This window comes from Triticum urartu, chromosome 5, assembly GCF_003073215.2.
Source record: "Triticum urartu cultivar G1812 chromosome 5, Tu2.1, whole genome shotgun sequence".
NCBI classification, from domain to species: domain Eukaryota; kingdom Viridiplantae; phylum Streptophyta; class Magnoliopsida; order Poales; family Poaceae; genus Triticum; species Triticum urartu.
The window spans coordinates 485,225,742-485,296,984 of NC_053026.1; the positions used below are offsets into that span (position 1 = coordinate 485,225,742).

Here is a 71,243-nt window from a genome sequence, read left to right on the forward strand (position 1 = left end):
CTAGTCTCGCAGTCCTCCTTGGTGTCCCCTCCACTATCCTCTTCTTTCTCTGGTTGCGTGCTTGCACCGCGACAGGCCGACTTGATGGTAATGGCAACAGCGGAGAAAGGGAAACACACATGTCAGCCCGCATCCTCTCTATGTCACCATGCTGCAGTGCGTCCATATCACCGCAGGTCGCTGAGTCCGGCACCAGTTCCATCCTAGAATCAAGGGCTGGCGCGGGCGCAACATCAGGTTCCAGCTGCGCACTACGTACACTGCGTACGTTGCATGTTGCATGGGTGCAACTGCTCTCCGATAGGCACACCTGGAAGGTCTGCAAGGCCTCCACCTATCTATACCGTCCAAACCTGCATGCGCTGTCCCCTGGTTCGTGGGGCAAAGATTCCGGCTCTTCCCAGGATGCCCTTGCAAGGCTGTCGCTGTCCCTGTCCACACCGCTTGGTCCAATCAAGGAGATTTGGCAGGAGCCAATCAGAATGGAGTTTAGGCCTCGACCACTCCCAGCATTCTCCAGTTCCCTAGGCCGGACCCTCGCATGCCCACCATCAGAATTGTCGACATGCGCCCACCTCATCAGCTGCACCGAGGCGGGGGAGACGGGTTGTATCTCTGTGTGATCAGTTCGAATCATGATCGCAGCGGGCCCTACCTGCTCTGCATGGCCAACGGGCGACCAGGACTGCTCGACGATTGGCTGCCGAAAAGCCGAATCCTCCGTCCCCACATCCTGACCCAAGCGGATCCCCGTGACGGCAGCCACGCGGCTGGTGCTGACCGGCTTGGTGACCGAACCCGGGGCGACACGAACCTGCTGCCCGGCCGGTGGCGGCGCCGCCGTCGACGACCCAACAGAGCTAGCCGAAGCATTACCGACGCCGCCAACGCCCCTCGCGGGTCTGCCCGCGCCTCCATCGGGCGACGCATCATCACTGCCGGAAGAGGGCGATGGCGATGGCGGTGGCGGCCAAAGTATAACACCCACTGGATTGACTGTCGTGCCAAAATCGGACACCAAGTACCAAGTATACCACATCCTAATTTTGCTTTCTGAAAAGTTTGCCCAGCGCTCCGCTCCCCTGCCTAGCGCTTCGCGCCGGCCGCCACCTGTTGGGGAACGTAGTAATTTCAAAAAATTTCCTACGCACACGCAAGATCATGGTGATGCATAGCAACGAGATGGGAGAGTGTTGTCTACGTACCCTTGTAGACCGAAGCGGAAGTGTTGATGCAATGTAGAGGAAGTAGTCGTACGTCTTCCCGGTCCAACCGATCCAAGCACCGTTACTCCGGTACCTCCGAGTTCTTGGCACACGTTAAGCTCAATGACGCTCCCCGGGCTCCGATCCAGCAAAGTTTCAGGGAGGAGTTTCGTTAGCACGACGGCGTGGTGACGATCTTGATGTTCAACCGTCGCAGGGCTTCGCCTAAGCACTACTACAATATGATCGAGGTGGAATATGGTGGAGGAGGGCACCGCACACGGCTAAGGAACGATCACGAAGATCAACTTGTGTCTCTATGGGGTGCCCCCTGCCCCCGTATATAAAGGAGTAGAGGAGGGGAGGGCCGGCCCTCTCTATGGCGCGCCCTAGGGGAGTCCTACTCCCACCAGGAGTAGGATTCCCCCTTTCCTAGTCCAACTAGGAGTCCTTCCATGTAGTAGGAGTAGGAGACAAGGAAGGGGAAGGGAGAAGGGAAGGAAGGAGGGGGCGCAGCCCCTCCCCCTAGTCCAATTCGGACTAGGCCTTGGGGGGCGCGCGGCCTGCCCTAGGCAGCCCCTCTCTCTTTCCCGTATGGCCCAATAAGGCCCAATACTTCTCCCCCCGTATTCCCGTAACTCCCCGGTACTCCGAAAAATACCCGAATCATTCGGAACCTTTCCGATGTCCGAATATAGTCGTCCAATATATCGATCTTTATGTCTCAACCATTTAGAGACTCCTCGTCATGTCCCCGATCTCATCCGGGACTCCGAACTCCTTCGGTACATCAAAACTCATAAACTCATAATATAACTGTCATCGAAACCTTAAGCGTGCGGACCCTACGGTTCGAGAACAATGTAGACATGACCGAGACACGTCTCCGGTCAATAACCAATAGCGGGACCTGGATGCCCATATTGGCTCCTACATATTCTACGAAGATCTTTATCGGTCAGACCGCATAACAACATACGTTGTTCCCTTTGTCATCGGTATGTTACTTGCCTAAGATTCGATCGGCGGTATCCAATACCTAGTTCAATCTCGTTACCGGCAAGTCTCTTTACTCGTTCCGTAATACATCATCCCGCAACTAACTCATTAGTTGCAATGCTTGCAAGGCTTAAGTGATGTGCATTACCGAGAGGGCCCAGAGATACCTCTCCGACATTCGGAGTAACAAATCCTAATCTCGAAATACGCCAACCCAACATGTACCTTTGGAGACACCTGTAGAGCTCCTTTATAATCACCCAGTTACGTTGTGACGTTTGGTAGCACACAAAGTGTTCCTTCGGCAAACGGGAGTTGCATAATCTCATAGTCATAGGAACATGTATAAGTCATGAAGAAAGCAATAGCAACATACTAAACGATCGGGTGCTAAGCTAATGGAATGGGTCATGTCAATCAGATCATTCAACTAATGATGTGATCCCGTTAATCAAATATCAACTCTTTGTCCATGGTTAGGAAACATAACCATCTTTGATTAACGAGCTAGTCAAGTAGAGGCATACTAGTGACACTCTGTTTGTCTATGTATTCACACATGTATTATGTTTCCGGTTAATACAATTCTAACATGAATAATAAACATTTATCATGATATAAGGAAATAAATAATAACTTTATTATTGCCTCTAGGGCATATTTCCTTCACCACCATTGCGCCGTCCCCGCTCCGGCGGCGGCGCCCCCTCCTCCTCCTCCAGCCATGGCTTCTCGAGTCTCCCTCTCGAGCTCGCTCTCGTCCGGATCTGGGTTCTCTTCCCCATCCCCTGCTGCTCCGCTGGCGCGTTCCCCTTCCCCTCCCCCGCCGCCCCCCGTTAGGATCCTCCCCCGTCCTCCTCGGCGAGGCCGCGCCCCCTCCTCCGCTCCATCGTGGTGCCGCCCGTCCTGGGCACGGCCTTTGGCCCCATCGTCCAGGGCGGGGCGGCTGGCCCGTCCTGCGCCCCTGCGTCGCGGCCCGTGGAGGAGCCATGGCATACCAAGGTGAGCCGACGCCCGCGCGCGCCTCCTAGGCGGGCCTGGCGGCAAAGGCGTCACCTTCCGGCCGGCCGGGCCCGTGTGTTTCCGGCCCCTCATCCTCATCCTTCCTCACGGCTTCCGGCGGAGCTCCATGGGTGCTGCTACAACTGTGGGAGCGATGGTCACATCTTGGTGGATTGCCCCAACCCGCCCTTCTGCGTGCGTTGTCGTGGTGTCGGCCACATCTCGCGTGGATGCACCAGGCCGCGTAGCCCCTCCCCGGTCGACCAGCCTACGCTGTCGCCTGCCCTGCGGCGTCGCGTGGGGGAGGCGGATCCCTCGTCGCCGCGGCGCTCGGATGCCTCGTTGTCTCTGCCACCGCCGCCTGGCCCCCCTCCTCCGGGCGATGTTCGGCTCTGGTCTGATGTGGTGCATGAGCCTTCTCGGGGTGCGGTGTCGGGCCTGGGTGGTGCTTCGCGGCCGGCCGCTCCTGGGGCTGGAGGGCCGGAGTTCTCGGTGCCTTTCGACCAGCGGGCCCCTGGCGTTCCGATGGTGGTGGATGAGCGCGACGATCTGGTGGAGGCCTACTTCCTTGAGGCGGCCGAGGCCCTGCACGCTGAGTTTGACCTGGGTCCGGCGGACATGTCCATCCAGGCTTTCTTCCCCGACAACTTCCTTGTGCTCTGCAGGGAAGGGGCGACCCGGGATAGGATGGTTCGTGCTGGCCGCGCTAGTTCTTCATGGTTCGAGCTTAACTTGCGGCCGTGGAACAGGCAGGCGCAGGCCACGGCGGCAGCGTTGCCTTTTCTGGTGCCGATCGCCCTGCGCGGAGTTCCGGCACACGCGTGGAACCAAAGGACGGCGACTGTGATCTTGCGCGGCCTTGGGTATGTCGTGGGGGTGGATGATAGCACTGCTCGGCGCCTGGACATGGCGGATTTCCGAGTTTGGTTGCGTACTAACCGGCCTCGCCGGATCCCGCGCCGCCGGCTACTCCTCATCGACGAGCCAAGGCGGAACCTTTGGGCGGAGGATGTTGGTCAGCGGGTGGTCTCTGGTCAGTGTACTAACACGCTATGGTACCCGATCGATATATCGGTCCTCGCTGAGCCGGTGCTGGCTGACGATGGCGCTGCGGGCGTTCGCCTCCCTCCATCTCACTATATTTGGATCCTTCACCGTTGGCTCTATATATCATATTATTATGAACTTATAGATTTCAGAGGACAACAGTAAACAAACTTACAGGTCGAAGATATCATTAAAAGCTAAGATCTTCCCGTGTAGGGTGGAGCCATGACATGGGTGTACATTTGTACACCCATTATTTGGTGAAGAAGAGCTCATAAATCTACATTAATGCTATAATTAATTAGTTAGAACACTAAACTTTAAATTATGTACATCCAAATTAAAATTTCTGCCTCCGTCATTGTTTATGTGTTATTTTTTAAGAGGAGTTGTACTTATCAAAGACAACATCGCTCGCTAACTCATAAGGAAGTAAGATGTATAGTTTATTTTCTTATGACAAGACAATCAAACATCTCTTCTATCAGTGCAAGTTTGTTTGTCTGGCGTGGTCAGTCATCTAAATAACGATCAATTTTTATTTCCTCACAAGTTTTGCTAATATTCACTGACTAGATGGAGGATCAAATAGGTTTAGAACACCAATAAGAGCATATACAGTCGGACTTGGTAAATTCGACCTCTCAAACGCCCGCAGACGCGGGCCGGTGCGTCCGCGGACAGTGAACGGTCACGCCTCAAAAAATGCATTCCACATTCGGATACCTTAAATAAGAAACCTCAAATCCATATTATTACATGCAACGTCAACCTAATCTAAGCGGAGCTCGTCTGGTTCCGCTCCCCGCTTGCCCGGCTCCGCCCTGGCCATGTCCGGCGGCCGGCTGCGCTCCTCAGAGTGTTGGTCCGGTCGTCGGCAAGGTAGAGTAGGGCATGGGACACAAGCCGGCTCATGGGACTCAAGGCGTCGCCGTCTCCCATGCCCCACTCTTCCTTGTAGAAGCCCGGAACCCGAACGGTGCCGGTGGACGTCAGATCGATGACGGATCCATCCGGGGACGAGCCGTCGACGTCCACCACGATGCGGTTGTGTCGCCCGAACTGATGCCTCATACAGGGCGCTGGAGAATGCGACTCCGCCTCGCTGACGTCCGCCGCCGCGAGGGTTGCCGCCGCCTCCCGCGTCCGGTGCCTTGCACGGCGGGCACGCCGTGCCATGGCCTCGTGGGAAGATGGGCGTCCCGAATATCGGCGTGCCAACGGAGGAGTTGCGCGTCCGCCAGTGCGTTCGGACGCCAAACGGACCGCACGGCCTCCGGCGAGGCAGCTACGGCTAGCCTAGTGCCGGATCCATGCGCCATTTGGGCGGACGCAATGGGTTCCTGACGGATGGAGTCCGAGCACAGCCGTGCACGGGCCTCCTCTCGGGCGCGTCGTAGCGCAAGCCGGACGGCCATCTCCTCCTCAGGGCCGCATGGGATGAGCTCGGTGTCGATGGATCTGGAGGTGAAGGACTCGGATCCACTACCTGCCCTACCGAAGACGGCCGGAAGAATCCGGAGACAAGCTTGAGTGGCGGGGGGGGGGAGGGGAGTGGAGGGGAGATGAGTGAAGTGGCTAGGGTTTGATCCTGCGAGCAGATGGGAAGGGATTTATGTAGGGTCAGGTGGGCTAGCATGGACCGGGTTCGACGTGACAGGCGTGCCCGGGTGTCCCATATCCGCTCCATATTTGGGATGGATATGGGGGGTGCCGGTCAGCCCGGGCGTTTGAGGGCCGTTTGAGGGGCCCGTCTGGGTCAAACAATCGTGACCAGACAGTGACCGGGCGGCCCACCCAGACGTATGAGGCGGGTTTGAGGCGCCCGGCTGTAGATGTTCTAAGAGTGCTAGCATATGCCTTCTTATTATCCGCCTGCACAACCAACATTAATTTATCACAATGGATCCGAGGACAATGACCCCAGAGGCTCGAGAATTGTAGGAGTAGGTGCGAGATTTCATCATAAGTTCGAGGAACCTCAAAGAAGAGTACAAAGCACACGCCAGCGGAGGAGGTGCTGGTGCACACGCCGCGGGAGGGGGCGGTGCACACAACGACGTGGTGTTGCAATATTTTTGTTGATAGCTTACCAAGCTGACCACTTGGTACAACGACGTGGTGTTATTTTGGACATGTCACCGGTTATTGCTTTTGTTCATGCAACTTGTCAACAACTAGGTGTATGATTGCCTAATGTGCCAAACCTCTTATTTTGAAGGGAATTCAAATATTTGAGTGAGAAAAAAAAATGAAGGTGGAGATTAGTGACCCTGTGTCTTTATGTCGTCTCGGCGGCCTTCATATCTATATGAAGCGTGCTTCATATGCATTATGATGATCATCAATATGAGTGACACTATAAGAGTTGCTCTAAGGCCTTTCGAAAAAAAAGAATATGGGTCCTGTCAAGGAGGGGATATGTCACATGTAGGGGGGGGGGGGGCAGGGTCCGTATTTTTCTTTTGGCTTTTGATTTATTTTCAATCTTGTGCGCCAAAAGTTTGAATTAAGTTTGTTTGCATATTCATGGTTTTCGTGACGAGGGCCTTCAGATAAGATCTATTTTAAATACATTTTGAGAGAGTTTTTAAAACTCCATAAGTATCAACTGCAAAACTTAGTGCGAGCGAATGACAAAATCACGATTTTAGAAACTAAAGTTTAAATACCACTGCTAATGGATGATATTTTGCGGCCGATTTCCGCACTACACAAAACTGCAACCATGTATCCATGTCGGTCAGTGGGCTACAACCGTTGATCATGAGTGTCGTGCGATTTTTATTCAGCACTCTATCGCCTGCACAACAATTCTGAAATTTGAAACTTGGTGTGACCTTATGCGGAATCCAACGACTTTGCAGATCGCAAGGCAATAGAGTGTCTGAGCACGGCTAGGCAGGTGCATGCTCATGCGAGTTTTCGGGCCTTGTCGCCTATACATGAACTGATTTAGGCCCATTTCTTTTGGCCGATTCTCTTAGAATCTTGAGAATCGATCATTTATCCAGCTTTTTTCAGAATCTTGAACTCATATTTTTTTTACAATCCTAGATAGTTAGGATGTAAACAATTAGGATTGTAAAAAAAAATGGATTCTAGATTCTCAGAGAAGCTGGGCGAAGGATCAATTCTCAAAATTCTGGAAGAATCGGCCAAAAGAAATGGACCTTAGTCATTGGACATTCTGTTCTCCATTAAAAAAAGACATTCATCATTCTAAAAGAATAGGCATTGGACATTCCTCCGTCGATCCACAAATTCGAGGTGCAAATTCCGTCTGCGTCCTTCCTTACCCACGTGTTGTTTTCTCAACACTCAGATGCAGAGGCAGAAAAGGCCCTACGTACGTGAACTCTTTGCACTGCGGCACAACAATCGCATATGCTTTCGGGGCCTTATCCATGTCACGGGATCGCAACCAATGGGAACGTGACATGACGCCTCCGTGGGGCCACGTCTATCTCCCACCCTTTGGTTGCATCTGCAGTTTGAGAGACATGCACATGCTTATGCCAATTGCTGCACTACACCATACAGCAGCAGCAACTCAGGGCAGAGCAATGCTCCATTCCATGGCGCCCCTCCACGCCGCCGCCGCCACTGCGCAGCACGCAGCCGTCGGCGCAGCTCCGGGCAGAGATGCTGCTCCGAAGAAGAACGGCGGCTGCGTTCCAGCCAACCGCGACACCAGGAGGTTCAGCCAACTGTTTTTTCTCTTACGATTCATGTGACGCGTATTTGTGTTTCAGACAGCGGCCCCATCCTTTGTTTCTGATGTGTACTTGGTGTCGCAGGGCGTTCCTGAGCGGCGTGGCGATCGCCGCTGCCGGCGCCGGCGCGCTGCTGGGCCACGTGGACGCGGCGCCGGCGGCCTCCAAGAGGCGGGCCCCGCCGCCGCCGTCGGAGGAGAAGGAGAAGAAGGACCCCAACCTCAGCGGCGTGCAGGCCAAGGTGTTGGCCAGCAGGAAGCGGAAGGAGGCCATGAAGGAAGCCGTGGCCAAGCTGCGGGAGAAGGGGAAGGAGCCCGCGGACGCGGCCAGCACCGTAACCGGAATAAAGCCCAGATCGACAGGGGCCGTTGTAGAGTGAGTTTGTGTTGGGTGCCGCCGCTTAATTTACCAGCTTCTCATTTGTCGATGAGGAGCACATAACAGAGATCGATTCGCCATATCTTAGCATAAATATTTACCCAATGAGTATCGTTTTGCTGCCTGCGATGGAAGTACACGCTTGAATTGATGCGCTCTTATCTGTGAATAACCTGGCAATGCCAGTACCAGACAGTCAATGATAAACAACGTAGATGAAGTTCACCAAGCAAAAATTCCGCTCTGGAACTTGACCTTCGCCAAGCAACTCTGCCGGCTAATTTGCGTAAGAATACGTTCAAACTTGTGATACTGATATTACCAAAAAAATGCTATACATGCCAGATCTTCATTGGAAAAAAAGTATCAAAACACATTACATTCCTTTACGAAATTACATGAGAAATCTATTTCTACTATATCTGGAGAGTACAAATAAACTTGTGTGCATCATCTACATCAGAACAGAGGTAGCGCGTAAGCTAACTCCTAGATACAATGGACTTTCCAGTAATAAACTTGGGGCGCTTCTTAAATCCACTAATCTGCTTTTGAAGTTCCTTCTCCAGCTTCGGTTTGTCGCCGCAACTTGTCAAGACTAGTTCATTCAGGTTTTGGAGGACCAGCACAAGGGACAAGCCCTCCTTACTGTCGTCCAAGTTAACGCATTTCTTCACTTCAAGTTTCTCGAGCACGGCCAATGCACCATCCTTGATTTGTATGCTCTCGATGTTCTCCATCCCTTCAATGTAAAGCAGTTTGAGCTTCGGAAATGTACCTTCCCCAAAACATAACATCTTCTCGGCGAAGGACTCCTCCCAGAGTGCAAGAAGAGTAAGGTTGCGCAGCTTCCCCATCACCTCGACGTCAACCTGCTTCAACTGTGTCTGAATTAGCTTTACCTTGGCCAGATCCTTGAGACGATCCATCCAGCCAGGGAGGTTGCCCAAACGGCCACACAGGCGCAGTGATAGGAGATGCTTTGGTGGCATTTCCTCTGCTTTCTTTGCTTCCTTCAGAAATTCAAGCGACCTAGAGCGCACTTCAAGCCGTTCCAGATGAACAAGCCTTGATATTGAGCTGCACAAGTCCTTCCCTACTTCCTCGGTCGCATCGACATCCACTCCTAATCTGCGCAAGCTAGTCAGCTCCCCCAAGTTCTTTGCCACCTTGCTTCCACGCGCAATGTGCACCACCCCTAGCACTTGTAGGTTCCTTAGCTTCTCGATTCTCTCGGGGGCTGTTACACTAAACTCACATGTGCAACATGAGCATGAAGGCTCAACCTGCTTGTAACCATAGCACCCGGTTACCAAGTCTGCCAATGTTTCAAAGGGGTCACCATTACATTTACCTGCTTCCTTGTTTTTCCTCGTCTTCCCTGCCAAGTCTTTGGCAAAGTTGACGCCACCGACAAGGTGACATAGCTTCTCCAGCTTGGTGATACCAACTGGGAGCTGTGTCACCTTTGTGTCTTGAACATCTAATGTCTCTAGGAACCTAAGGTTCTCTAGAGAGGAAGGAAGTCTCGAAATGTTTGTCTTTCGCAGACCAAGGTACCTTAAATGGTGCAGCTCCCCGATGTGCTTGAGATCGTCATTCTCTAACTCAAGTGTATCTTCCAAGTCAAGAACTCTCAAAAAGTGCAATTTGGAGGAGATGAGGGACACAGGGCACCTCCCAAAGATTGTCAATGAGCGTACCTGAGACAAGTTTAGGCTTGCCATCTTCTCATTTTTCTTCCATCTCGTCACTACCAAGTGGCGTATGTTACCTTGTGGAGCCTCATTGCAATGCTTATCCATGATGAAGAGTTGGTTCTCCTCAATAGACTGGGACAATATTATTTGGAGCACCACGCCATGAACACGACAACGTTCAACCGCCATGCTGGCCCTGGCATTCTCTGAAGGCTGGATCATACTTCTACTGATGAGCTCATTGTAGTACCTCCGTCCAAGTTCCTCGACGCTCATGTCACGTGGCTTTGTTATATAGCCTTCTGCTATCCACCGCCGCAATAAGCGCGTAAGCCTAATCTCATGGTTCTCAGGGAAGATACTCAGGTACAAGAAGCAACACTTGAGATGATATGGCAGCCCGTCATAGCTTGAGGTGATAACTCTTTTGATATCTCGGTCTGACTCTAGCTCTGACCCAAGATGCTTTCGCAAATCCATCCATTCCCTGCTTGTTTTGGGCCTGTTAGCCAATAAACCTCCTATGGTGGCTATAGCAAGTGGAAGGCCCCGGCATCGCTCTAAGATACGACTAGCTTGCTCCATCATATCATCCATTAACTTATATCCAGCATCCTTGTAAACCTTGACACAAAGAAATAGCACACAAAAATATAAGAAACCCGGATCATAAAATAAATAAATAAATGAAAACTTAAAGTAATGTCCAACCAATAAAAATAGCCGAATTCCCGAATTTATAAGACTGATCCCACTGGACATCTCTTATTTATATGTATCATAGTATCTAAACATGCCATATCACTTAGATGCCCACCTTCCCAATGTGGAGTATCTAATAAAGTAGGTCGTACATTTACTAATGTTATATGAGTCAACTGAATTATGAGTAATAAGATAATTGCGATATTGTCTTAGTCTATGTAAAGAGATTGTATTTAAGATGAGAGATGGTTTTTTATCCTCTCTCCTTATTACTAACTAGTAAATGCGCACGTGCGCACGTTAATATTTAGGTAATATATTAATTATACACGGATATTATGTATGCTATTATTTGTGTTAATCCTGTGATTAGTGCTATATTTGGTATGATATTATTGCACGTTAAACACGTTTAAAGCTCGCCATTGGAGCAGTCTAGATCGTTGGATTGACTTAGTTCGATGGCCGAGATCAGTTGGATCTGCCCATTTGGGTCTTTTTATATTGGTATAGATTCTATGTCACGTAGACAAAATATGACATGGACGGTTAAAACGTTGACATATGAGCATTGGGCGAGGGCCTCACAGTGAGGCCTAATCCTTATCCACATGAAATGTGTGAAGGTTATCACGACTAACAAAGTTGTATTAAAAAAGGTTGTATTAACTTTTCTTTTTTACTATCTATTTTTAAACCGACTGATAAATTCTAATTTACCAAGTTATCTATATTTTGTTTGCAATTTTGTGTTGATAGCTTACCAAGTTGACCGCATGGTATCTATACTTTGAATGTCGATTCTTCATATAATAGAAATCAAGTAGTTTTAAATTTCCTTCATGATGTGCACTTTAATGGAACTATTTTTTAACCAACTTACAAGTTTTTTGTATCTACCAACATCTCGGTCTAAGAACATCAAAATCTAAAAATGATAATCTATAGCAATTATTTCATCTGTCACAGATATTAATAAGTGTAATATTGTCTTGGTCGATTGCTTCTTAGTAACTTCATAATTTAAGCATGTTTTTCGGTCTTACAAATATGTTCATCTAGTAAAAATTAAAGTATTTAGCCTCTGAGTTCATAGAATTGTGGAATCTGGAACTTAATATTGGATCAACATTGAATTAACAGTTGACAGAGGAATTCTCAAACAAGTGACCCTAAAAGATATAACAGTTTGCCTATTGGTTAGGCAACTGAAAATAAATTTTGCGCCGGTCGATTCCACTCGTGTAGAGAGACGAGGAGGAAGGAGCAGTGAATCCCTAAGCCTGAGATGGTAAGGGCGCGACTGCTCACCCGTGAGGGTGAATCGTCAACGAGCAGAAGATGACAATGACATGGCTGGCCACGGCGTCAACGACGAAGGTGAGTCAAAGATTTGATAGGTTCTAGTGGTATATAGTATGTGATTCCTCTCGGATTAGATGCGTCCCAAGCTGGAGACGACGACACAATGGCCTATTTCCCCCCAAAAAAACAATCATAAACATTTTTAAAAATGTCTCTTCTAAAGTGCTTGCATTTTTCTAGAACTTTAAAGTTGTTGTGTCGCAAGCTTCATTATGTAAAAAGTATGGTTTTGCTATTTTTTTAGATACCTGAATCTTTTTGTTGCGCCGGTTACCTCGCCGGAGAATAAAGCGGCCTCATTGGTAGCACCCGCTGGCCACGGGGTGTGAAGGCAGATGGATGGGAGGGAAAGGGAAGTGGTATGGCCGGCGTTGAACAGAAGGTGGATCGGATCTGAGGAGGAAGAAAGTTGGAAGGAGGAAGATGTGGAGGGTTGGATTTATACCCGACGGACAGAAAACGAAGTGACTGATGCCAAACGTTTTTCAGTTTGTCTAATTCATATCTAGATATTTTTTAAAAATGTCACATCTAAACTCTTACAAAAACACTGCAAGAAGGAAAAAACTGGGACAAAAAGATACTAGACCATAAACATAACGGACATTAGGTTAAATGTGACATAACTATGGCCTTGTTTGGATACTCTAACTCAGTTAGAGGTTAGAGTTAGATTCTAACCCTGAACTAACTCTAACCAAAAAGGTGTTTGGATGGCAGAGTTAGATGGAGCGCGGATACGGCGAGACGCCTTCACAGACGGTGCGAGAGGGAAGGAGGGAGAGGGCGAGAAGCTTCGAGAAAGTGGGGAGAGATCTGCTACGACGAGAGGAAGAGAAAAAAATGTTTTTTTAGTGGTCCTGAGAAAAAATAGCCCAAATAAGCATCTTTTGGATGGGTTATCTAACCCAAACTAACCCTTATATTTGAATATTTTTGGGTTAGTTGAGTCCAACCTAGCCAGACTAACTCTAATCTACGATCCAAACAAGCCCTGTGTCACATCTAGAGTGTCGTAAACAGACCTAAGGCATTTTTTTAGGTAACTGAGCTCAACAGAAGTGAAAAAGTGTAGGGAGCTTCGAGCGTACCTTTTGACAGAAGAGTTTTCGGGCCTCCTCGTCTTCGAGAGGCTTGAGCTCGTACACGTTCTCCCGCACGTCCCCCGCGCACTGCCGGGCAACGTCGTCTCGCCGCGTGGTCACCACGACCCGGCTGCCCGTCGGGCCGTTCGCGGGGAGGCACCGCGATATGAGCTCCCACTCCTCGTGCGACGACACGTCGTCCACCACGACGAGGCACCGGTTCTCCTCCAGCCACGCCCGGACGGAGCGGTCGCGCGCCACGCCGAGCTGCTTCCTGAGCCGGCGCTCCACCTCGTCGGCGCTCTCCAGCTGGTGCGGCACGGTGACCCAGGCGCGGCCGTCGAAGCCGTCGATGAGGGCCATGTCGTTGTACAGCATCCTCACCAGCGACGACTTCCCCATCCCGCCCATGCCCCACACCGACACCACCCACGCGTCGCCCATCTTGTTGACCAGTCTGACGAGGTCGTCCATCTCGCCGGCCCGCTCGATGTCCTGCCGCTCGCTCCCGGGCGCGAGCTGGGCGCGCGGGTAGTCGTCGTCGGCGTGCCCGTGCTGCTCCTCCCCCGGCGTGGCGCCGTGGTGGCTGGCGGCGGCGAAGACGTTGTACCGCTCGTTGCGCTGGTTGAGCTCCACGACGGTGGCCTTGAGGCCCCGGATCCGGCCGGCGACGCGGTGGCGGGCGGCGAGGCCGGGGCCCCAGCGCAGCCAGCGCGAGCGGGAGGCGTGCAGGGTGAAGTCTAGGAGGCAGTCCTCCAGGTCGCACGCGAGGTCGCGCACCTGCTTGACGCACGTGCGCACCGTGTCTCTGCAGCCCCCGCCGTCGGCGCCCCAGCGCGTGGCGGAGGACTGCACCCGCAGGAAGGACTGCATCATCTGCAGCTCGCTGCGGATGAAGCCCACCTCCCTCCGGACGCCGAGCAGCAGGGCCGCCTCGTCGGCCATCGCCGTGCCCGCGCTGCCCAGCACCCCGTCCAGGACCGTGCGGGTCAGGCTCACTGCCGTCGCCTCCATCTCCCTCTCCCTCTCTCTCGATCGACCACTCTCTCTCTGTAAGATGGTTAGTTCTCGCTGTGCTCGCTACTACTCCGTACTAGCTAGCTAGATGCTGCCTGTGGTGCTGGTGATGATGCTGCGGATGCTGGTGGTGGCGCTGCTGCTGGTGGTGAGCTCTGAGCTGGTGACGACGACGATGGTGGTGGTTATATACCCAGCGGGCCGGGGGAAAGGGCATCGGTAGGTAGGTGGAGAAGGCAAGCCAAGTCATGTCACAGAAGCTTGCGGGGCCATTGACGGACCAGTCCACATTAGTCAGTCAACCGCGAGGCAGCGAGTAACGAGTCCTTGGGTCCCGCGCCTAGGGTGGAAGCTGCCGGGTGCTCAGCAAAACGACTCTTGCGCGCTCGACCGCGCGGCAGAGCACGTACACAGACAACGCCATGCTCTTTCCAAGAAAAGCTAGATGGGGCCGCCGGCCGCGCGGGGGAGGGAGGAAGAAGCGCCGGCGCCATGCATGGACGGCTCGTGCGTACGTGGCCGACGCAGTAGACGCGCCAGTGCGTTGCATCCGCACGCGTCCTCCACGCCGAAGAGGAGCGCGCGAGGAGACGACCGTGTTTTGAGCTCAACGGCGACGCGTGTCGTTAGAGACCAGGGAGTACTCGAGATCAGGTCTAAGAGAAAGCCAAGCACGTGCTTTCGGGATAAACAGTACACTGTAGTACTACTCAACAAAAATAAAAAACAGTTTGTCTAATTGACATGTAGATATTTTTTAAGCATGTCACATCTAAACTCTCATAAGTATATAATGCAGCAACAAGAAACAAAAAAAAATAGGAAAAAAAAATAGACCACAAACAGAGTGGACGTCAACTTAGATGTGACATAGTTATGTCACATCTAGATGTGTCCTAGACGGACTCAATAAAAAATGTCAGTGAGGCAGAAAAACTCGCCCACACACGTTAACGTGTGAGCCGTTGGTATGCTTGTGAATTTCCATGGAATGTTAATTTTGCGTCCAGAAAAGAACCCCAGTGCAGAAAATTGTAAGCCCTACTCTGAAGTTTCTTTCAAGCGGAAAAATGGAGCATGCTGACTCGGAAATTTACATAAACTCTTATATTATGGGACGGATGAAATAAAATTTTAAAGGTCTCGATAACTGCCACACGTGTGGTGTATCAGGTAATTGTGCCACACGTTTTGTGTGGCATGGACAGCAACCAGCCCACACACCTACGTGTGGGCAAAACAACTAATGCCCACACACATCTTTCTTTCCCTTCTGAACCCTCTCACACGCGTGCATGTGGGCGAAGTTGATAACGCCCACACGCCCGTATGTCAGGCCTCGTACCCTTCTGGTCCCGCACGCGACGCGTGACGCCCACCGCGCGCCCGCAGTTGCCATGGTCCAGACCCTCGTCCATGTTCGTTTATCTGCAGTTGCCATGTCGCTGAACTACGGTTGCCATGTCGGACAACTGCAGTTGCCATGGTTGCTCAACTGCAGTTGCCATGTATGGTCTGATCTAATGTAGTTGCCATGATTTCATAACTTTAGGAGTTGCCACATACTAACACTAGGCGGTTGAAAGAGTTGCCATGTGCTCACAAGCATGCTAGGGCAGTTGCCATGTAAAAAGGAAGAGTTGCCATCTGCTTACGTGCACGTTAGGGCAGTTGCCATGTACGTGCACGTTGGGGCAGTTGTCATGTACCATGCAAAAACACATGGCAACTCGGTAAAAGACAGTTGCCATCTGCTTACGTGCACACTAGGCAGTTGCCGTGTTGTAACACCCCGGATATAATTTTCCCAATATGTACTCCAACTCTTGCCGTTTCCGGCGTTAAGTTATTTTATTTTCTCGGGTTCGGGTTTTTTTGTCTCCGTGTGTTGTTATCGTTGTCATGCATCTCATATCATATCATCATGTGCATTGCATTTGCATACGTGTTCATCTCATGCATTCGAGCATTTTCCCCATTGTCCGTTTTGCATTCCGGCGCTTCGTTCTCCTCCGGTGGTCATTTCTACCTTTCTTTCGTGTGTGGGGTTTAAATATTTCTGGATTGGACCGAGACTTGCCAAGCGGCCTTGGTTTACTACCGGTAGACCGCCTGTCAAGTTTCGTACCATTTGGACTTCGTTTGATGCTCCAATGGTTAACCGAGGGACCGAGAAGGCCTCGTGTGTGTTGCAGCCCAACACCCTTCCATTTTGACCCAAAACCCACCAAAACTCTCTCCAATATCTAGATCATTCGATCACGATCGCGTGGCCGAAAACCGCACCTCATTTGGACACTCCTAACTCCCTCTATGTCTATATATAGACCCCTCCAAAAATTCGCGGTTCCACTCTCCCCCAAACCCTAGCCCCGCTCCATCCGCGCGCCGGACAGTCCTATCCGCGCCGGACAAATCCCGCCGCCGCGCCCACGCCAATCGGCGCGTGACATGTGGCACGACCCCGCCGCCGCCGCTCCGGCCCGGGAGGACCGAGTCGGGCCCCCGCGAGCCCGTCGCCCGCGCCGCCCGGTGGCTCCTCCTCCGCCGGCCTGCTCCGCTGCCCACCGCCACCACCTCGTCGCCGGCCGCCGCGCCACCTCACCACCGCCTCGCCGCCCGACCTCGCCGGCCTGCTCCACCGCCCGCCGCCACAGTCCTCGCCGACCGGCGCCTCCTCCCGGCGCCCGCGCCTCGCCTCCGGCCAGATCCGGCCGCGGGAGGGCCGGATCCGGCGACCCCGACCTCGCCGGCCGCCGTCGTCGTCATCTCCGGCGAGATCCGCCACCGCCTCGTTTTGCGTGCCCGGGTCAACCCTAATCCGCGAGGTGGAATTTTCTTCTAAGTCCCCGATTCCCAGATCCATATGCCCTTGTTCATCGCATCGTAACTTTGCACCCGTAACTCCGTTTTGGGCATATAGCATATCAAAATGTTCGTCTCAGAGAGCACATCATTTCATCCCATTGCATCATTTTCATTTGAGTTCATCTTGATGCCCGAAATGCTGTTGGAAGAGTGCTATTTGAGATAATTGTCAGATCTGCTGCTCCAATTAGATATTTGTCATTTTTTCCATGATTATTGTGTGCATGATATGTCCCTGGGCCCTTCATGAGGTTTGTCATATGTTTTGCCATCTATTCAGAGGTGCAACACATGTATTTTTGTGATGTGTGTGGTGACTAGCACAAGCTTGCAAAGTGGAGCATTCGTTAATGCTGATTTCAGGGAATTAGCATTTCCACTAAGTCCTTAAGCTGTTTATCTCAATACGCCATATGTTCATGTTGTTTCCTAGTGATCCGTGCCTCTTTTGAGGATGATCAGTAAGGATGTTTTGTTAATCTTGTAATGCTCTATCCATCCATGTCTTTTTTTGCAATTATGGAGCACCCTAACTTGAGTCAATTGAGCTCTACTTTTGCTATTTCGTGAATCTGGGCAGATTGTCTACTTGTTAGCAATTTTGCCAAGGATGTTGTAGTTGATCTGTGCATGCTATGTTATTGTTTCTTGCCATGTCTAGCTTGTATTTTGCGTATTCTTGATGGGTGTATGCTTAGTTTGTCATGACTTGCTCTGTAGTGAGTGCATCGAGCTCGTAAACATGCCTACTTGATATCTGATTTTGCATGCTCCAGTTTTCACTAAGTCGGAGAACTGATTATGTTTTTGCCATGTTCACATGCTTGCAATTGTATTTTCTGATCTCTTTTGGCTCAAGGTCACTCAGGGACTTTTGTTAATCTCTTTGAGTAGCTCCATGCCATGCTTTACTTTGCCATGTTCAGGTCCTGTAGCATATAGTTTTCGTGCTCCAAAGTGTGCTATCTGTTCTGAAATTCCAGACTAGTGTTAATTTCACTAAGTCTGAAATCTGTTTGCCAAATGTATTTTTGCCATGCTTGTTTGAACCTGTAAATGGATGAATTAGCCGTAGCTCAGTGTTCCTCTTTTGTTAAGCATCATGAATGGATCCCTAACATGTATTTTTATGCCATGTTTGAGTGCTGTAGCAAGTTCATCTTTTTGCATCTATTGGCTACTTGCTGTAAATCGCAGAACGTGGTCATATTTGAATCACTTGCCATTTCCAAACCGTAACTCCGATTCCGGTGATCTCTATATCGTTTCCAAGCGATTTCATCTCATCTTTTCAGTGGCACACTTGGTTTTCCAAGTTGAGGCTAGGTTCTTTCATTCCTTGTCAAATCTTGCATATGCATCCCATATTGCATCCCGCATAGCATACCATCTTAGCATCACGTTGTTTGAGTTTGCACGTGGTTGATTGTGCCCTTGTTGCTTGTTTGTCTTGTTTGGGTAGAGCCGGGAGACGAGTTCGCTAACGAGGAGCCCGTTGAGTTTGCTTTCGAGGATCCAGTCAACTCTGACAACTTTGCAGGCAAGATGATCATACCCTCGAAATCACTACTATCTTTACTTTGCTAGATGCTCGCTCTTTTGCTATGCCTATGCTACGATGCCTACCACTTGCTTATCATGCCTCCCAAATTGCCATGTCAAACCTCTAACCCACCATGTCCTAGCAAACCGTTGATTGGCTATGTTACCGCTTTGCTCAGCCCCTCTTATAGCGTTGCTAGTTGCAGGTGAAGATTGGAGACCGTTCCTTGTTGGGACATTATTTACTTGTTGGGATATCATTATATTGCCTTGTTATTTTAACGCATCTATATATTTGATAAAGGGTGGAAGGCTCAGCCTCTCGTCATATCGGTGTTATGTTCCTGGATTTTTGCGTTCCTTGCGCGGTTGGGTGATAATGGGAACCCCTTGATAGTTCGCCTTGATTAAAGCTTTTCCAGCAATGCCCAACCTTGGTTTTACCATTTGCCCCTAGCCTCTTTTTCCCTTGGGTTTCCGGAGCCCGAGGGTCATCTTATTTTTAAACCCCCCCGGGCCAGTGCTCCTCTGAGTGTTGGTCCACCTCGTCAGCCGCCGGTGGCCACCAGGGGCAACTCTGGGCTGGCCTACCGGAAGTTTAGACAATCTGAGTGTGCCCTGAGAACGAGATATGTGCAGCTCCTATCGGGATTTGTCGGCACATTCGGGCGGTGTTGCTGGATTGGTTTTAACTTGTCGAAGTGTCTTGTAGAACCGGGATACCGAGTCTGATCGGAATGTCTCGGGAGAAGGTCTATTCCTTCGTTGACCGTGAGAGCTTGTCATGGGCTAAGTTGGGACTCCCCTGCAGGGATTTGAACTTTCGAAAGCCGTGCCCGCGGTTATGGGCAGATGGGAATTTGTTAATGTCCGGTTGTAGATAACTTGAACCTTAACTTAACTAAAATGAATCAACTGTGTGAGTTACCGTGATGGTCTCTTCTCGGCGGAGTCCGGGAAGTGAACACGGTGTTGGAGTAATGCTTGCCGCAGGTTGCTCTCTAGTTTCTCGTTCGCGCTTTGCCTCCTCTTCTCGCTCTCTTTTGTGAACAAGTTAGCCACCATATATGCTAGTCGCTTGCTGCAGCTCCACATATATTACCTTGCCTGTACCTATAAGCTTAAATAGTCTTGATCGTGAGGGTGCGAGATTGCTGAGTCCCTGTGGCTCAAAGATTACTTCCAAACCAGATGCAGGGCCTGATGATTCCGTTCCAGATGAAGCGCTTGAGCTCAAGTGGGAGTTCGACGAGGAATCACGCCGATATTACGTGTCTTTCCCTGATGATAAGTAGTGGTGCCCAGTTGGGGTGATCGGGACCGTGTCGCATGTTGGGTTTATCTTTCATTTTGGCGCCGTAGTCGGGCCATGAGTGTCTGGTTGATGTAATGCTATTTATGTACTTTGTTTGACGTGGCGAGTGTAAGCCAACTATGTATCTCCCCTTTTATTATCTATATTACATGGGATGTTGTGAAGATTGCCTAACTCGCGACATTGCTTTCAATGCGGTTATGCCTCTAAGTCGTGCCTCGACACGTGGGAGCTATAGCCGCATCGAGGGCGTTACAAAGTTGGTAATCAGAGACTTCCCCGACCTTAGGAGCCCCATTGCTTGATCGTTATTAGCGGCCAAGTTGAGTCTAAAAAAATGTTTTGAGTCATTTAGGAATTATATATCGGAGAGTTTAGGAATTCTTTTTACTTCCCAGTCTCCTCATCGCTCTGGTAAGGTATCCTGACGTAGAGTTTTGACTCTTCTCTTCTCAAATTTCACTAAAAAAAATTTAGGACCACGCGGGTATCTTGGAATCGTTCCGATGGTTTTGTGACGAGAACATTGTTCTTGGTGCCTCCTGTCTTTAGGGGTTGTGGCAGTGTCCCGGGGAGTTGAGCTCCGAGGTGTTGTCGTCACAATTTTATCATTGCAGTTCTGGAATACCTGAGTTTAGTACGCCGACATCGAAAATCTCTTTTATGTAGTTCGTTGGTGAGATAACCTCGACGCCACCCAGTACTGGGGCGGGAGTTCGGGAGTATCGCCATAACTTGTATAACGGATGCTTTTCGAAGGTTGAGGTAGATGGTTTCCGAAGTTTTTTCTCGGTTATGTGTTGAAGGATGGATACAGCTGGATGTAGGATTTGCTAGATTTGTGTGAGATATTATGCTTCCCCTGTATCCCCAACACCTGATTGCATAACCGGAAAGGTTCGGGAGTTTCATAGGTGGGAATTCTTGTAGCTCTAATTCTTCTTCCACGGATATTGGTTTGAGATTGGGATTTCTTACCGAGTATTCGTTCTTGATCCGTACCTTGTTGATTTATTTCTCTATCTAAATTCTAAGTGGCTTCGCAATTTATGGATATGTGACCATTTCAAGTGGAATGCATTCGTTCTTATGTTCGGATGTGAGAGACTTTATGTTGCAATTTCAACCCGTTTGATTCAGCTTCATTTTATCTGTCAAGGTGCTAATGGTTGTCACCCTCTTCAGGATGGCTCCCGCTAAGAGCACCAATCAGAATCAGAATCAGGATCCGCCACCACCTCCTCCTCCTCCGGAGGCATGGCAAGCTGTGATGACCGCAACCAATGCAAACACACAGTTGATCATGCAAATTCTTCAAGATCGTAATCAAGCGAACCAAGGCAACTAAGGCAACAATCAGAATCACTTTGCTACACTCAACCAGTTCCTTGCTAACGGGCCAAAGACTTTCAGCAATTGTGTTGAGGAAACTGATGCTGACGATTGGCTCGTGGATCTGTGCAAGTATTTCGAGTGCAGTAACGTCAGGCCTGAGGACTTTGTCAAGTTCGCTTCCTTCCAACTCAAAGATCAAGCTGCAGAATGATTCCAGCAGTACAAGAATTCCAGAGGAGGCCGTGTGATTACCTGGGATGAATTCCGTCAAGACTTCAAAGCTCATCATATTCCTCAGAGCGTGGTTGAGAGCAAGCGTGAGGAATTCCGCAACCTGAAGCAAGGCTCTTTGTCTGTCTATGACTACAACAAGTTGTTTCAGAAGCTCGCCTGCTTTGCTAAGCAGGATGTCCCCAACGAGAAGAGCATGATATACCAGTTCAGGGGTGGTCTCAGGGAAGAAATTCAGTTAGCTCTTGTTCTCTTTGAGCCCTTGAGGTACGATGAGTTCAACAACATGGCATTGAAGCAAGAGGCCGCTCAACTGAGGTGCGATGCTTCCAAGAAGCGAGTCAGAGATGCTACTCCTTCTTCCTCTACTCAAGTGGCCAAGCAGCAGAAGTATTGGTTTCCTCCTCCTCTGTTCCGTCAGCCGTATCAGCAGAAGAGCAAAGGTGGCAGTGGATCTTCCCACTCACCCAACCCTGGCTTTTAAAACAAGACTTCATCTCAAGCTCCAAGATTGAGTGCTCCGTATCACCGTCCACTTTCAGAGGTCATGTGCAACAAGTGCCAACAGAAGGGTCACTATGCCAACAAATGCTTCAATCAGAGGCGTCTCCCTCCTCCTCCTCCTGTGAGATCGGCAAGTACAGCTGTGGTCAAGCATAACCCCAAGTACGCCAAGGTTAACATGGTGAATGCAGCTCAGGCATAGGACTCGTCAGATGTCATCATGGGTAACCTTCCTGTTAACGATGTTCCTGCAAAAGTTCTTTTTGACACTGGTACATCGCATTGTTTCATCTCGAGACCTTTTGCATCTAAACATGGGTGGTATTCTCAAGTTATGCATAAACCGTTAGCAGTTGTCTCTCCGAGTAGTTGTTTGCTCGCTAACTACGAGGTTCCGTATATTTCTATCTCGATGCGTGATTTCAAGTTTCTGGCTTCTCCAATGATCCTTGGTAACTCGGATATTGATTTTATTCTCGGGATGGATTGGCTTTCTAAGCACAAGGCTCAGCTTGATTGTGCAGCCAGGCAGATTCAATTGACTCATTTGTTTGAGGATGTAATTGTCTTTGCCGCTCGGGATAATACAATCTGTCTGTTTTCTCTCAATGAGAAGGGTGAACTGGATGCTATCTCGCAAATTCCAGTCGTTTGCGAATATCAAGACGTCTTTCCAGAAGAGCTTCCAGGAATGCCTCCGCACCAGCCAGTTGAATTCGTCATCGATCTTGAGCCTGGCACGGAACCTGTGTGCAAGCGTCCTTACAAGCTCGGACCTGAAGAGTTGAAGGAGCTGAAGAAGCAACTCGATATTCAAGAGAGAATGGGTCTCATCCGGCCTAGTTCTTCTCCGTGGGGTTGTGGTGTTCTTTTTGTGAAGAAGAAGGATGGAACGGACCGACCTTGTGTTGATTACCGCCCATTGAACAAGAAGACTATCAAGAACAAATACCCACTTCCCAACATCAACGAGCTGTTCGAACAACTCAAAGGTGCCCAAATATTCTCCAAGCTTGATCTCCGTATGGGTTATCATCAGATTCGAATCCGCGAGCAAGATATTCCCAAGACGGCTTTTAGGACAAGCTTTGGTTCATATGAATACACTGTCATGTCTTTTGGCCTCGTCAACGCTCCTCCGACTTTCTCTCGCATGATGAACTTCATCTTCAACGCCTACACCAACGACTTTGTTTTGGTCTAACTCGACGACATTCTTGTCTTTTTGAAGAACAAGAAAGATCATGCCAAGCACTTGCGTTTGGTGCTCGATAAGCTCACGGAACACAAGTTCTACGCCAAGTTCTCCAAGTGCGAATTTTGGCTCGATGAGGTTCTTTATCTTGGTCATATCATCTCTGCCAAGGGCATTGCGGTGAATCCTGAGAAGGTGTCTGCAATTGTGAATTGGGAACCACCTCAGAACGTGAAGCAACTCCGTAGCTTCCTCGGTCTCGCAAGCTACTGTCGAAAATTCGTTGAAAACTTTTCTAAGATCGCGAAGCCTCTCTCAAATCTTCTCCAGAAGCACGTCAAGTACATTTGGTCTCTGAAGTGTGACATTGCTTTCAACACTTTGAAAGAGAAATTGGTCACCACTCCAGTTCTGACTCCGCCTGATGAATCCAAGCCGTACGAGGTCTTTTGCGATGCCTCTCTCCAAGGTCTCAGCGCACTGTTGATGCAAGAGAAGAAAGTTGTGGCTTATACCTCTCGCCAGTTGAAGCCCAACGAGAAGAACTACCCCACTCATGACCTCGAGTTGGCGGCAGTTGTGCATGCTCTTTTGACTTGGAGACATCTCTTATTGGGAAGAAAAGTGGACATTTTCACTGATCACAAGAGTCTCAAGTACATCTTCACGCAGCCTAATCTCAACCTCAGGCAGACTCGATGGGTCGAAATGATTCAAGAGTATAATCCGAGTATCGAGTATACTCCAGGCAAGGCCAATGTGATTGCTGACGCATTGAGCAGGAAAGCTTATTGCAACAGCCTGATTCTCAAGCCTTATCAACCCGAACTTTGTGAAGCTTTTCGCAAACTTAATCTGCAAGTTGTTCCTCAAGGTTTCCTCGCCAACCTTCAAGTCTCTCCTACCTTGGAAGACCAGATTCGCCAAGCCCAGCTTCTTGATGCTATGGTGAAAAAGGTGAAGACTGGGATTGCCAAGAGTCAACCCAAGTACAAGTGCTACCGCCTTGATGATAAGGATACTCTCTTCTTCGAGGATCGTGTTGTTGTGCCCAAAGGTGACCTTCGTAAAGTGATCATGAACGAGGCTCACAATTCTCTCCTCTCCATCCACCCTGGGAGCACGAAGATGTAACAGGACCTCAAGTAGGCTTATTGGTGGACTCGAATGAAGCGCGAGATTGCTCAGTTCGTGAATGAATGTGATGTCTGCAGAAGAGTGAAGGCAGAACACCAAAGGCCAGCTAGTCTCCTCCAACCTCTTGCCATTCCAGAATGGAAGTTTGACCACATTGAGATGGACTTCGTGACTGGGTTTCCAAAGTCCAAACGTGGCAATGATGCTATATTCGTTGTCATCGACAAACTCACCAAAGTGGCTCACTTTCTGCCTATCAAAGAGTCTATCACTGCAACTCAATTGGCGGAGCTCTATACCTCTCGAATTGTCTCTCTGCACGTTATTCCACAAGTGATCTCTTCAGACCGTGGCAACATCTTTACCTTCAAGTTTTGGGATTCTTTTTTCAGAAGGCCATGGGCACCAACATCCGCTTCAGCACAGCTTTCCATCCGCAAACTAGCGGTCAAGTCGAGCGTGTCAACCAGATTCTTGAAGATATGCTCAGGGCTTGTGTGATCTCCTTCGGCATGAAGTGGGAGGATTGTCTTCCTTATGCCGAATTCTCCTACAACAACAGTTTTCAAGCAAGTTCGGGCAAGGCCCCATTTGAAATTCTGTATGGCAGGAAGTGCCATACCCCTCTCAACTGGTCTGAAACCGGTGAACGTCAACTTCTGAGAAATGACTTAATCACAGAGGCAGAGGAAATGTGCAAAGTCATTCGAGATAATCTCAAAGCAGCCCAATCGCGCCAGAAGAGCTACTATGATAGTAAGCACCATGATTTAGCTTTCGAGATCGGAGATCATGTTTACCTCCGCGTCTCTCCAATGAAAGGTACTCGTCACTTCGGTATCAAAGGGAAGCTTGCCCCTAGATACATGGGACCTTTCAAGATCGTCAGCAAGAGAGGCGATCTCGCCTATCAACTCAAACTTCCTTCAAACTTTGCAAATGTGCATGACGTGTTCCATGTCTCTCAGCTCCGAAAGTGCTTCAAGACTCCTGACCGCACCATCAACTTCGAGGACATTGAGCTCCAAGAAGATCTCTTTTATTATGAGCACCCCGTTGCTATTCTTGAAGAGACTGAACGCAAAACTCGCAACAAGTCAATCAAATTCCTCAAAGTCAAGTGGTCACACCATTCCGACAGTGAAGCTACCTGGGAACGCGAGGATCACCTCCGTTCTGAATACCCGGCGTTCTTTCAGTCCTAGATCTCGGGACGAGATCCTTTCATAGTGGTGGAGTGTTGTAACACCCCGGATATGATTTTCCCAATATGTACTCCAACTCTTGCCGTTTCCGGCGTTAAGTTATTTTATTTTCTCGGGTTCGGGTTTTTTGTCTCCGTGTGTTGTTATCATTGTCATGCATCTCATATCATATCATCATGTGCATTGCTTTTGCATACGTGTTCATCTCATGCATTCGAGCATTTTCCCCGTTGTCCGTTTTGCATTCCGGCGCTTCGTTCTCCTCCGGTGGTCATTTCTACCTTTCTTTCGTGTGTGGGGTTTAAATATTTCTGGATTGGACCGAGACTTGCCAAGCGGCCTTGGTTTACTACCGGTAGACCGCCTGTCAAGTTTCGTACCATTTGGACTTCGTTTGATGCTCCAATGGTTAACCGAGGGACCGAGAAGGCCTCGTGTGTGTTGCAGCCCAACACCCTTCCATTTTGACCCAAAACCCACCAAAACTCTCTCCAATATCTAGATCATTCGATCACGATCGCGTGGCCGAAAACCGCACCTCATTTGGACACTCCTAACTCCCTCTATGTCTATATATAGACCCCTCCAAAAATTCGCGGTTCCACTCTCCCCCAAACCCTAGCCCCGCTCCATCCGCGCGCCGGACACGTCCTATCCGCGCCGGACAAATCCCGCCGCCGCGCCCACGCCAATCGGCGCGTGACATGTGGCACGACCCCGCCGCCGCCGCTCCGGCCCGGGAGGACCGAGTCGGGCCCCCGCAAGCCCGTCGCCCGCGCCGCCCGGTGGCTCCTCCTCCGCCGGCCTGCTCCGCTGCCCACCGCCACCACCTCGTCGCCGGCCGCCGCGCCACCTCACCACCGCCTCGCCGCCCGACCTCGCCGGCCTGCTCCACCGCCCGCCGCCACAGTCCTCGCCGACCGGCGCCTCCTCCCGGCGCCCGCGCCTCGCCTCCGGCCAGATCCGGCCGCGGGAGGGCCGGATCCGGCGACCCCGACCTCGCCGGCCGCCGTCGTCGTCATCTCCGGCGAGATCCGCCACCGCCTCGTTTTGCGTGCCCGGGTCAACCCTAATCCGCGAGGTGGAATTTTCTTCTAAGTCCCCGATTCCCAGATCCATATGCCCTTGTTCATCGCATCGTAACTTTGCACCCGTAACTCCGTTTTGGGCATATAGCATATCAAAATGTTCGTCTCAGAGAGCACATCATTTCATCCCATTGCATCATTTTCATTTGAGTTCATCTTGATGCCCGAAATGCTGTTGGAAGAGTGCTATTTGAGATAATTGTCAGATCTGCTGCTCCAATTAGATATTTGTCATTTTTTCCATGATTATTGTGTGCATGATATGTCCCTGGGCCCTTCATGAGGTTTGTCATATGTTTTGCCATCTATTCAGAGGTGCAACACATGTATTTTTGTGATGTGTGTGGTGACTAGCACAAGCTTGCAAAGTGGAGCATTCGTTAATGCTGATTTCAGGGAATTAGCATTTCCACTAAGTCCTTAAGCTGTTTATCTCAATACGCCATATGTTCATGTTGTTTCCTAGTGATCCGTGCCTCTTTTGAGGATGATCAGTAAGGATGTTTTGTTAATCTTGTAATGCTCTATCCATCCATGTCTTTTTTTGCAATTATGGAGCACCCTAACTTGAGTCAATTGAGCTCTACTTTTGCTATTTCGTGAATCTGGGCAGATTGTCTACTTGTTAGCAATTTTGCCAAGGATGTTGTAGTTGATCTGTGCATGCTATGTTATTGTTTCTTGCCATGTCTAGCTTGTATTTTGCGTATTCTTGATGGGTGTATGCTTAGTTTGTCATGACTTGCTCTGTAGTGAGTGCATCGAGCTCGTAAACATGCCTACTTGATATCTGATTTTGCATGCTCCAGTTTTCACTAAGTCGGAGAACTGATTATGTTTTTGCCATGTTCACATGCTTGCAATTGTATTTTCTGATCTCTTTTGGCTCAAGGTCACTCAGGGACTTTTGTTAATCTCTTTGAGTAGCTCCATGCCATGCTTTACTTTGCCATATTCAGGTCCTGTAGCATATAGTTTTCGTGCTCCAAAGTGTGCTATCTGTTCTGAAATTCCAGACTAGTGTTAATTTCACTAAGTCTGAAATCTGTTTGCCAAATGTATTTTTGCCATGCTTGTTTGAACCTGTAAATGGATGAATTAGCCGTAGCTCAGTGTTCCTCTTTTGTTAAGCATCATGAATGGATCCCTAACATGTATTTTTATGCCATGTTTGAGTGCTGTAGCAAGTTCATCTTTTTGCATCTAGTTGGCTACTTGCTGTAAATCGCAGAACGTGGTCATATTTGAATCACTTGCCATTTCCAAACCGTAACTCCGATTCCGGTGATCTCTATATCGTTTCCAAGCGATTTCATCTCATCTTTTCAGTGGCACACTTGGTTTTCCAAGTTGAGGCTAGGTTCTTTCATTCCTTGTCAAATCTTGCATATGCATCCCATATTGCATCCCGCATAGCATACCATCTTAGCATCACGTTGTTTGAGTTTGCACGTGGTTGATTGTGCCCTTGTTGCTTGTTTGTCTTGTTTGGGTAGAGCCGGGAGACGAGTTCGCTAACGAGGAGCCCGTTGAGTTTGCTTTCGAGGATCCAGTCAACTCTGACAACTTTGCAGGCAAGATGATCATACCCTCGAAATCACTACTATCTTTACTTTGCTAGATGCTCGCTCTTTTGCTATGCCTATGCTACGATGCCTACCACTTGCTTATCATGCCTCCCAAATTGCCATGTCAAACCTCTAACCCACCATGTCCTAGCAAACCGTTGATTGGCTATGTTACCGCTTTGCTCAGCCCCTCTTATAGCGTTGCTAGTTGCAGGTGAAGATTGGAGACCGTTCCTTGTTGGGACATTATTTACTTGTTGGGATATCATTATATTGCCTTGTTATTTTAACGCATCTATATATTTGATAAAGGGTGGAAGGCTCAGCCTCTCGTCATATCGGTGTTATGTTCCTGGATTTTTGCGTTCCTTGCGCGGTTGGGTGATAATGGGAACCCCTTGATAGTTCGCCTTGATTAAAGCTTTTCCAGCAATGCCCAACCTTGGTTTACCATTTGCCACCTAGCCTCTTTTTCCCTTGGGTTTCCGGAGCCCGAGGGTCATCTTATTTTAAACCCCCCCGGGCCAGTGCTCCTCTGAGTGTTGGTCCACCTCGTCAGCCGCCGGTGGCCACCAGGGGCAACTCTGGGCTGGCCTACCGGAAGTTTAGACAATCTGAGTGTGCCCTGAGAACGAGATATGTGCAGCTCCTATCGGGATTTGTCGGCACATTCGGGCGGTGTTGCTGGATTGGTTTTAACTTGTCGAAGTGTCTTGTAGAACCGGGATACCGAGTCTGATCGGAATGTCTCGGGAGAAGGTCTATTCCTTCGTTGACCGTGAGAGCTTGTCATGGGCTAAGTTGGGACTCCCCTGCAGGGATTTGAACTTTCGAAAGCCGTGCCCGCGGTTATGGGCAGATGGGAATTTGTTAATGTCCGGTTGTAGATAACTTGAACCTTAACTTAACTAAAATGAATCAACTGTGTGAGTTACCGTGATGGTCTCTTCTCGGCGGAGTCCGGGAAGTGAACACGGTGTTGGAGTAATGCTTGCCGCAGGTTGCTCTCTAGTTTCTCGTTCGCGCTTTGCCTCCTCTTCTCGCTCTCTTTTGTGAACAGGTTAGCCACCATATATGCTAGTCGCTTGCTGCAGCTCCACATATATTACCTTGCCTGTACCTATAAGCTTAAATAGTCTTGATCGTGAGGGTGCGAGATTGCTGAGTCCCTGTGGCTCAAAGATTACTTCCAAACCAGATGCAGGGCCTGATGATTCCGTTCCAGATGAAGCGCTTGAGCTCAAGTGGGAGTTCGACGAGGAATCACGCCGATATTACGTGTCTTTCCCTGATGATTAGTAGTGGTGCCCAGTTGGGGTGATCGGGACCGTGTCGCATGTTGGGTTTATCTTTCATTTTGGCGCCGTAGTCGGGCCATGAGTGTCTGGTTGATGTAATGCTATTTATGTACTTTGTTTGACGTGGCGAGTGTAAGCCAACTATGTATCTCCCCTTTTATTATCTATATTACATGGGATGTTGTGAAGATTGCCTAACTCGCGACATTGCTTTCAATGCGGTTATGCCTCTAAGTCGTGCCTCGACACGTGGGAGCTATAGCCGCATCGAGGGCGTTACACGTGTACCCTGCAAAAACACATGACAACTCGGGTAAACAAAGAGAGTTGCCACCTGCTTATAAAGCACACTAGAGGCAGTTGCCATGTGCGCTGCAAAAACACATGGCAACTAGCAGCTTACGTGTGGGAGAGGAGACGGGCGTGTGGGCGAGATGGCAAATGCCCACACACCAGCCCTTGTGCGTAACTGAAAACTGGTGTGTGGGTGAACTGCTAAACGCCCACACACCGGCCCCTCCGTGTGATAAAATGGATGTGTGGGCGAACTATGTCACACACCACACACACGCCTTGTCCTACGTGGCACAGAAAATCAGCCAGATTGTGTCAAGATTCGTGCATATAGTACTGGATAGTGATGGGTGTGTGTGGTTGAGATGGTCAATGCCCACACGTGTGAGTGTTAACATTTCCGAATTTTAATCACAATGAAAAATATACATTTGTTTTACTAAGTTCACCTTTTGAACTCAAAGGATCACTCGTCTATTTTATTGACAATTGAAAATATACATTCTCTTGGCTCTTTCGTTGCATATATTTCGCCAATCATGCAATTTGTGAGTGACGTCGGAGCTTAGGTAGGGCAAAACCGGATCTTAGCTCGCCCAAACACTACAGGTAAAAAATGAGTGGTTTCATACTTTGATTTTGCCGCAACTACCACTGTTAGTTAGTATATGTTCAAGATATCGGCCGATATTCCGATAAAACGGTCGATTTATCGCTTATTGATGTCTCACCGATAAGAGAAATCGGCCGATATGGCAATGAATCAGTCGATATGACCGATTTACCCCTTATCTTTGGTCACCGGTAAGTTCTAGATAAGTAATATCCCTAACATTGGTTTATACAGATTGGTTAATTCACGAGTATATATACAAGTAAATTAATTCACTCTGGTGATGCCTATGTTTTTTCCTTTCTTTTTTCTTTTCTTTTCGGCTTGTCTTTATCTTGGATGTCTTTCAGACATATTGTTCATGCAGAAACTGGATGTAATTAGTATCTTCGTGATATTAATATATTTTTCTTTTCAAAAAATACAAATAAGTTAATTTGTCTTTTAGCGGGTAACAAATAGATCTTTTTTTAACGCAGTACAGACGCTTGCGCTCATATATACGCGCATACACGCATCTCTATGAACGCACACACGCATATTTTACCCCTGTGAACACCTTCAAAAAACTGAACCGACATATCATTTTCAGATTGTCTTCCCAACCATCCAAGCAAATAGGTTAATTCCGAGTCTTTCCTCTAGTCTCAAATATTTCAAGTATATACATATAAGTATTCTATTATTCAGGGCAATTATATACATATAAATTAATTCACGAGGATTTCTTATCTATTCGCACATCCAATTTCAAGCAGTACAAGATTTTCTACGAGCTTTTCAAAGGACAGTTGCATCATAGTTGTTTTCTACAAGCTACTCCCTCCGTCCCATAACAGTTGTCGCTAAAATGGATGTATCTAATATGCGACGGAGAGAGCACAAGATTTTCTAAAAGCTTTGGTATTCTGCTAGCCCAATTCATTAGCGCGAAAACAAAATCTAAAATCATCTACAATCGGACGCTCTAAACCCTCCTCAAACACCCGGGCAGACGACTCGGTAAGTGACCGGTCAAAAAAGACCGATACAGACGAGCGCCTCAAATGAGCCTCAAACACCCGGGATGATCGACACCCCTCATATCCAGCCCAAATCTGAAGCAGATATAGGGAAGGCCAGGGTGCGTCCACCATGTCGGACTGATGATGGGGTCCTAAAGGAAAACACTCCGAAACCTGGCAGTCCAAAACTCGTCTCCTCCGTCAGACCAACGACACGGTGCGGTGCCACTCCAGCGGACCGTGTAGTGCCCTAGCCCGACTATTTAAGCCGAATGTCGACACCGAAACCCTACGCATTCATATTTCCTCCTTCCCGTTCACCGCCGCCGCCACGTTCCACTTGTCGTCCGCCGCCACCAGTAGACATGCCCCCCACACCGTTGAGTAAGGAGCTATCCACATCTAACGCCGAAGCGCCGGCTGCAGCTCCTTGAGAAGATTCGGGCAAGGCGCGAAGCCCGAATCGTCGCGGGGTGGGTCCAACAGAGGACTTGGAGGAGGAGGTGGTGGTGGTGGAGGAGGAGGAGGACAGGAAGGACGCGGAGCAAGAGGAGGACGAGGAGGATGTGGGGGGCGCGGATCTGCATGAGCAGCAGGCGATCCTCGATTCCCTCCGGTCGAAATTAGAGGCAGAGGCCAAACGCCGTCGTATGTATGAGGTGGAGGCGGAGCACGCCGTGAAAGTCGATGAGTTGCTTGCGTATATGGATGAGGAGAAGGAGGAGGAGCCGTCCTACGCGCCCATTTACCCGTCGTCCGGCACCGACGTTGTGGACATCTCGGACGACGAAGTGTAGTTAGGCTAGCGTGGCGTGCTCAGTATGTAGGATTTGTTTTACGTTGTTTGGATGGATCTAGCGGATGAAATATGAGAGATCTGGATGCATAGCACCAAGTATGAGGTGTGATCGGTCAATGTCTGCGGACGCGCCCGGTTGCGTCTGCGGACGTTTGAGGAGCTGGATTGCCAAGTCAGACTGTAAATGCTCTATAGCCGGGCACCTCAAACCCCCCTACATGCCTAGGCGGACGGCCCAGTCAGTGACCTCAGAAAAACCCGACCGAGACAGACGCCTCAAACGGGACTCAAACACCCGGGCTAACGGACACCCCTCATATCAAGCCCAAAAATGGGGCGGATATCGGGAGGCCCCTATGCATCCACCATGTCGGACCCAACCCATGCTTGCCCACCCGACCCCACATATATTCGTCCCCATACCCTCCCTGGATCAAACCCTGACCACTCCACTCCACTCTGCCACACAAGCTCCTATCCGGCGATCTCCGGCCTTCTCCGGCATGGCGGGTAGCGGATCTGACTCTGACCAATCCGGATCCGTCGACTGGGGTGTTGCCCCGCGTGGATTGGCGGAGGCAATGGCCGTCCACATTGCATTCTTCCACTCTCGGGAGGACAGCACCCGACCGACACGGGCTCTATTCGACGTGAGTTCATTACGTCAGCGCATAGGGCGCTCGGATCCTCCGGGTCTGGGTCATCGCGATCCTCCCCGGGAGCCTTCCAATCCCCCTTTCCTCGTCACTGGTCCGTCGGAATATGAGTCACATCGGGACTGTGTGCCCGTTGTGGGAAGGAGAGGATGAGGGCGGCCGTGGCCCGCCTCGCTGTTTGCACGACAGTGGCGAAGGCGGCTGATGCAGCGGCACGGGCGGCCACAGAGGAGGAAGCCATCTGTGCCCGCATTGTAAAGAAGCGGCAGCGGAGAAACACACGCACCCTCGCCTGAGAGCAGAATTGGGCGGTCCGTACCATGACCGGACTGCCACCCCAAGGAGGAGAAGAAAGACATCGATGGGTCAGACATCTCCGGCGACAAGCAGATCCGGCTCGATCCCTACCGCAGCTTCGACCGCTACTTCCATGAGAAGGACGACAAGGATGCCGGGAAGGGCAAGGGCAACCATTGATGATCTCTCCATAACTAAACATGCCAAATTCTGGTAGTCAGATGACATGTTCTGATGTAATAGCCGGACATTGTGTGTAATGCATCGTTTACGTTATTGCATGAGTTTGTATGGATTTGAGGTATGCTAATTAAGATGTTCGGTTATGAGAAAAACAATTAGGGCTCTGACCAGGCAGTTCTCCGGAAGGCACCCGGACGTCTTCGTGTGCGTTTGAGGGGCCGAATTTATCTAAGTCCGACGCTCTAAAGCCCTAAATATGTGATATTTGAACTCGACGATAATGTACGTACGTAGCGCCAAAGACCCTATGGCCGAGAAATTGCATGGTCATGTTACACATCCTCGACGGGCCCACTGATCTGGTCAGTTCAACCGCGAGGCAACTCCCAATTCGGCAATGGAGCCACGGCCGCAGACCGTGCGCCATAAATGAAGCTGCATCTGCATGCCCGTGGCACGGACCCACGCGGTTTAGTCCTTGCGCATATACACCATTCAATCATTCATGTACTGCACTACGTGTCCGCGGTGGAAGCTGCTGAGCAAACCGGCGCTTGCACCGTTGCACGCACGGTCGATTACGTGGCAGATGCTCGCAAGGTGGCAGACAGAACGAAAGCTCTTTCGAAGAAACTAGTAAACGTGTACGTGCACGTCTCAATCAAACCACATCAAATTTATGTGGGTATAAGTTTTTTTAATCCATTCTTTAGGAAGACCCCTTATTTATGAACAAAAGGAGAAATACAACCCCATTAATTATCTTTTAAGGATGCCATATGTAGTTCAAGAAGATCATGACGAAATCATAACTATATAAAAAATGTCCCAAATCAATGGCAATCGACTGGATGAACACCTCCAGTGCTCATATAAGGGCGTAGCCTATTTAGTCTATTGTATAGTAAAAATGGAATCAAATATCCAATGAACATTCCAGAATGCTTATTTTCTTAGGTGAACTTCAAAGAGCATAGAAACATTATCCACGTGAACGTGGTGTCTATGAAAAGTTGGAACAAAGATACCAAAAAAATAGCAGTCTTTGAAGAACTGAATTAGTTTCCCTCTTGGATTTGGGCTGCTTGTTATCTTTATAATTTGAAGGCTCGACCGTGGCCGTAAAACCACCCATGGGAGTAATAATGACTGTGAGCCGGAAGAGTCGGACAGTTTTCAGTCTCTCCTGGAGTGGAACTACAGTTTAGACATACATTATCTATTGTGTATATAGTTGCAGAACATCTAGAAGCTAAAAAAATCAATAAAGCGTTAGATTCACGGTAAGGAATGGAGAAAGGGAATTTAACATTTTCTCTATGACATGGATGTCATGCAAGCAACCCTTTCTCTACCCTAAGCTTAGTTCTGACATGAGTTAAACATGTCACCATGCTTCAACATCTTAGCAGTGCAGAAAGGCTACTATTCTAGAATGGTTAGAATATAAGGAAATTGGGCATGAGCACATAAAGGGCTATAAAAATTATTGTTTCGCAAAGCTAACCAGGACTGAAAAAGAACAAACACAAAATTTAGGATGACCAAAGCCATATGTCCTCAGGAGAATAAATCACACTAAATTAACAACGGATATATAAATAAGTTTAAAAGGCTAAAATGAAGGAAATGCCTAATGTCATGGCGCCTTTGGTTATTCATGTGCATATCCAATAGTAAGCATGATCTAATGAGAGAAGAAAAGTTTCAAAGTTATCAGTTGATACAAAATGTGCAGCAAGAATATATATTTTATAAACTATTCAATAATAAGTATGATGCATCTTATTAGAGGAAAAGCAACTAAAAAAATCCTAGTAAATTTAAGAAGAGAGATGTAGCTAAGCTGTGTAGAAAGATCTTACCAGCGCTTGCAAAGGAGTCGATTGCAGTAGCAGTTGCGAAAGAGAAGATGCACTGATGATCTCCATCTGCTCATGACTTGAAACCAGCGGCAGAGTATACGGATGAAGTTATCATCAAAGCATGCTTTCAAAACTTGACTACAAGAAAAAGGAAGTGATAAGAAATCAATACTAACTGAGCAACGAACTGAAATACATATATATGTATATAATCATCACAACAGTATTCTTCCTGTAGTCACTGCTATCTGACGACACGCCGCTTTTTCCCGCCGCCGTCGCCTCCCCGGCCGAACCCACAACCATTCATATCCCCTTTTCACATTAATTATCCCTGATGTTGTTCTACAAATATGACCACAAATTCTGAATATCCCTTACCCCACTACAGTAATTAAGCGCAAATTAATTATTTCTTCTCATAGCTTTTCAGAAATACAACAAAATCCGAGAACGGTTAATATTGAATACATAGAAATCACCAAAGAACGCAAGAGTGGCAGAAGGGGGGTGATGTAACCTTCCATCCGATGGAGAAGCCGAGGCACGTGGCAACGGTGGCGCTGCCGCCCCAGCAGAGGGCGCAGAGCGTTACCCCTTGTCCTCACACGCTCATAGCGACCTATCCTATTGGCGCTTCTCCTCTTCGCCTCCATCATTGCCGGAGCAGGCAAGGGAGAAGGGGCTGGGTTCCTACCGCCGCCACTATTAGGACTTCAAAGCTCAGAGAAATGCACTCAAGCATTAAAATGAAAGAGGCTCACCTGGCATAAAATTCACAAACATCTGCTTTGAAGGCTGCATATTCTACCAGCTTCCTGTTAGAAGAAAAACAATAGTTTGATATGAGGGAAACTTTGTATGAAATATTTCCAGTATATGTTTACGGAAATCACATGGCCAAAATAAATCCTAGCTTTCTTATATGACGGAAAATAACATATCCAGAAACAACATGAGGAAGAGGAGTTTATCCTTCACTATGTCATATATATTACCTTGATTCACCTCATATGCATCCTTCCTAGATTTCCCATCAAACACCCTTGTCGACATGACACATAAAACATCTTCAGAAACAACATGAGAGAGAGAGGTGGTTAAGTTAGCAAATGGTAATAAGAAGGGTAAATCAAGAATCAATGTAGATGAACTGCAGCAGCATCAATCGTTCTGCTTTAACATTACAGTCAACAAAAACAAAAGACGAACTCAAGAATCCTATTTACCTTCCTATGAGCATGCTTCTACACAGGAAGTTAGTAGAATATGCAGCCTTCAAAGCAGATGGAAATAAACGTGCAGATTTTGAACAAATCATACAAAGTACACTCTGGAACTATCACACTGAAATCTGCAACTGCATATGGAAATAAGGTCACTCTAATCAGGGTACTGAATTTTGACATCGACACACTATAAATGGACAAAGTACCTTCACAGGAGTACTTTCAGTGAACATGCATCTGTCATATAATAATGTGAACAAAAGCAATTTTAGTGATCGAATGATGAAAGACCCATAACAGGGTCCGGTGTAACATTACCTCTGAACCGTAGGCGCTGTGAGTAGATCGTAGTGGAGAAGGTGTCTTCGTGCTCGGGCAATACATCGCTTCTGGTTGTATTCCGCTCTCTTCTCATCAGACATTCGTGCAAACCAATTTTGACCACTTTTTGGTGTTTGTTCTTGCAGTTTTTCACCCGCTTGATTTGCATTCACATGAGTAGGCGTATTTGTCAGATCTTTAAACGGGGAACGTTCCCCTGATCCTAATGGGGATGCAGGCGGATGATGATCCTTCATCCGTGGCATGTCAAAAAAATAGGGAACATTTTAAATCAGTACAAGCACATAATGATGCTACACCTCTGGATAAATTTAATACAAAGGGATGTGACTGAATTCTTAAATGTTGGAGAAAGTACACATGGATCTTAACTGAAGGTATGCTAAGTTCTCATCTAATATTGAGAAGCTGAATTTTTAAATGTTGCAAACAAGTAACCCTAAAATCTTAAGTCTTGCTTGGATTCAGTGCAAAAAGTAAACTCTCAAGTCTTGCCTGGATTCAGTGAAACAAGAAAGGTTTTTGTGTATAAAAAGGTACATCTAAAAAGGTGACAAAAAGGACCTTAGCTGCAGCAAATGTTGATGACTGCCAATGGTCTAAACCAGTAGAAATAAACTATCTGTTGTTAGGGAGAAGGCAAATAAAGAAGATATGAATAATCTTAGTGATATTGCCTGAATTTCAGATATTAGTAGATCATTGAAAACATCCTCGAAAAGTTCACAAGGTATTTTTCTTGCCACTTGAGCAGTCCGTCATGGTATTGCGGGAAAGTGCAGACTCCAGACAACATTTAAAAGGCAATTTCAGCAACACAATGAATTTTGTCAACTATATTAAAAATAACTCAAAAATCAGACTGTAACCCTTTTAATGCTGCGTTTGGCATTGTCGTGGATCATGATAATTCACCTTTTACCGCTAGTTCCGTGGCTACTATCCCACAACAATGCTACTTTGGCATTGCGGTGTATGCAGAACATCGTGCACTAAAATGACCACTCTCGGCCATGAACTATAGGATTATACAGAAAGAGAAGAATCACACGCATCAATTTGTCTTGCGTGGAAGGATCATATACTGGGCCTCATATACCAGGTACTAAATTGACTTTCCTAATGTTACGGACACATTGACGTTATGATTATTTTTGTACACACGCTATCTTCTATATCATTGTGTAGTCATTTCATGAAACAAAAATGTAAAAGTAGATTGTATTAGCTTTGTCTCATTGCATTAATGACATGTATCTATATGTGCGTAGGTATCAAATCAACCGATCTCTGATTGCATAAGTAACAAACTTGTGGAATGCACGTGTAGCCTAATATAAGCTAGTTCGGCTAGATCTCTATCGACCCGAATTTAGCAGAAGTTATGATCACACAAAAAACATTTTAGAGTCCGAACAAAAACAATAAGCGACCCAATGCTAATCTGATGGCTAAGGCAAGCGTATGTAGAGTCTGAATTTGAAAATCTAATCCAACTTACCATTACCAATTAAATCAAAAGAACGAAGAATGAGACATTGCACATGCAAGAATGGTTGGTTCCATAATCTACAAATGTAGACATATATGGAAAGGAAAGCTGCTAGCACAACATGAAGCAACGCTGGTGAAAATTTCATACCCATATTCAAAGAGTGGAAATTTCTATTAAAATTCAGACCTATATTCAAAGAGTGGAAATTTCTTATAATCAAGTCAGCAATGAAATTTCTCTTGTGTGGAAGGAACATATAGTGGACCTCATGAGATACCGAGAGAACAGAATCACAAGCATCAATTTGGAGGATCAGAGAGATACAGAGAGATAGAGGGTGAAAGTTGCCTGGCTTGATGGCGAGGGCCTCACCGTATAGATGGCCAGCGTCGAAGTGGGGGATAAGAGAGTCGGCGGCGACGGAAGCCGAGTTCAGCGGCGCCGGCGGAGGAGCGGAGGGTTGGCGGCAGATGCCGACTCGACGGGCGGCGACCGGCGATTGGAGCGGCGGCAGAGTGGAGGATCGGTGGGTGGCGACGGCAGCCCATGCTGGCACGTCCGTTGGGCAGCACAGAAGGAGTGGGCGGCAGAGGCTTACTGGAGCGGGCGGTGACGGGCGACTGGAGCGGCGGCGGAGTGGAGTATCGACAGGCGACGGCGGCAGCCCGTGTTGGCGCAGCCGTTCGGCAGCACAGAAGGAGCGGGCGGCTCACAAGAGGAGAGGACGGCGGAGTGGCGGCGGCCAAGCTACGGCTCCGGAGGCGGCGAAGGGCGCGGCGGGGCGGCTCCCACGGCTGGGGAGGCGGCGACCCGCGGCGGGGGCGGGCTCCCGGCGACCTGCGGCGGCTTCCCGTGGCTCCGGCGGCATGAGGCGGCGGTGAAGGGCGCGGCTTCCCGTGGTTCGGCGCCAGGCTGCGGGAGGAGGAGGAGGTCGTGCGGGAGGAGAAGGTGGAGGTCGTGTGGGCGACCGATTTTCTTAGTGCGGGGCAGATTAGTGATTGATTGATTGTCGTGGCTTGCGTGGTTGGTAGCGTTAAACTTTAAAGGATTAAGGGCCATTAGATTTTGATGATGGATGAATATGATTGTTTGAATCTGTCTCTCTCTTCCTTTTATAATGGTAGTAGATATATACCGGAGGCTAGCGCGCGAGGACGAGGAAAGCAGGCAACCGAACCATGAGCGGGCCACGGCCGTGTCTGCTTTAGAACTGAGCGGGCGAGTGCTCCTGCGGGAACTAGCCAAATTCGCAAATTTCTTTCATTCCCCGCGCGGCGTATCAATCCCTCCTCCAAACGGTCGGCCATATTCCACACTTTCACAGATCGCCAGACGTCCATAGACAATCAAGCATTCGTTTTTTTTTGCGAGAAGTTGCTGCATTTCGTTGCACGATAGTCATTTTGACTTCTTTTTTGCAAAAGGCAAAAGTGGTATATATAATTTATATAAAAGGAAACTGTTATTGTACTGACGTTTTCTGGAAAGGTATGGTAAAATGAACGTTTTTATGGCAATTAGTAGAATGTCCGTGCTACGGGCTTTTAACAAAATTGCTTATTGCAAATGTTCTTACGTTTTTACTGGCTTCATATATTAACTAATCAAGGTAGTAGCTCAAGCAATCCCTACTTATATTATGGATGTGTTCAAATTAATTATGTCTGTTTGTGATGACCTAAACAGGATGGTCAGGAACTTCTGGTGGAGTGTAAAGGAAGGCAAACGGAAAACACATTGGTTGGCATGGCCGAAGATACAAGATCAGAAAGGCAAGGATGGCTTGGGATTCAGAGATTTTCGCCTTTTCAACCAGGCTCTCCTGGCAAGATAAGCCTGGCGTCTGTTAACTAATCCCAGCAGCTTGTGTGCGCAGGTTCTCAAGGCGCGGTACTACCCAGAGGGGCGCCTCGAAGACACGGTCTTCGCGGGGAATGCCTCCCCGACTTGGCAGGCGATTCAGCATGGCCTTGAGCTCTTGAAAAAGGGCATCATATGGCGCGTTAGGGACGGGCGACATAGTCGCATTTGGCGTGACCGGTGGCTACTTAGGGAGCCGCCGCGTCAACTCGTGTCCCTGCAGGGCACATGCCGCCTCAGGAGGATGGCGGATCTCCTGACGGCGAAGGGTCCTGGCGCATGGACCTTCTTCGTCGCCACTTCCTCCCGGTGGTTATCGACGTCATCACTAGCATCCATACCTCGCCTCACGCCACAGACGACATCATTGCATGGGCACCAGAGAGGAATGGTATCTTCACCGTTCGGTCCGCCTACCGCCTAGCCATGGATGAGCGCGAGCGTCCATTGGCTTCCGCCATGAGCAGAGCATCGGATGGTCGTCGCGCCATCTGGAAGATCATATGGGGGTGCCCCGCTCCCCCGAAGGTACCCGTCTTCGCTTGGAGAATCGTCACCAACTCACTTGCTACCCGGGCCAATAAATTCCCGCGGCATGTTGAGCTTACTGACATATGTCCCCTTTGTGCTATGTGTTGGGAAACATTGCATGAAAAACAAAAAAAATCTACGCACAGGCAAGATCTATCCATGGAGATGCATATCAACGAGAGGGGAGAGTGTGTCTACGTACCCTCTTAGACCGTAAGCGGAAACGTTTGTTAACGTGGTTGATGTAGTCGAACTTCTTCACGATCCAATCGACCGAGTACTGAATATACGGCACCTCCGTGTTCAGCACACGTTCAGCTCAGTGACGTCCTCGCCTTCTTGATTCAGCAAGACAGCGAAGTAGTGGATGAGTTTCATCAGCACGACGGCATGGTGACGATGGCCGTGATGCTACCTCCACAGGGCTTTGCCTAAGCACTACAAAAATATGACCGAGGGACTAAACTGTGGAGGGGGCCACCGCACATGGTTAAGCAATTGTCGTGGTTATGTGTGGCGCCCCCTCCCACATATATATATATAGGTGGGGGAGAGGGGAGAGGGGAGAGGCCAAGGGGCGCCCCAAGTAGGACCGAATCCTACTTGGCCTCCTGCCCTTGGCCACGCCCGCCCCCCTTCCATATTTGCTTTCGGGAGAAAGGAAAGGGGGGAGAAAGGAAGGGGGAGGCCAAATCACCCCTTTCCTTTCCTCCCCTGGGCCGGCTTCCATAGGAGGGCGCGCCAGCCCCTTGTGGGCTGGTGTGCTCTCCTCTTTTGGCCCATATGGCCCATATACTTCCCGGAGGTGCTCGGAACCCCTTCCAGTGACCCGATGACTACCCGGTGCACTCTGAAACTCTTCCGATGTCCGAATATCATCGTCTTATATATATATATATATATATATATCAATATTTACCTCCGGACCATTCTGGAGCTCCTTGTCATGTCCGTGATCTCATCCGAGACTCTGAACAACATTCGGTCACCACATCCATATAACTCATATAACACTATATCGTCAACGAACGTTAAACGTGTGGACCCTACGGGTTCGAGAACTATGTAGACATGACCGAGACACCTCTCCTGTCAATAACTAATAGAGGAACATGTATGCCCATATTGGCTCTTACATATTCTTTGAAGATCTTTATCGGCCGAATCTTATGACAACATACGTAATTTCCTTTGTCCATTGGTATGTTACTTGCCCGAGATTCGATCGTCGGTATCTTCATACCTAGTTCAATATCATTACTGGCAAGTCTCTTTACTTGTTCCGTAATACATAATCTTGCAACTAACTCATTAGTCACTTTGCTTGCAAGGCTTCTTATGATGTGTATTACCGAGAGGGCCCAGAGATACCTCTCTGATACTCGAAGTGACAAATCCTAATCTCGATCTATGCCAACTCAACAAACACCTTCGGATATACCTGTAGAGCATCTTTCTGATCAGCCAGTTACGTTATGACGTTTGATAGCACACAAGGTATTCCTCCGGTATCCGGGAGTTGCATAATCTCATAGTCGAAGGAATATGTATTTGACATTAAGAAAGCAATAGCAATAAACTAAACGATCAATATGCTAAGCTAACGGATGGGTCTTGTCCATCACATCATTCCCCTAATGATGTGATCCCGTTATCAAATGACAACCATGTCTATGGTTAAGAAACCTTAACCATCTTTGGTCAACGAGCTAGTCTAGTAGAGGCTTACTAGGGACACAATATTTGTTTATGTATTCACACATGTATTTAAGTTTCTGATCAATACAATGTGACAGACCTGTTGACTAAACTTCTCTCACAAGCAAAGCATGATCACACCTTAGTACTCTTTGGGTGTTAATCACATGGTGATATGAACTAGATTATTGACTCTAGTAAACCCTTTGGGTGTTGGTCACATGGCAATGTGAACTACAGGTGTTAATCACATAGCGATGTGAACTATGGGTGTTATTCACATGGCGATGTGAACTAGATTATTGACTCTAGCGCAAGTGGGAGACTGGAGGAAATATGCCCTAGAGGCAATAATAAAGTTGTTATTTTATATTTCCTTATTCATTATAAAGGTTTATTATTCATGCTATAATTGTATTGATCGCAAACTTAAATACATGTGTGAATACATAAACAAATACCGTGTCCCTAGTAAGCCTCTACTAGACTAGCTCGTTGATCAAAGATGGTTAAGGTTTCCTAACCATGGACATGCGTTGTCATTTTATAACGGGATCACATCATTAGGAGAATGATGTGATGGACAAGACCCATCCGTTAGCTTAGCATAATGATCGTTCAGTTTTATTGCTATTTCTTTCTTCATGTCAAATACATATTCCTTCGACTATGAGATTATGCAACTCCCGGATACCAGAATAATACCTTGTATGCTATCAAACGTCACAACGTAACTGGGTGATTATAAAGATGCTCTACAGGTATCTCCGAAGGTGTTTGTTGAGTATCGGAGTGGTATCTCTGGGCCCTCTCGGTAATACACATCATAAGCTTGCAAGCAAACGACTAAGGAGTTAGTCATGAGGTGATGTATTACAGAATGAGTAAAGAGATTTGCCAGCAACGAGATTGAACTAGGTATGAGGATACCGGCGATCGAATCTTGGGCAAGTAACATATCTATAGACAAAGGGAATTACGTATGTTGTCATAACGGTTTGACCGATAAAGATCTTCGTAGAATATGTAGGAGCCAATATGGGCATCTAGGTTCCACTACTAGTTATTGACCGAAGAGGTGTCTCGATCATGTCTACATAGTTCTTGAACCCGTAGGGTCCGCATGCTTAACGTTCGATGATGATATAGTATTATATGAGTTATGTGATGTGGTGACCAAATGTTGTTCGGAGTCCCAGATGAGATCACAGACATTACAAGGAGTCTCGAAATGGTCGAGAGGTGAAGATTGATATAAATGGTCGAGAGGTAAAGATTGATATATATAGGACGATGGTATTCGGACACCGAAAGTGTTTCGGGGGGTACCATGTACTTATCGGGTCACAGGAAGGGGTTCCGGGCATCCCGACAAAAAATATGGGCCTTATGGGCCAAGAGGGGAAACGCACCAGCCACAAGGGGCTGGTGCGCCCCCCATATGGGCTGGCCTAAGGAGGAGAAGGGAAATGTAAGTGTGGATTAGGATTCCCACTTCCCTCCCCCCCCCTCTTTCTTTCCCCCTCCGACAAACATGGCAGGGGCGCGGCCAAGGGCAGGAGCCCAAGTAGGATTCGAACCTATTTGGGGCGCCCATTGGCCTCTCCCCTCTCCCTCCCACCTATATATATAAGGAGGGGGCGCCTAGCACACCCCAGATCAATTGTTAGCCGTGTGTGACGCCCCCCTCCATCGTGTACACCCCCGGTCATATTTTCATAGTGCTTAGGCGAAACCCTGCGAGGATCACTTCATCATCACCGTCACCACGCCGTCGTGCTGTCGAAACTCATCTACTACCTTGATGTCTTGCTGGATCAAGAAGGCGAGGGACGTCACCGAGCTGAACGTGTGCCGAACACGGAGGTGCCTTGCGTTCGGTACTTGATCGGTTGAAGCGCGAAGAAGCTCGACTACATCAACCGCGTTGTGAAACACTTCCGCTTACGGTCTACGAGGGTATGTAGACACACTCTCCCCCTCGTTACTATGCATCTTCATGGATAGATCATTGCGTGTGCGTAGAATTTTTTTATTTTCCATGGAACGATTCCCAATAATATTTCCTTAGAATATTACCTTACTATCTATCTTTTCTATACATGCAAAATTTTATATGCAATATGTTTTTTTGGGTGAAAGAAATCTCCATTAAGCTCACGGCGGCGAGGGAGGGGGAGGCAAGGAAGGGGTGACATCGCTAGGGTTCCTCCTGAGCAGCCCCCTGGAACGAGGCGGGCATGGGGAGTCTGTCGGGTTCATTGTTTTTGTCATTAATGATCTTTCTCCCATGACCTTTTTTTAACCGGCTAAACCTAGCTAGGGATAGTTGGTATTTGCTTGACAGCGAGCACAAATGTTATGTTAAGAAAGACGGGTGTTTTCTCCCGTTGCAACGCACGGGCAAATGTACCAGTGTACATGAGGGAAATGTTGTTGATTGGGCGTTTCCTGGGAAGATATGACAAAATGAATATCTTTTATGACAATTTATGTCGTCATGAGTGAAAGAACATGCGGTGCCCCCATGTTTGGTTTTGGTAATTGATGACAATCTCTATGGACTAATGGTTTCCTTGAGTTATATTTGAAGGTTTTGTCCATAGGCTTTTCTTGGAGTACATGTGTTGGTTTCAAGGAGAGTTTGTGTTGACCAAGGTGCTATTAAGGAATTATCCAAAGCTTGGTCATGTGAGAATTGAGCTTATTGCAAGCATGTCTTGAAGAAGAAGATTGTGTGATCATTCATGTTTACCTTCAAGACATCATCCAAATGAAGAGAGTTGGAAAGATTCAAGGTTGATCAAGACTAAGTCAAGAGTGAATCAAGTTGATCAACTCACAAAGGGTAGAAGATGTACCGAGAGGGATCAAGTGATCCATGGTTTGGTAAGCATTGTCCATTGTGCTTTGTGTACTAACCCATGGTCTATGTGAGAGTTCTACATGGGGTTAGGTACGTGTTCATGGGCTTGTGTCAAGAGGAAGTTATCACTCAACCCATGGAGAGGATGACATCAAGTGGTGATCGTCATTAAGATTGCCGTGTGCAAGTTCAAGTGGATCATCGCGAAGAGATCAAGTGCTTGAAGCTTGCCATCCATTGTGGTGACAATGGACTTGTGAAGATGTGCCGAAGAGTGGCTCACCCATAGTTGACTATGGGGGAGCAATCATCTAGTCTTCATCGAGCCAACGCAATCAAGAAAGATGGTCCAACTTGAGGGAGTCAAGATCATCATCATCTAGCTCAAGTGGACCATGTGCAAGGCAAAGGTTTGCCCTTGATAGGTTTTCTATTTTACCTGTCTCATGGTGGTAGTTTGGAGACCGGGTTATAGGATCGTTTGCCGTACTATCAAGGGGGGCTCTCAAGTTGGTAGCTTGATCGTATCGTTAGTAGAGAGCTCAAACCATTGCATCCTTGCATAATCTTTCTTGGTTCTTGTTTGGTTCTCTTTGTGAGTCTTAGAGCTTATGGTCATCTTGATGACAAGCTTGAGTTCATCGAAAACGGAGTTCGCATGCATCTTCTATGATGTTTTCGGTGTTGGAGGTTTTACCGGTCTTTTCCGAGGAAGGGTTCTCACCATTTTCTTATGGGACTTTTATCATTTGCTTCTTATCGATATTTCTTTGAATATTGTGTTAGCCCTTGTCTCTAGCTTCCCAACAAACTTGGTTTCATCGAATTCGGAGTTCGTTTGTAAAAGTTGTGGCAGTTTTGGTGTTCTGAAAAGGCTGCAACGGTACTACCGTGAATTGGAGCGGATGTAATTTTTTACTACCGCTCCAGAGCAGTACTACCGTGGCTCCTACAGCGGTAGTACCGCTCCGGACCAAAAACTCGTCCCAAGTCTTGCGGTGGTAGGATCGGATGTATTTTTTTAGTACCGCTTGCAAGCAGTAGTACCGCTACCATTTGCGGTAGTACCGTGAGGTCGAGCGGTAGTACCGTGAGGACGAGCGGTAGTACCGCTCCGGCAGTTCTTCTGGCCTTTTGCCTCCTCGTTGTTGTTTTTCAAAGGGGTACTTCCGCCCTAGCGGTAGTACCGCTCCTTGGAGCGGTAGTACCGCTCTGTGCGGGCTGTGAGCATAACGGGTGGATTTTTCCCCACCTATAAAAGGGGGTCTTCTTCCCCAATGAACCTAATCCTTTTAGCTCGTGTTCTTCCCCCATTGTTGACCTTCTTCGAGCTTGCTAACTCTCAATCCCTCCAATGATTCTTGCTAGTTCTTGAGGGAAAAGAGAGAGGAGATCTAGATCCACGTTTCCACCAATCACTTTCTCCTCTAAGTGAGGGGAACCCCTTGGATCTAGATCTTGAAGTTCTTCGTGTTCTTCTTTCGTTCTTCCTCTCATTTTCTTCCCTAGCATTAGTTGCTTTGGTGGGATTGGGAGAGAAGGACTTGGGCACTCCGTGTGCCCTTGCCATTGCATTTGGTGCATCGGTTTGAGCTCTCCACGGTGATACGTGGAAGTGAAGTTTGAGAAGCTTATTACTCTTGGGTGTTTGGGCACCCTAGAGCTTGTTCCTCTTGGGTGCCTTGGCGCCCTAGACGGTTGGTGGTGTTCGGAGCTCAATCATTATGGTGTAAAGCTCTGGGCAAGCGTCGGGGTCTCCAATTAGCTTGTGGAGATCGCCCCGAGCAATTTGACGGGTACCGGTGACCGCCCCAAGGGTTGCCAAAGTGTACGGGTTCGGTGACCGCCCCCAAGGGTTGCCATTTGTACGGGTTCGGTGACTGCCCTCAAGGGTCCCTTAGTGGAATCACGGCATCTTGCATTGTGCGAGGGCGTGAGGAGATTACGGTGGCCCTAGTGGCTTCTTGGGGAGCATTGTGCCTCCACACCGCTCCAAACGGAGATTAGCATCCACAAGGGTGTAAACTTTGGGATACATCATCGTCTCCGCGTGCCTCGGTTATCTCTTACCCGAGCTCTTTACTTATGCACTTTACTTTGTGATAGCCATATTGTTTCTTATCATATATCTTGCTATCACCTAGTAGTTTATCTTGCTTAGCATAAGTTGTTCGTGCACATAGGTGAGCCTAATTGTTTTATGTTTTGTGCTTGGCAAATTAACCGCTAGGTTTATTCCGCATTTGTTCAAGCCTAAACCGTAATTATTTTAAAGCGCCTATTCACCCCCACCCTCTAGGCGACATCCACGATATTTCAATTGGTATCAGAGCCTCGTCTCTCTTTATAGGGCTTAACCGCCTAGAGAGTAAGGATGTCGACTAGGGGTTTAGGATTCTCTGACACTCTTAGTTTCGATGGCACAAATTTTGATGTTTGGGTAATTCGCATGCTTAATCTCTTTAGGGTCATGGACCCAAATTTAGAGCGAATTGTAGATATGGGTTTTTCTCCTCCAAAGGATCCCCAAAGATTATCTTTAGAGGATGAGAAAAAATCTTATCTCAATGCTCAAGCTTCTAATGTGCTTTTCGATGCCTTGAGCAATGTAGTTATATTTCAACTCATGCCGTTCCGGGATGCTCATGAGTTGTGGACAGAGCTTCAAGATAAATATGGTGTGTCCAAGTTTTGTGGGGATAATTGTTCTCCCTGCACATCCGGCCATATAGTCTTCTCAACTTCTTCTACTTCACCTACATGTGGTTTGCCACAAGGTAATCATATGGTGAGTAGTGTTGGTCATTGCAATGATGATAGTATGTTTATTGTGGATGATCCTTCATCACTATCTTATTGCAATGCTCCTTCTTTGGGCTTTAACACTTCGAGCACTCCAAATGTTTCACATGCTTGTGTTGATAGTCCTTGCATATCATGTAGAAATTGCTTGACTAAATCTCATGATGATATGTGTACTATGTCTTGTTGCCATGATAAAAATACATATATTTCCTCGAATTGTTGTGCTAACAATGTAGAGGAAACCCAACACTCCATGGAACAAGATGTGGTGTTTAATGGTGCCTCAAGGGATCCTACATCATCATATACTGCTTTTTGCCTTATGGCTAAGGCGTCAAAGGTATCTCCTACTTTGTACCCCAATATGTCTCTTGATGATGATGTTGATGCTAATGATGATGAGGATAATGATGAAGAGAATGATAATGTTGCCTCCTTAAAAACTAAGGGGGAAATGATTTTTAAAGCTCTTCACAAAAATAAACTTGCTCGTTCCAACTTCATGGAAATCATGTCTATTGCCATTGAAGGCAAGAAATATATTGATGAGTTGGAATATCGTCTTGAGGAGCATGAGGTCACCATTGATAAAATGGAAGGTCATGAGCGTGATTACGCTAATGAGATTGCGGACCTCTCTCAAGCTCTTGAACTTGAACAAACCACCAAGGAATCTCTTGAGGAGACTTTTGCTCTAGAATTATCTAGAGTGAGGGAATCTCGTGATAGAGCTCTGGAGGTGGCCAATGATTTTGAAACTAAAAATGAGGAGCTTGAAGTTGTGCATGCTAAACTCCTTGAGGACTTTGAGCATCTCGAAAATGGCTCAAGGGTCATTAAGAGTGAGCTCATCAAACTCACCAAGTCTCATGCTCAACTTAAAGCTTCGTATTCAAAAGAGCTTGCCAAGTTGTCTTCTCCTCTTGTTATTAATGATGATGCTGGTGCGACTAACTCTATCTCTTGTGAAGCATCCATATTTAAGGAGAATGTTGAGCTAAGGGCTCAACTTGATTTGCTATCTAGAAATTATGGGATGTTGGAAGAAAATCATGTAAAGCTCACAAGCTCTCATGATGATCTTGTAGTATCCCATAATGTGCTAAAGTTAGCTCATGAGGCCATGATTGCTAAGGTAACATCTAGCGAGCCTCATGTGGATACTAGCACTACTTCTAGTCAAAATGCTATGTTGCCATGTGCTAGTCCTAGTAATTCATCTACTCACAATGTTGGTACATCTTGTGATGAATTGCTTTCCTTGCCTTGTTGCTCTAACGATGAAGCTTATACTTCCTCTAGTACTTGTGTTGAGACTAACCATGTAGAGGAAATCAAAGAGCTCAAGGCCCAAGTCACTTCTTTGAAGAAAGACTTGGAAAAGAGTCATGAAGGTAAATTCACACTCAACAATATCTTGAGTGTGCAAAAATCCCCCAATGACAAAGGTGGACTTGGATTCAACTCCAACAACAAGAAGAAGTCCAAGGTGAACAAAAAGAAGGGCCAAGAACAAGTCAAGAATTCAGCCAAGATTGTTTGCTTCAAGTGCAAAGTAGATGGGCATCATGTTAGATCTTGCCCATTGAAGAAGAAGCCCATTAGTGACAAGCAACAAGGGAAGCGGCCACAAGTTCACTCTCATTCTCAACCTCAAGTTGAAGAAAAGCCTCTTCCCAAGAAGACGCAAGCTTATGCTTCTCAAGTTGAGAAATCAAGTGAGAAGAAAGTGAAGAGTAGACGTTGCTACCTATGTTGCGAGAAAGGTCACCTCGCTTCTTCATGCACTAGTGGTAACTTATCCAACCCAATTATTATTGATGATGTCTATTCTCTTGGGAAGGATAAGGTTGGCAATGTGGTTGCCAAGTTTGTTGGTACTCAAAGTGGTTTGAAGCAAAGAACTATTTGGGTAGCCAAGCCTATTGTGACTAACCTCTTAGGGCCCAACTTGGTTGGGGACCAACAAGCTCAAACTGGATCAATAGGTGATGTTGGAGGTCATTGGAGACTTGGCTACATTATGAAGAATTAAGGGGACTTCATCATTCTTATTATCTCAAACCAAGTCATTCAGATTATCAAGTTTCTATCTTATATCCAATGTTCCTCCTTGCGGTAACTCATTCTTAAATTGTTTACATTGAAAGTTACTTGCCCCTTTACATGTTTGGCTTTGTTCCTTGCATGTGTTTGTATATGTTGTGCTTCCAACTTGATTATCTTGTGCAATCAAGTATGTGTGTGTTGGTTTGCACATCATGTACGTGTGTGTCATGCATTGAGCCTTTTGCATCTTGTTCTTTTCTTAGTTGGCTCTTGTGAGAGATTAATGGAATATCCCATTATGGGGGAGTGATGTGCTTTGTGCACCTCACAATCCTATATATGTGTGTACATGAGTAATACCATCTAGTATTGATATTTCAAGATTATCTAGTCGTTATGTGGTATGTCTTCTCATGGGAAATTCAAATTCTATATTGTCCATTAATTATCTCGTGTTGGATCATTATTTTGCCTCTTGTTTATCTTTAATTGGTATCACATTATGGGGGAGTAATATGCTATGTGTATATTACTAGCCTAGAAAATGTGTACATTTGAGATATTGTCACCTAGAACTGATATTGTAAATTATCTTGTTCCTAGGTGGCATGTTAGCTCTACAAGTTGCAATTTGCTTTTTGTTTGGTGTGAAGATGATGTCGGATATCCTTGTTATCTACCACCAGGAATTATTTCCAAATACTTCTTGTCTTTTGACAATTGGTACTCACTTATGTGTGGTAGAAATTATTGATCATCTTTACATTGGCCTTTGCTTTTATTTGCTTTATCTCTTGCCTAGGAGTGTGTCAACTCCCATTGTATTCCATACCACTTGTGGATCTTGTTAATTTCTTGACCTTGTCTAGTGTTTTCTAAATATAGTGAAAGTGGTGATCCCACCTCATGCATTTTGTATTCAAATGCAAATTCTCTATAATGCACTAGTCTTGGGGGAGCTATCCTATTCTCTATAAAACACTCATCTTGTGATCCTTATCAAGTGTGTGTTTGTGGAAGGCAAGCCGTTTCGTTTTGGTGCTTTGTGCCATCATGAAACTTTGTAGAGGGCTTGGTTTGTTTGGAACCATTCTCTCTTTTGGGAGTTTGACATCTTTCTTTTTGATTGTATCAATGGATATCTCATTCCTTGATGTATCTTTAATGGATATCCTCCAAGTGATGATTTATTCATTTGGTATCTTTTCTTCGCTTGGTATTTCTTTGTCTTTTGGTTTCGGTTCTTGAAAGTCTTGAGCATGCATATTTACTTCTTGTAGTTTCTTTGGCATGTTTTCTTTCTTTGACCCAATATATAGGGGGAACTCCACCAAGTCTCAAATTGGATGAGATGTGCATGAAATTCATTTTCATATCTATATGCACATATTTATGTGGAGTTTGTCCTATGTGTTGTTGGTTCTCTAACTCTTTGGTCCCAATGAGTTTGGGTACCATTTTGTTTGTATTATTGTTCTAGTAACAAGTGGAGATGCATTGGATGCTCGGCTCACTCACAAGGAAGGTGTTGTCACCATGTGCTTATTGGAGTCAAGCTAGGATGATCAATGAACTACTTTGTACCTTCAATTGGTTTCTACTACATCCTTCCAATGTTATCTCGGTAACAAGTATCTTCATATACTTCATGCACACATTTCTTGCATCAACCTTGTGTAGGTTGTATCATGGCATGTTATCCATTCTTTATTGTGATACTTGTTTCCTTTCTCAAAGCATCCCAACAATGATGTCTCGTTGCTAGTTGTGATGTCTTTGATGGGTGTGTGGTAGGAATTCATTTATATACTATAAGACCGTATCTAGCCATGTGCTATGCTCTCAAGCAAATATCTTATTGGTATATGTATGACTTCCTTTTGGATATCTTGTTCCTTCATGTTGTAACTATTTCGGGTGTACATCCTTCTTTGTAGATATATATCATCATGATCTAGTCTACCTAGAACCATATACACTTGAGAGAAATTACATCTCTAGATGATATCCTTTCTTTCACGTCCACCTTGTCTTTCTCATGTTATTTCTTTGGTGGCTCCGTGCAAGCTTTTGCCTTGAGTGCGTGTCTTCTATCATTGCATCTTGATGCGCTCTTGTGTGGTGAAGATTATTTTCCTCATGCTTATCTTTACGAGGTTTTTTCCATCTTAATCGGCATCCCTCATCTTGATGCACCTTTCATCTTCTATCTTCACCGCGGGTTGTCACAAGCATAGGTTCTCTATATGCTTATTAGTAAGCTTGTGAACCCATTTGCTTGTTGTGTGTGGGAATGATAGGCCTTGCACTGTGTTGCCTCAATCTTTCAAGACTTTATTGATGCTTAATGCTCATCCGTACATTAGTCTTCTCAAGTGCATTGCCTTGACTCACACACATCATTTTGGTTGAGCCCATTCTTAAGTTGCCTCTTTCACTTATTGCTCAACCATGTGTTTGTTACATGTACTAGGCTTAGTTTCCTATATGCTCACTTGCACTTGTTGTAAGTTTCTATTGATTTTGGGGGAGATATGATCCTATTTTGTGCACTTTGTTTCCAAATACAAAAATTCTTATGTGTGCACAAATCATGGGGAGCTTCTCTAGTTTCTTTAGAACATTCCTTTGCTCTTATCATAATATCCTTTATTCATGTAGCTTGTAGGATCTTTGGTCTAGTTGGTTCAATTTATATCCGTTGATTGCTTGCTTCAATTGGTACCTTTTGATTGCTTGATTGCTTGTGTCTCTCTTTGTTATGTCCTTGTGGCATATCATTCCTTTAGCAATTTTGGTGCCTCAATATAGTTGGTCTTCCTCCAAGTATTACCGTTGGCTATGTGTATTGCATTCCACTCTCTTGTTGAGAAATACACAATTTATGGAGAAACACAATTTATATTGGCCTTCTATGCTTTTCACCCATTTTTGGCAATCGATGCCAATGGGGGAGAAGTCTTTAGAGTTTTCTCCTTGCTTTGGTTTGTTCCTAAGCATTTGCATCGCATACACATGCATTATTGGTTGGTGCATTGCTTGGTGATGCATAATTCCCTGTATAAACTCTCGTGGAAGTGATTGTCATCAATTACCAAAATGGGGGAGATTAAAAGAACATGCGGTGCCCCCATGTTTGGTTTTGATAATTGATGACAATCTCTATGGACTAATGGTTTCCTTGAGTTATATTTGAAGGTTTTGTCCATAGGCTTTTCTTGGAGTACATGTGTTGGTTTCAAGGAGAGTTTGTGTTGACCAAGGTGCTATTAATGAATTATCCAAAGCTTGGTCATGTTAGAGTTGAGCTTATTGCAAGCATGTCTTGAAGAAGAAGATTGTGTGATCAGAGTACATGTGTTGGTTTCAAGGAGAGTTTGTGTTGACCAAGGTGCTATTAAGGAATTATCCAAAGCTTGGTCATGTGAGAGTTGAGCTTATTGCAAGCATGTCTTGAAGAAGAAGATTGTGTGATCATTCATGTTTACCTTCAAGACATCATCCAAATGAAGAGAGTTGGAAAGATTCAAGGTTGATCAAGACTAAGTCAAGAGTGAATCAAGTTGATCAACTCACAAAGCGTAGAAGATGTACCGAGAGGGATCAAGTGATCCCATGGTTTGGTAAGCATTGTCCATTGTGCTTTGTGTACTAACCCATGGTCTATGTGAGAGTTCTACATGGGGTTAGGTACGTGTTCATGGGCTTGTGTCAAGAGGAAGTTATCACTCAACCCATGGAGAGGATGACATCAAGTGGTGATCGTCATTAAGATTGCCGTGTGCAAGTTCAAGGTGGATCATCGCGAAGAGATCAAGTGCTTGAAGCTTGCCATCCATTGTGGTGACAATGGACTTGTGAAGATGTGCCGAAGAGTGGCTCACCCATAGTTGACTATGGGGGAGCAATCATCTAGTCTTCATCGAGCCAACGCAATCAAGAAAGATGGTCCAACTTGAGGGAGTCAAGATCATCATCATCTAGCTCAAGTGGACCATGTGCAAGGCAAAGGTTTGCCCTTGATAGGTTTTCTATTTTACCTGTCTCATGGTGGTAGTTTGGAGACCGGGTTATAGGATCGTTTGCCGTACTATCAAGGGGGGCTCTCAAGTTGGTAGCTTGATCGTATCGTTAGTAGAGAGCTCAAACCATTGCATCCTTGCATAATCTTTCTTGGTTCTTGTTTGGTTCTCTTTGTGAGTCTTAGAGCTTATGGTCATCTTGATGACAAGCTTGAGTTCATCGAAAACGGAGTTCGCATGCATCTTCTATGATGTTTTCGGTGTTGGAGGTTTTACCGGTCTTTTCCGAGGAAGGGTTCTCACCATTTTCTTATGGGACTTTTATCATTTGCTTCTTATCGATATTTCTTTGAATATTGTGTTAGCCCTTGTCTCTAGCTTCCCAACAAACTTGGTTTCATCGAATTCGGAGTCCGTTTGTAAAAGTTGTGGCAGTTTTGGTGTTCTGAAAAGGCTGCAACGGTACTACCGCGAATTGGAGCGGATGTAATTTTTTACTACCGCTCCAGAGCAGTACTACCGCGGCTCCTACAGCGGTAGTACCGCTCCGAACCAAAAACTCGTCCCAAGTCTTGCGGTGGTTGGCGCGGATGTATTTTTTTTAGTACCGCTTGCAAGCAGTAGTACCGCTACCATTTGCGGTAGTACCGTGAGGTCGAGCGGTAGTACCGTGAGGACGAGCGGTAGTACCGCTCCGGCAGTTCTTCTGGCCTTTTGCCTCCTCGTTGTTGTTTTTCAAAGGGGTACTTCCGCCCTAGCGGTAGTACCGCTCCTTGGAGTGGTAGTACCGCTCTGTGCGGGCTGTGAGCATAACGGGTGGTTTTTTCCCCACCTATAAAAGGGGGTCTTCTTCCCCAATGAACCTAATCCTTTTAGCTCGTGTTCTTCCCCCATTGTTGACCTTCTTCGAGCTTGCTAACTCTCAATCCCTCCAATGATTCTTGCTAGTTCTTGAGGGAAAAGAGAGAGGAGATCTAGATCCACGTTTCCACCAATCACTTTCTCCTCTAAGTGAGGGGAACCCCTTGGATCTAGATCTTGAAGTTCTTCGTGTTCTTCTTTCGTTCTTCCTCTCATTTTCTTCCCTAGCATTAGTTGCTTTGGTGGGATTGGGAGAGAAGGACTTGGGCACTCCGTGTGCCCTTGCCATTGCATTTGGTGCATCGGTTTGAGCTCTCCACGGTGATACGTGGAAGTGAAGTTTGAGAAGCTTATTACTCTTGGGTGTTTGGGCACCCTAGAGCTTGTTCCTCTTGGGTGCCTTGGCGCCCTAGACGGTTGGTGGTGTTCGGAGCTCAATCATTATGGTGTAAAGCTCTGGACAAGCGTCGGGGTCTCCAATTAGCTTGTGGAGATCGCCCCGAGCAATTTGACGGGTACCGGTGACCGCCCCAAGGGTTGCCAAAGTGTACGGGTTCGGTGACCGCCCCCAAGGGTTGCCATTTGTACGGGTTCGGTGACTGCCCTCAAGGGTCCCTTAGTGGAATCACGGCATCTTGCATTGTGCGAGGGCGTGAGGAGATTACGGTGGCCCTAGTGGCTTCTTGGGGAGCATTGTGCCTCCGCACCGCTCCAAACGGAGATTAGCATCCACAAGGGTGTAAACTTTGGGATACATCATCGTCTCCGCGTGCCTCGGTTATCTCTTACCCGAGCTCTTTACTTATGCACTTTACTTTGTGATAGCCATATTGTTTCTTATCATATATCTTGCTATCACCTAGTAGTTTATCTTGCTTAGCATAAGTTGTTCGTGCACATAGGTGAGCCTAATTGTTTTATGTTTTGTGCTTGGCAAATTAACCGCTAGGTTTATTCCGCATTTGTTCAAGTCTAAACCGTAATTATTTTAAAGCGCCTATTCACCCCCACCTTCTAGGCGACATCCACGATCTTTCAACGAGGATGACAAATTCCTTCAGAAACTACGCAAAATCCTGGCAAATTAAACTGGTCATATTTTTCATGTTTGCTAAAGAAAATTGTGACCCACCGACAACACAAATTTCCATGAAAATCGTTTGATTAGCCATACCCTCGTGGTCCACGTTCGCTAGTTATGAAAATCCTATTAAAAAGGGTTGGTCAGTATTTTTGTTGCTCAAAAAAGAGAAGAAAAAACGACGAATGCTCTTTTTAGAAAGCAACAACACACAAACAAAATACTAGTCCAAGCATTTGTTTTTTGAGGGAGAGTACCAATGCATGAAGAAAAAAGAGAGTATTGATTTTTTTAGCAACAAGAGAAAAATAAGAGCAAACGCACGGGTTTAGCCTTGGGCCAAAAGTGGGCAGCCTCGAGCCTGAAGGCCTCCCTGTTGTGCTTGGGCCTAGCCTTACTTGATTCATTTTTTTGCGTGGAACTTTAGAGAGCTTTATTTAAACGAAGGCATTCGCTGGGCAGTCTGCTGACCAGGAAGCTAGGAGTGGTGTCCAGCCAGCTTTCAGTCCCATTCAGCGTACAAGCACGCTTAGCACACAAATGTGCAGGACTGTTAGCAGATCGAGTTACATGAGTAATATTGAATGAAGAAAAACTATCAGAAAGCTCTCTAATTTCAGTTAGAATGGGTGCTACGACCGAGCGATCGGTGTAGCCAGAGTTCCAGAGGTCAACTGCCTCTAGACAGTCGGATTCCAGTTGCACGTGCGTGTAGCCGCGGAGACGGGCGAAGATGGTACCCTCTCGAATGGAGAGCACCTCAGCAGTGAACGGATCAGTGACCCCTAGATGGGGTTTGCACCATGCACCCAAAAATGCCGAGGATGAATGGGCTAGGCCTCCAATGCCTGCAGTGTCCATGTCTCGATGGATCGCTGCATCAGTGTTGATCTTGATGTAGTTTCCCTCTGGAGGTCGCCAGCCATGGCCCGGCATAGGTATAAAGACCTGTCCGGGTATATCCAGCAGCGCAAGATCCTCTCGAATTCTTCTGACCGAGCTGGCAGGATCAATGTAACGCCCCGAGACCGATGTGCCACGTGTCTTCCTGTTATTCTCTGTTGTTGCCATGTCATTGCTTGCTTGTCATGCATCTCATATCATGTCATCATGCGCATTTCATTTGCATACATGTTCGTCTCATGCATCCGAGCATTTTCCCCGTTGTCCGTTTTGCAATCCGGCGCTCCTATGTCACCTGGTGCCCCTTTCTACCTCTTTTCGTGTGCGGGTGTTAAACGTTTTTGGATTGAGCCGAGACTTGTCATGCGGCCTTGGTTTACTACTGGTAGACCTCCTGTCAAGTTCCGTGCCATTTGGACTTCGTTTGATACTCCAACGATTAACCGAGGGACCGAAAAGGCCTCGTGTGTGTTGCAGCTCAACACCCTTCCAAAGTGGCCCAAAACCGACCAAAACCTCCTCCATCATTTCGGTCGTTCGATCACGATCGCGTGGCCGAAAACCGCACCTCATTTGGACTCTCCTAGCTCCCTCTACCCCTATATAAAGATCCCCCCACGAAAATCCCGGGTCTCCTCTTTTCCCTAACCCTAATTTCTACATCGCGCGCCGCCGGACATTGTCCGCCGCGCCGGACAAGCCGCCGCCGCCGATCGCGGCGAATCAGAGCGCGCCACGTGGCCGCCCGCCTCCTCCCACCGCTGAGGCCCGCTCGGCCCAAAGCCGGCCCTCCCCGCCGCCCGACCGGGCTGCGCCTCCCCGCGCATGGGCGCCGCACCCCGCCACCCGCTTCCTCCTTCGCTCTGGTTAGCATCGGCCGGCGCCGCCGCACGCCATTGCCGGCCGCCGTGCCAAGCTTCGGTCCCCGCCGCCTCGGTTCGCTGCTCCGCCCCGCCGTTCGCCGCCCCGGTGGCGGATCCGGCCGCCCCGTCGCCGGATCTGCCGACCCCGACCGGATCCCGCTACCCCGGCAACGCCCGCACTCTCTGGTGAACAGTAACACTGGCGAGCACTGTTCCGGCCGCCTCGGTTCGCGTGCCGCGAGGAACCCTAGATCTGGATCCAAATCCCGGTTGACTTTTCCCTCTCTTCTTGTTATTTTTTTGCATACTTTGGCATGCCATAACTGCATCACAGTGACTCCGTTTTGGGCGTGTAGCATATCAAAATGTTCGCCTCGACGAGTACATCATTTCATCTCATTGCATCATTTTCTTTTGAGCTCATCTTGATGCCCGAAATGTCGTTGGAAGAGGGCTATGTGAGTAATTTGTCAGATCTGTTTCAGCAAATGGCATTTTGTCATTTTTGCCATGATTAATGTGTGCATGCTATGACCCTGAGCTCTACATGTATTTTGTTATATGCCATGCCATCTTTACAGAGATGCTTGCCATGTATTTTTTGTGATATTTATGGTGACTAGCACAAGCTTGCAAAGTAGCGTAATCGGTAACGCTGATTTCAGGGACTTAGAATTTCACCAAGTCCTTGTCCTGATTTTGTCGTTATGCCATATGTTCATGTTGTTTCCTAGTGATCTGTGCCTCTTTTGAGGATGATCAGTAAGGATGTTTTGTTAATGTTGTTGTGCTCTATCCATCCATGTCTTTGTTTGCATTTATGGAGCACCCTAGCTTGAGTCAATCGAGCTCTACTTTTGCTATTTCGTGAATCCTGGCAGATTGTTGACATGATTAGCGATTTTGCCGAGGATGTTGCTATTGATCCGTGCATGCTATGTTGTTGTTCTTTCCATGTCTAGCTTCTATGCCATGTCTTCTTGATGAGTGTATGCTTAGTTTGTCATGCCATGCTCTGTAGTGAGTGCATCGAGCTCGTAAACATGCCTACTCGTTAATCTGATTTGCATGCTTCAGTTTTTCACTAAGTCTGAATCTGTTTATGTTTTTGCCATGTTCACATGCTTGTAATTGTTTTGTCTGATCCCTTTTGGCTCAAAGTCACTAAGGGACTTTTGTTAAGTGCTTTGCGTAGCTTCATGCCCTGCCTTGCTTTGCCATGTTAAGTTCCTGTAGCTTGTAGTTTTCGTGCTCTAAAGTGTGCTTCCTGATGATAAATTCCAGACTTGTGTTAATTTCACAAAGTCTGAAACCTGTTATCATTTGCACTTTTGCCATGCTTGTTTGAGCCTGTTAATGGATGAATTAGCTGTAGCTCAGTGTTCATATTTTGTCAAGCATCATGAGTGGATCCCTGCCATGTATTTTGTTGCCATGTTTGAGTGCTGTAGCATATTTATCTTGTTGCATTTAGATGGTTACTTGCTGTTTATCGCAGACCGGTGCCATATTTGTTTTGCTTGCCATTTCCAAATCGTGCATCCGATTCCGGTGATCTTTATATCCATTTGAACCGGAATCATCTCCTCTTGCCAGTGGCACTCTTGGATTTCCAAGTTGAGGCCAGGTTCAATCATCCCTTTGCAAATCATGCATATGCACCGCATCCCGCATCCCGCATATCATACCATGTTCACGTGTGGTTTGTTTACTATGTTGTGTGCTTCTTTCCGGTGTTGCTTCTTCGGGTTGGTTCCGATTACGTCGCGTTTGTGTGGACCCGTTCGACTACGTCCGTTTGTCTTCTTCATAGACTCGTTCTTTTTCCTTGCGGGATTTCAGGCAAGATGACCACACCCTCGAAATCACTTCTATCTTTGCTTGCTAGTTGCTCGCTCTTTTGCTATGCCTATGCCGCGATACCTACCACTTGCTTATCATGCCTCCCATATTATTGAGCCAAGCCTCTAACCCACCTTGTCCTAGCAAACCGTTGTTTGGCTATGTTACCGCTTTGCTCAGCCCCTCTTATAGCGTTGTTAGTTGCAGGTGAAGATTGGAGCTTGTTCCATATTTGGAACATGGTTATTTGTTGGGATATCACAATATCTCTTATTTAATTAATGCATCTATATACTTGGTAAAGGGTGGAAGGCTCGGCCTTATGCCTGGTGTTTTATTCCACTCTTGCCGCCCTAGTTTTCGTCATATCGGTGTTATGTTCCCGGATTTTGCGTTCCTTACGCGGTTGGGTTATAATGGGAACCCCTTGACAGTTCGCCTTGAATAAAACTCCTCCAGCAATGCCCAACCTTGGTTTTACCATTTGCACTAACAACCTACCACCTTCCCTTGGGTTCTGTAGACTCAAGGGTCATCTTTACTTTAACCCCCCCCCCGGTCCAGTGCTTCTCTAAGTGTTGGTCCGAACCGAGCTGCCTGTGCGGCCACCTCGGGGAAACTTGAGGGTTGGTTTTACTCGTAGCTAGTCTCATCTGAGTGTGCCCTGAGAACGAGATATGTGCAGCTCCTATCGGGATTTCTCGGCACATTTGGGCGGTGTTGCTGGACTTGTTTTACCATTGTCGAGGGTGTCTTGTAACCTGGATGCCGAGCCTGATCGGATTGTCTTGGGAGAAGGAATATCCTTCGTTGACCGTGAGAGCTTATGATGGGCTAAGTTGGGACTCCCCTGTAGGGATTTGAACTTTCGAAAGCCGTGCCCGCGGTTATGGGCAGATGGAAATTTGTTAATGTCCGGTTGTAGAAAACCTGGAGTTGATCTTAAATTAAAATGCATCAACCGCGTGTGTAACCGTGATGGTCTCTTCTCGGCGGAGTCCGGGAAGTGAACACGGTGTTGGAGTAATGATTGACGTAGGTTGTTCTAGGATCACTTCTTAATCATAGTGTTCGACCATGCTTTTGCCTTCTCTTCTCGCTCTCATTTGCGTATGTTAGCCACCATACATGCTAGTCGCTTGCTGCAGGTCCACCTCATACCTTTTACCCTTCCTATAAGCTTAAATAGTCTTGATCGTGAGGGAGTGATATTGCTGAGTCCCCGTGACTCACAGATTACTTCCAAATCCAGTTGCAGGTGCCGATGATACCGTGCAGGTGACGCAACCGAGCTCTAGGAGGAGCTCGATGAAGATCGTGTTCGTTATGTTGTTCCGTTTTCCAGTTGATCAGTAGTGGAGCCCAGTCGGGTCGATCGGGGATCTGTGTAGCTTTTGGGGTAGTCTTCTTTTATTTTGGTTCCGTAGCCGGACCTTGATTGTATCTGGATGTTGTAATGCTTTATTCATGTATTTGTGTGAAGTGGCGAGTGTAAGCCAACTATGTATCTCTTTCCCTTATTGTATTACATGGGTTGTTGTGAAGATTACCTCACTTGCGACATTGCTTTCAATGCGGTTATGCCTCTAAGTCGTGCTTCGACACGTGGGAGATATAGCCGCATCGAGGGTGTTACAATCAAGGATCTCCCGATCATGTGTATATCTGTTGTGGGACATCCAAATCGCCCACATAACCGTGATGATCGTGGCGCGGTCCTTGTCAGAAAACCGCTGATCACACAATATGTCTCTTGCCCAAGAATTGGGGTGAAGCCGAGGGAGTCTGATCTCAAAGAGCAGCCTCGCCTCCTCCCATAACCGCCTTGCGTGAGAACAATGGATCAGAGCGTGCATCAGGTCCTCGTCCATGGCAAGGCACAACTTGCATATACTTGTTTCTTTGATATGTTGGTGTTCGAGTGTACACTCATCCGGAATGATCCCACGAACCACTCTCTACCAAAAAATCCTAACTTTAGGGACCACTTTTAGTTTCCAAAGAGCACTCCACATCTGTTGTTCATTCATTGATGGTTCCGCTATCTGCCTTTCTTCTAGAGCTGAACGCTCTTTTTGATTAATTAGAGCTCAATAGGCCATTTTGACAGAGTAGATACCCGATCGTTCGTGTGCCCATGCTAGATAGTCTGCACCGCCGCCTTGCCTGAGAGGAATATTCAGGATTGCCTCTGCATCTGACGCGATGAAAGTTGAGCGAATGAGGTCACGTTTCCAGGTCCCGTTCTCATGATCAATGAGTTCCCCGACTGTGAGAATTGGCGTATTGGGAGGCCTGAATAACGGTGTCATGGTGACAGTCGATGAGATCCATCAGTCGTTCCAGACCGAGGTGGATGCACCATCACAGATCCGCTTGATGAGGCCAACCTTGAGAGCTTCTCGTCCGGCAACAATGGCTCGCCAAGTGGCTGATGCTGATTTCCGGGTGGTAGCTTGCATGAAATCTGAGTCCGGAAAGTATCTCCCCTTCGTCACTCTAGTACACAGGCCTTACTTGATGCATGAACACGTAGTATTTAACTGCTGTTACTCTTCAGATAGGATATCGTGTATGAAGTGTCGTCTACAGAGCAGTTTCGTTTCAGATAAGGAAAACTTCAGGTCTTCTGTCTGCGGGGCCGTTGGATTTCACTGGGCGATTCATCGTGTTCCTTACTCCCTCCCTCCCTCGCCGGTGCCCTAACCACCGCGCGCACTACCAGGGTGGTCTGCCGAGCGATCCGGGTACCGCACCGCTGCGTCCAGGGAAAGAAAGGACGCTGGGTGTTACGGCTCCACGTCTCGTCGTCGTCGTCGGCGTGGTTCATACAGTCGGTGGCGCCGAGGCGGATCGCGGGCCGGGCGGAAGGTCACCTAACAATCGATTAAGGCGGCGCGCTTGAGAGCGTTGTTGCGGCTCAGAATGGAGACGTTGTCCGTGTGGAGTCATAGTAGGCTTCTTCAGCCGTGTCTGGTCGAGCCAGACTCAGTTGTGGGTTGTGGCCGCACGCATCTGTATAATAAGCATTATTAAGCAGCAACGATACCCCTGGTTCACTGTAATTGCCAGATCGTCTAGGTTGCACTACTACCGTGAGTCGAGAGTTTGAGAAACAAGAGAAGAAGAGACCGAGGGCATGCCGTGCAAAAAGGCAAGGCTGCGGCGGCGACGAATCCATGTACGGATGGAGTCGTCGAGTGCCGAGCCTTGTGAAACATCTGTGGTGAAGGTCGATTATGATGATGAGGCTGAGCCTGTCATGTCTGAAGAAGCAGCAGCTCCGTCTGAATATGATCAAGCCGCCGAGGAAGCGGCCGAGGAGGAGACGATGGCGATGATGATGGGATTGGGGGAGCTGGCCGACGAGGCGGCTGAGGAGGCGGCCAGAATCGGGGAGAAGAAGAACAGGAGAGACAATCTGTCGATGGACGAAATGATGGCGAGGACGAGAGAGATGCTAGGGGAAGTACCCGAGGAAGCCAACACTGATCATAATGCCTACTGTGCCCGTGTTCACCGCCAAAATTGGGACTGGCTCTTCGCCCAACAGTACGGCCCCTTCGATCAGACCAGTAAGCGTGCTCCTCTGATCCAGTCCTTGCTGTTTTGCAGCCTCCTGTTACTAGCATATATACCACTACTCCGTCCCATGATGTAAGAGCATTTTTGATACTACACTGGTATAAAAAACGCTCTTATATTACGGAGCGGAGGGAGTAGCATAGAATGAACACATGCTCTATTAGAATATCATCACTGACTGCACTCTATATTTGCAATGCAGCGTCAATCCCCGCCTCGTGCTTCACCGACCTTCGCCGCCCTAATAACCGCTACGCCCACAAGCAGGAGATGCTCCAGATCTTCTGGATCAAAGTCGGGAAGATAAAGAAGCCCCTGAAGTGGCCATTACAGGTGTTTGGTTCGATCGCTGTGCGCGATGCAGTGGATCGCAATCGCATCATGGTCTTCCACCGTGAGAGGGATAACTGCCAAACCCTTACCAAGAAGGTTTATACTACTATATTATGAATCTTTGCTACTCCATTCGTAGATTATGTTGATTCATTGGTCTCTTCTTAACTTTCGGCTAAGTTTAACATGATGATAGGACTATGTATAGGATTTAGAACAGAATTTAATATACGCAACAAATTCCAAACTATCACTGAGGAGCTTCAGATACTCCGTGCATGGATACTAGATAGTTATTATGATACATAATAGCGTACAAGTCTGGTTAGTCTAGAGGTTCATGACATGTATCTGTTATGGTTTCGCTTCCGTTATGCTACCCAATGTTACCTCTTCTTTGGCATCATGTAACTATTAATTTAGACTGCCTCCATCAATCTTAATGCATGTGATGATTTGAACAAACTTGATCGCCCAACACAAATGATCGGCTCATGCCTCCTAGCTAAGTTTGCTCATCATAAATTATTTCCGCCGTATTGGTGAGTTTGATACACTGAATGATATGCATATGCAGGATCGACTTCTTACGCTAACGGGACCTACCCGAGGAATTGTAATGAATGTACATCCTACCTATGTTGAAGTTGATCTGAAGGCGAAGGGCGCTACTGAATCTGAGGATAAAGATTTAAGCTATTTAGCAGTTGCGTCTCTTCCTTGGGGCCCGTCTTATCGTGCTGAGGCTAGCAAGCTCAGCACATTAGAGTTGACATACGTTCGACTGTGTGACTGTGTGGAAGCCGCAATCGGTGTGAAAGTCAAAAAGCCTGGGTTATGGCCTGGCTGCAGGGGTTTATTCACTGCCAGTACAGCTAGTTTCGAAAACATGGAAATACGGTTGCTTGCTTTTGAAGGCGATAGATTGCCGGTCGATGGTAGTGGCAGGATTGAGCTTTCACGCCATGTGATCAGCGTCGAGCTTCCGCAGCCTGAAGGAAAGCTTGTGTTTTCGGTGAAGGCACTGCGTGGTAGTGATGAGAAAGATGTGAGGAGAGTTCGTAAAACTTTTACTCCCAAAAAGTTTGGTAAAACCAAGGAGAATATTAAGATTGGCTCCTGTGAGATGGAGGTAACTGTCACATGGTCCCTTCTTCCGAGTTGTAAGTATGATTATGACAGTGCATTTGTAAGGTATTATTAAGGTTGACTTCCGTGAGATGAAAGTTTTGACTGTGATGTGATTTCCTATCTAGACATCAAGTATGACTGACTGATTGAAAGCCTTAGCTCTGGCATAGTGTCTTTTTCAAAAAAAAAAATGTAGTATCTTTCATTTGTCAAGTGCAACCGTGGGAGACTTGTATGAGATCTCACATTTAGGTGAGATCATGGGATCAACCTCAAAAATACTTATTTAGACATTTTATAGAAAATTAAAATTATTTGACAACATTCATGCGAGGTATCACTAGTAGAAAAAGGGTCATTTGTCCCGGATCGTAAGGGCCTTCTGTCCCGGTTTTGGAACCGGGACTAAAAGATCGTTATTAATGCCTTTGGCCTTTAGTCCCGATTCTTACACGAACTGGGACAGATGGGCCTCCACGTGGCCGCTGCGGCCAGCCCAGGCAGGGAGCCCTTTGGTCCCAGTTGGTGGCACCAATCGAGACCAATAGGCATCCACGCGCCAGCTGGGGCTAGGGTTTTTATTTATTTTTTCTGAAGGGGGGGGGGGGGTTTGGGGGTTTTGTATGGTTAATTAAGGTGTTTCATATATTGTGTTAGGTAGCTAATTAATTAATAGAGAAAAGTGTCCTCTCTTATCCCCGTGTTTGGTCGACGCTACGTACTATACGTATAGAGAGCACTCGACACGCTAGCTAGTAAGCAAAAATGAAGGAACCAGAAGATCGTCATGAACATATGCATATAGAGAGAAGTGATATCAACCTCTCCTTCTCCGAAAGATTGGTCGAACAACAAGTTTTCGTATATCTATCCGACGCTACTGGCTACATATATACAATATAAGATCTCTTACAATATAATCCCCTAATTATATATGAACACATGGTCCACATAGTATTCTCCGTCTTTATCGATCACGTGGTCAAGAAAAGAATGCCACCAATTCCTCTTGAATTCCTCGCATGCGATCTAGTGCTAGGAGTTCATCCCGCATCCGAAACATCTAATTTAAAGAAGGGGGTCAATACATATATATGAATGAATGAAACTCAACAGAAAAGATGGTAATAAAGTAAAATTCTGAATATTATTGCTTACGCACTTCATATTGTTTTTTAGTGTGGCCCCGCTCACAGGTCGTGTGGCGGATGGACTCGAAAACGTAGTATCCACATTAATTATTCCCGTCTTTCTGCCACAACCACTTTACAAGAAATAGAGGTCAATCAAACTGATAAGCAAGCATGCTAAATGCTATTGATGAAACTAGTACTTAAATCACTAGGAGATGCGCGAAACATGCTAGTAGTACTTACTTTCGGGTGTTTAAATTCTAGCTTCTTCGACAGTCCCGGAGCTTTTGAGGTGATTTTTTTCCAAACCCTGTCAGACAAAGAAAACAATTACTTGATATCAGGAAGTGAACAAAGTTGTCGATATGGTGCGATAATGATCGATTTAACTTCTCGAGAATTTCAGTCATGTCCGCATACTCCTTGGGTTCTTTTCGTCTCGAGTCTAAGACGGTTACTAGTCCCTGCTCGAGCTTAATCTCTAGGAGAATATGGTGAAACCTGCGCACGCATGCATAATTCATCAATTACATTACTATAACCTCGACTAATAAGGGAAACCGAATATGCACAAGAAAGTAACACTCACTTGAAGTTGTAAGGAAAGAGTATTATAGCTTTATTTTGATTTAATACCAACGATCGTAGCAAGTTGGCCTTGGTATCTTTTTTCTGAAATTCAACCGAATATGCATCTATGATATTTGGGTTAATGAACCCAATATCACCGATTTGTCTTTTCTTCAATTCGGCGATCTTCAATCTGCATAATATAGTGAGGATAATTATAAATACATGCAATGAAAGAGCTGACCTATATATAGAGACTTAATGACCAAAGTAGTACTTACAGATAGTAGCAAGTGACCGTTAATTTATTGAGGGCCCTCTGATTGAAAAACTGGAAGAACTCCTCAAATGGAACAGTCAACAAATCAGTTTCAACGAGGTCATGCTCCTCTTTAACTCTGAGCGTCAAAGTATTCCTGCCCCCAGTCTCTCTGCAGGTTTTCATGTACCAATCATGGAATCTTCGCATCATCGTTGTTAGAGACCTTTCATCTTTGACGAGAGGCTTCCCGTACTCATATCTGTGTTTGTCCACCTTCAAGAATTCATAATGTACATCGTCGGGCAGGTAATCTTCAAGATTTTTATAACCGGGCACCATCCTCGAATTGTTAGCGACGGTATCGCTAGACACATTGAGCGGGGGGGGGGGGGGGGGGGGGGGACGATTGGTTCCCTTGTTCGCCGAGCTGGAATTTTTTTTCCCAGCTCGTCATTCCGCTAACCTTTGATCACTGACAGTATTTCCCGACCGCTCCGCTTCGATAAATGACCTTTCAATAATGCGCTCATAGTTGCCTTTCGGCAGAGACTTTGGTGGTTTCTTCAGGGCTTCCACAGTGCGCTTCACTTTCTCCGGATATATCTTCTCCTCCGGAGGTGGATGTTTCTTTGCTTTCACCCCTTCAAAGAAGTTCCTCACTTCGTCTCGCATGATCTTCTCGTTTTCCTCCGGGGTCCTCTCGTATGGTAACTTCTTTGGAGTCTTCAGAGAAGGACCGAATCTGTATTGCCTCCCGCCTCTGGATGTACTACTAGACGCCAGAGCAGATGGAGCAGCTACGCCTGTCTTCTTTCCTTGCTTACGAGGAGGAGGACTATGACGCGCCGGAGCAGCCGGAGCGGCGGCGGGTCTCTTCCGCCCTTGCTGATGAGGCGGAGAAGGAGTAGGCTGGCTGCTCGGGCGCGCTGGCGCAGGCGGAGAAGGAGGTGGAGTGTAGCCACGCGCCGGAGAAAGAGGTTGAGTGCCCTGATCACTCGCCGGAGGAGGAGGCGGAGTACCCTAACTCGCCGGAGGAGGAGGAGGAGGAGGAGGCAGAGGCGTCCAGTTCGGAAGGTTGATGAGCTCCTTCCGCCATAGGCATGGAGTCTTCAGAGAAGAACCCAGCCGAGTCTCCCCTTCACCGGTAGGGTGGTCAAGCTCGAGGTCCTCAAATCCGTCCGTTATTTCATCCACCATCACCCTAGCATCTCCTTCTAGAATTGGACGGCAGTGAAAAGTTGCGCCAAGTTCAAGAGGTGCAACAGAGCCAACAAACGCCTTGACTTTCAAATTCTTCCATTGCGTCATAAGGTCGCAATTTTGAGACTCCGTGATTAAGTCCATGGGGTAGCTAGCAGGAGCCATGAAGAGAGGCTCCAGCTGTTGCAGCTCGGTGGAAGGCACGCTGCTTCTCCACTGAGATGGCGGGGTAGCTTCGGGGGAAGCTTCGGCGGGTCGCTTTTTGCGATCTGCTTCTTGTTGCTCTATCGCTTGTACCCTTGCGTGCAGCGCCCGAATTTGGATCTGCTCCACTTTCTTCCTCCTCTCCTAGCATTTGTAACCGCCTGCGTCTGGAAACCCAGTGTTCCATGAATCGGAGCCTGGCATGCCTCGTGTCCGTCCAGGGTGCTCAGGATTGCCGAGGGCCATTGTGAGCTCGTCGTTCTCTCTGTCTGGAACGAACGTCCCTTGCTGCGCTGCCCCAATATACTCCTAAAGCCTCGTGACGGGTATTCTCAGTTGCTCGTCTGTCCAAACGCACTTTCCTGATACAGGGTCCAAGGATACGCCAACCCCGAAGAACCAAGTCCGGCAACGGTCTGGCCAGTTCCTCGTCTCTGGTTCGACCCCTTTATTAATCAGGTCATTCTCAGCCTTGTCCCACAATGGTCAGGCTTTGAGGTAGCCACCTGACCCCGTGCGATGGTGATGCTTCTTCTTCGCGGCATTTTTCTTGTTTGTCACTGACATCTTCTTACTCTTGTCCAATGTCTTGTGGGCCACAAATGCGGGCCAGTGATCTCTGATCTTCTCATACCGGCCGGTGAATTCTGGTGTCTTGTCTTTGTCGACAAACGATGTTTTCAGCTCATTCTTCCACCTCCTGAATAGTTCTGCCATCTTCTTAAGAGCATGCGACTTGATCAATTGCTCTTTAACTGGCTTCTCCGGACCCTCCTCTGCCGGTAGGGTGAAATTTGCCTTCAGCGCGGTCCAAAGATCATCTTTCTGCATATCGGAGACATAAGACACCTCATGGTCTTCATTCTTATGCTTTAACCATTGGTGGATACTGATCGAGATCTTGTCCCTAACAAGAACCCCGCACTGAGCAGCAAATGCTTCCTTTGTTCGGATGGGTTCAATCAGCATGCCACTGCGCGATTGCTGTGATCTCAAACCTTTCATTCGAGCGCAACTTTTTCTTCGGGCCTCGTCTCTTTACCGAAGTTGTGCTCGATTCGGAGGGCTAGAAAAAAGAAGAAGACGAGAGTTAATTAATATGTGTACATATACCAAAACAATGAATGCATCAATTAGCTAGTCAGCACAGGCTTAACTAATATATATACCTGGCCGGACTCGGTTCGGTCACCGGAGCCGTCATCATGGTCTCCTTCTTGCACCGGCATTGGGTCACCGGAGCCGTCATCAAGGTCTCCTTCTTGCACCGGTATTGTGTCACCGGAGCCATCATAATCATACCCTGCTTCTTCACCCTGTCCTTCCAGACCATCGGTTTCGTTGAGAAATGACATGACGGCATCACTTCCTTGTGCGATTATTTCCCCCAACACTGCTTCTGTTGCTTCATCTCGGGGGTGCTCCATAGTTTCTGCAAATATTTACAACATGGAAATTATTATTCAAACATGACAGATGGATATATTAGTGGCAAACATAGAACTAGCTAGCTAATCACAATAAGGAATCATATTAGTGGCCTCGACGCTGCTTCTCTAGGGTTTGGGGTGGCCTCGACAATGCTTCAAGGGTTTTGGGTGGCCTCGGCAACGCTTCAAGGGTTTGGGGTGGCCTCGACGACAACACTCTTTTAACTTGGTAAATTTGGGTGGCCTCGAGAGAGTTTGTTGGGTAGGGGCGCGACGGGAGGGGGTAGGAGACCGACATCGTTTTTTCTAGGGTTTGGGTGTCCTCAAGAGTTTTGGTCGAGCGAGAGGGCCGTGGGGTAAGAAATAAAAAGAGGAGAAGGTCAAAGAAAAAAAAGAGGAGAAGAAGAAAGGAATAGATATTTTTTTCTTCTTCTCCTCTATTCCTTCTCCTCTATTCCTTTCTTCTTCTCCTCTTTTTTCCCCTTTTTTCCTCTTCTTATTTATTTGTCCTCTTCTTCCTCTCCTCTTCTTCTCCTTTTTCTTTTCCTTCTTCCTAAAATAAACTTAAACTAAAATAATCCTAAAACTAAATGAAGTTATCGGGACGGGGTATATCGACAACGACATACCCGATAAAAAATAACAAGACGAAGAAGAAATAAAAAGAGGAGAAGAAGAAAGGAATAGAGGGGAAGATCGAAGAAAAAAAAGAAGAAAAAAAGAGGAGAAGAAGAAAGGAATAGAGGAGAAGTTTTTTCCTTTTTTCCTCTTCTTATTTATTTCTCCTCTTCTTCCTCTCCTCTTCTTCTCCTTTTTCTTTTGCCTCTTCCTAAACTAAACATAAACTAAAATAATCCTAAAACTAAACGAAGTTATCGGGACGGGGTATATCGACAATGAAGAAAAAAAGAAGAAAAAGAAGAGGAGAAGAAGAAAGAAGAGAAATCTTCTTCTCCTCTTCTTTTTCTTCCTTTTTCCTCTTCTTATTTATTTCTCCTCTTCTTTCTCTCCTCTTCTTCTCCTTTCTTCCTCTTCTTATTTTCCTTTTTCCTCTCATTCTTTTTCTTCTTCTTTACTTTCCTAGCTAGATATATAAAACTTTTCTAAAAATGTAACTTTTGCATATATATAAAACTTTTTCTTCTTCTTCTTCCTTCTTTCCTTCTCTTCCTTCTTCCTAAATATATAAAACTTTTCTAAAAATGAAACTAACCTAAAATTAATGTACTAAATCAGAGAACATATATAGATAAAACTTTTCTAAAAATCTAACTTTTGCATATATGAACATATATACACAGATAACATACATACATATATACATTTTTATAAAAACTTTCTATATATGAACATAAAAAACATTTTTGACATCTAAATTTCTTTTATGAACAACTAAAAACATCTGAAAACATCTAAACAAATAGTATATATATAACAAAAAAATATAAAGGAAAGCTCTAGGGGCCGGCCGGGCAGGGCATGGTGGCGGCGGCGCCGGCGGGGCAGGGCAGGGGCGCAGGTGCGCGAGGAGCGGCGCCGGCGTCGAGGCGGGCGCACACAAGGGCACATGGAGTGGCAGGTGTGCTCACAGGGGGTGGCAGGGCTCGGCGGCTGGCGTTGGGGTAATTGGCGTCGAGGGCGTCGGCGGCGGCGAAGTTGGGCGGCATCAGGCGATGTCAGGGCAGGGTGCGGCGTCGGCGACGACGACGATAGGAGCGGCCTGGCGGCGTCG

General features: G+C 47.2%; 3 protein-coding genes and 1 long non-coding RNA gene across 10 annotated transcripts; 2 read left to right on the plus strand and 2 right to left on the minus strand.

Moving 5' to 3' along the window:
• Window positions 1-7,678: 7,678 nt before the first annotated feature.
• On the plus strand, window positions 7,679-8,471 carry LOC125510036. The gene is made up of 2 exons (XM_048675126.1): window positions 7,679-7,953; window positions 8,054-8,471. Exons 1-2 carry the CDS (start codon window positions 7,694-7,696, stop codon window positions 8,346-8,348), a joined length of 555 nt encoding a protein of 184 aa, XP_048531083.1. The 5' UTR covers window positions 7,679-7,693; the 3' UTR covers window positions 8,349-8,471.
• A 173-nt stretch (window positions 8,472-8,644) lies between these two features.
• On the minus strand, window positions 8,645-14,370 carry LOC125510035 (disease resistance protein Pik-2-like). Its single transcript, XM_048675125.1, has 2 exons — window positions 13,209-14,370; window positions 8,645-10,671 (listed from the first exon to the last, which is right to left on the minus strand). Exons 1-2 carry the CDS (start codon window positions 14,214-14,216, stop codon window positions 8,830-8,832), a joined length of 2,850 nt encoding a protein of 949 aa, XP_048531082.1. The 5' UTR covers window positions 14,217-14,370; the 3' UTR covers window positions 8,645-8,829.
• A 19,779-nt stretch (window positions 14,371-34,149) lies between these two features.
• On the minus strand, window positions 34,150-39,273 carry LOC125510037. 7 transcript variants are annotated; one of them, XR_007284454.1, is made up of 9 exons: window positions 38,655-39,273; window positions 36,764-37,017; window positions 36,652-36,682; window positions 36,446-36,576; window positions 36,215-36,286; window positions 35,981-36,034; window positions 35,737-35,909; window positions 35,217-35,354; window positions 34,150-34,537 (listed from the first exon to the last, which is right to left on the minus strand). It is a non-coding gene; the product is annotated as an uncharacterized LOC125510037 (long non-coding RNA). The 7 variants fall into 7 exon arrangements; XR_007284453.1 differs by having other exon boundaries at window positions 36,446-36,682; XR_007284452.1 differs by having other exon boundaries at window positions 36,652-37,017.
• A 23,529-nt stretch (window positions 39,274-62,802) lies between these two features.
• Window positions 62,803-64,785, plus strand: LOC125508592. The gene is made up of 3 exons (XM_048673349.1): window positions 62,803-63,238; window positions 63,451-63,677; window positions 64,159-64,785. The coding sequence occupies exons 1-3, from the start codon at window positions 62,803-62,805 to the stop codon at window positions 64,783-64,785; spliced, it is 1,290 nt and encodes a 429-aa protein (XP_048529306.1).
• The last annotated feature ends 6,458 nt before the right edge of the window (window positions 64,786-71,243 follow it).

Bases quoted from the DNA above. Each gene is read 5' to 3' on its own strand.
- LOC125510036 (XM_048675126.1), top strand. From the start codon at position 7,694: ATGACGCCTCCGTGGGGCCACGTCTATCTCCCACCCTTTGGTTGCATC. The intron at 7,954-8,053 runs GTTCAGCCAACT...TTGGTGTCGCAG, and splicing joins GCCAACCGCGACACCAGGAG to GGCGTTCCTGAGCGGCGTGG.
- LOC125508592 (XM_048673349.1), top strand. From the start codon at position 62,803: ATGCCGTGCAAAAAGGCAAGGCTGCGGCGGCGACGAATCCATGTACGG. The intron at 63,239-63,450 runs GTAAGCGTGCTC...TTTGCAATGCAG, and splicing joins CGGCCCCTTCGATCAGACCA to CGTCAATCCCCGCCTCGTGC. The intron at 63,678-64,158 runs GTTTATACTACT...ATGCATATGCAG, and splicing joins GCCAAACCCTTACCAAGAAG to GATCGACTTCTTACGCTAAC.
- LOC125510035 (XM_048675125.1), bottom strand. From the start codon at position 14,216: ATGGAGGCGACGGCAGTGAGCCTGACCCGCACGGTCCTGGACGGGGTG. The intron at 10,672-13,208 runs GTACGCTCGAAG...CTTTGTGTCAAG, and splicing joins GAAAACTCTTCTGTCAAAAG to GTTTACAAGGATGCTGGATA.